We start from the raw sequence: 72,089 nt of genomic DNA, 5'->3' as shown, positions 1-72,089 counted from the left end.
CGGGTGGTCGTGGAAGCGACCCGAAGATGCCATCGGCCACCTCCTCTTGCAGCAAGGCAAGGGCGCACGTTGTATCCAAGTCGGGTGGCCACTGGACGAGCACTACCGCTCGGATATCCGTCCTCGGTCCCTCCACAAATCGAGTGAGAAAATAGTAAGGATGAATCGAATAAGAATACAAACTCAAGTGATTAGCTCAAATTTCTTGATGTAATCTGTAACATATGACATTTGCCTGACAGTGTAAAACTGTCGAATCAGCATCTGATGCCAATCGCGGCCAAGACGCATGCACAACAGGGAGGTAAATGAATCCCAATCAAACCCGGCAAGCCGTTTCTGGATCGTTTGTAACCAAACGGAAGCGGTGCCGGAGAAATTGAGGGCGGCCATGGGAACCCAGAAGGTAGCATGGATTCTAAACATAGAGAAATATTGCTCACACAAAGTTTTCCACAAATTTGGGCTCTCTCCCGTGAACTGAGGAAACAAGATAGAAGGGCGTGCTTGGCCAAGATCGGCCAACATCTGACTTGCATGAGCAAAAGGGGACAAGACAGAAGGGGTAAGAGGGAATCAAACTAACCGCTGGCCGTGAGCGGTGGTGTTGTTTGGAACGACACCGTCGACGGCCCCCGTGGTAGATTGAAGACGTCGTGGCCATTAGTGAAGGAAATATGCCCTAGAGGCAATAATAAAGTTGTTATTTTATATTTCCTTATATCATGATAAATGTTTATTATTCATGCTAGAATTGTATTAACCGGAAACTTAGTACATGTGTGAATACATAGACAAAACATAGTGTCCCTAGTATGCCTCTACTTGACTAGCTCGTTAATCAAAGATGGTTAAGTTTCCTAACCATAGACACGTGTTGTCATTTGATGAACGAGATCACATCATTAGAGAATGATGTGATGGACAAAACCCATCCGTTAGCTTAGCATAATGATCGTTAAGTTTTATTGCTATTGCTTTCTTCATGACTTATACATATTCCTCTGACTATGAGATTATGCAACTCCCGAATACCAGATTAACACCTTGTGTGCTATCAAACGCCACAACATAACTAGGAGATTATAAAGATGCTCTACAGGTGTCTCCGAAGGTGTTTGTTTGGTTGGCATAGATCGAGATTAGGATTTGTCACTTCGAGTATCGGAGAGGTATCTCTGGGCCCTCTCGGTAATGCACATCACTATAAGCCTTGCAAGAAATGTGACCAATGAGTTAGTTACGAGATGATGCATTACAGAACGAGTAAAGAGACTTGCCGGTAACGAGATTAAACTAGGTATGCTGATACCGACGATCGAATCTCAGGCAAGTAACATACCGATGACAAAGGGAATAACGTATGTTGTTATTGCGGTTTGACCAATAAAGATCTTCGTAGAATATGTAGGAACCAATATGAGCATCCAGGTTCCGCTATTGGTTATTGACCGGAGATGTGTCTCGGTCATGTCTACATAGTTCTCGAACCCGTAGGGTCCGCACGCTTAACGTTCGATGCCAATTTGTATTATGAGGTATGTGTTTTGGTGACCGAAGTTTGTTCGGAGCCCCGGATGAGATCACGGACATGACGAGGAATCTCGAAATAGTTGAGATGTAAAGATTGAGATATTGGAATGTGGTATTCGGACATCGGAATGGTTTCGAGTGGTTCGGGATTTTACCGGAGTACCGAGGGGTTACTGGAACCCCCCGGGGGAAGTCATGGGCCTCATGGGCCACGGGAGAGAGAGGGGACAGCCCACAAGGGCTGGCCGCGCCCCCCCCCCCCCATGGGAGCCCGAATAGGACTAGGGGAGGGGGCGGCGCCCCCCTTTACCTCTTTCCCTCTCCCTCTCCCACTCCTTCATTTTCCCCTCCGATGAAGAAAGGAAAGGGGGGGCGAATCCTACCAGGAGTGGAGTCTTAGTAGGACTCCCCCCGTGGCGCGCCCCTCTTGGCCGGTCGCCTCCTCCTCCCCTCCTTTATATACGGGGGCAGGGGGCGCCCCATAGCACATCAATTGTTCTCTTAGCCGTGTGCGATGCCCCCCTCCACAGTTTACTCCTCCAGTCATAGTGTCGTAGTGCTTAGGCGAAGCCCTGTGTGGATTACATCACCATCACCGTGACCACGCCGTCGTGCTGACGGAACTCTTCCTTGACCCTATGCTGGATCAAGAGTTCGAGGGACGTCATCGAGCTATACGTGTGCTGAACTCGGAGGTGCCGTACGTTCGGTACTAGATCGGTTGGATCGTGAAGACGTTCGACTACATCAACCATAGTAACCTAACGCTTCTGCTTTCGGTCTACGAGTGTACGTGGACACACTCTGCCCCTCTCGTTGCTATGCATCTCCAAGATAGATCTTGCGTGATAGTAGGAATTTTTTTAAAATTGCATGCTACGTTCCCCAACAGTGGCATCCGAGCCAGGTCTATGCGTAGATGATATGCACGAGTAGAACACAAAGAGTTGTGGGCGATAATAGTCATACTGCTTACCACCAACGTCTTATTTTGATTCGGCGGTATTTTTGGATGAAGCGGCCCAGACCAACATTACATGACCACGTTCATGAGACTGGTTCTACCGGCGTGCTTTTGCACACAGGGGGCTGGCGGGTGTCTGTTTCTCCAACTTTAGTTGAATCGAATTTGACTACGGCCGGTCCTTGTGAAGGTTAAAACAACACACTTGATGAAAAATCGTTGTGGTTTTGATGCATAGGTAAGAACGGTTCTTGCTAGAAGCCCGTAGCAGCCACGTAAAACTTGCAACAACAAATTAGAGGATGTCTAACTTGTTTTTGCAGGGCATGTTGTGATGTGATATGGTTAAGCCATGATGTGATATAAGTTATTGTATGAGATGATCATGTTTTGTAAATAGTTATCGGCAACTGGCAGGAGCCTTATAGTTGTCGCTTTATTGTATGAAATGCAATCGCCATGTAATTGCTTTACTTTATCACTATGTAGTAGCGATAGTTGTAGAAGCAATAGCTGGCGAGACGACAATGACACTACGATGGAGATCAAGGTGTCAAGCCGGTGATGATGGAGATCATGATGGTGCTTTGGAGATGGAGATCAAAGGCACAAGATGATGATGGCCATATCATGTCACATATTTTGATTGCAGGTGATGTTTATCTTTTATGCATCTTATTTTGCTTTACGTGATACGTCTCCAGCGTATCTACTTTTTCTCACACTTTTCCTCTTGTTTTGGACTCTAATTTGCATGATTTGAATGAAACTAATCCCGGACTGACGCTGTTTTCAGCAGAACTACCATGGTGTTATTTTTGTGCAGAAATAAAAGTCCTCGGAATGGAACGAAACTTTGCGAGGATTTTTTATATCAATAATAAGAATTTTTGGAGCCAAGACCTGCCGGAGAGGGGCACCTGGGTGGGCACAACCCACCAGGGCGCGCCCCCTCTCCTGGCGCGCCCAGGTGGGTTGTACCCACCTGGTGGCCCCGCAGACGACCCCCCTGATACTATAAAATCACATATTTCCAGAAAAAAATCAGGGAGAAAGAATTATCGCGATCCACGAGACGGAGCCGCCGCCAAGCCCTGTTCTTCCTCGGGAGGGCAGATCTGGAGTCCGTTTGGGGCTCCACAGAGGGGATCTTCGTTCTTCGTCATCACCAACCCATCTCCATCGCCAATTCCATGATGCTCCCCACCGGGAGTGAGTAATTCCTTCATAGGCTCGCTCGTCGGTGAGGAGTTGGATGATATTTATCATGTAATCAAGTTAGTTTTGTTAGGGCCCGATCCCTAGTATCCACTATGTTCTTAGATTGATGTTGCTATGACTTTGCTATGCTTAATGCTTGTCACTTTGGGCCCCGGTGCCATTAACTCAGATCTGAACCGTTTATGTTATCATCATTATATCCATGTTTTAGATGCGATCTTGCAAGGTATAGTCACCTACTACGGTTATGATCCGACAACCCCGGAGTGACATCAACCGGGCCCACTCTCGGTGATGACCGTACACTACTAGGGAAAAGCCTAGCAGTAGCGCGTGTTTTAGGCCTATCAGTAGCGTGGGCTGGAGCGTTACTGGTACGACGCTATAGCTAAAGGTTAGCAGTAGCGTGGGTTAACCCACGCTACTGCTATATTGACTTAGTAGTAGCGCTTTCTCCAAAGAGCGCTACTGGTAATTACTAGTAGCGCTTCTCCCAGCCCGCGCTACTACTATTATTCCGTATTTTATTTCTTTTTTATTTCATGTTGTATTCATACACTTTTATACAAGTTTTCATACAGCAGCAATTTAGAGATTATTTTTACATCATAATGCGTTATTACATCACTGGGTGAAAGAACCGTGGACAAGTTTCAAGTGGACGGACATCCACTTGAAACTAATCCGCGGTTCTTTCACCCAATGATATAATAAAATATCATCATCATCATCATCATCATCATCATCATCATCATATCATTAACAACTTATCATCATAATACATCATTGTCATATAACACCTCCTCATGATCATCGTTTTCATCAATGAGACATCACATAGCAAGTTGGTCACTAGTCATAATCACAACTACTCCTCATCATCAAATCTAACACATTGTACCACATAATAAACATTGTGCCTCATAGGACCTACTACATTCTCTTAGGACCTACTATATTCTCTTAGGTAAAATGGCATAAAACAAGATAGCCCCTGACTCTCCATTATGGAGAATGGAGATTATCCTGTCTCCAATTCTTGCCTTTCGCACAATGTTGCTTCCAAGAACCTCCTTACGACTGTCCATACATTTTTTCCATTCTTTGATTACCATGTGTTCACCAGTTTTAGAAATCCGATATGGACAGGTGAGATTCGTAGGATGACCTAGCTGTATGTTCAAAACATCAAGGCGACCATTCTGATACATCAGATGAGGCACACAATCCTTTGGGATTTTCTGTTGAAAAAACATAGTAATAACTTTGTAGTTAGCAATGTAGTTCAGTTTTAGAGGTATGCAAAAGATGCACAAATGTTGTAATAGTAAAAAATCTTACCATGGCATCTCCATGGATGTTACCATGGTTCAACACGTGCACTAGTGGCACGTATTGACCATAATGTGGAGGAGTTTGATAATAGGTATTGTAATTCTCAAGTTCAGTACAAAATGCGATCAGATGATTTTTCTACTGATAAGTTAATTCGGAGCCATCGGTGTAGTAGGTTCTGTCTACCATCTTGCGCACATTGTTTGAAGAATGAAAATAAGCTGTCAATGGAAATAAGATGTCAAGTATTTTGAAATAAACAATATAAATTAGTTAATAACTATGTTTGATAAACTCACATGGCGGTAGAATTGGAAGCGTATCAACAAGGACCCAAATGTCCATATTGTCTTGCTCGATGTCAGGATCACCAAGATCCATGGTGACAAGCATATCCTGATAAAAACCATACATCTTGCAAAGTGCTTCTCAATTTGTGCAACCAAAATGGGTTACGCTCTGAGAATTGTACAGATTTACTTCAAAATCCATACCATGATGGGTCCTTAGGTGTTTTTTCTTTATTTCAAAACTTTCATGGTCTTCAAAACCCATCCTCTCCAAGACATAGCGTCTTGCATGGCATGGGATAAGCTGGTCGAATTGTAAAAGATGAAAATTACACGTTGAAATAGTTTAAGTCGTGCTTAATTACGAAAAACACACTTGTCGTCGTTGCATACCGTTTCAACAGCGAAGGTCTCCTGGAGCTTAATGCTGAAGCGCCGATCTTCATCCAGGTGAGGCCTGTCGCACAGACCACGGTCGTCGTTGCACCAATTGCACTCCCCCGGGAGACTTTAATCGTCCGAGTATGACATTTCCTATGTTCATAATTCAAATATTAAACTTGTACAATTAAATATATGTACTACAAAAACTAAATTAGATCATTATTATTCATCACGGGTTGACTATCGGTCCGCCAAGTCTTTTCTTGAAAACTCTCAGCTCACGTGGTGTATACATTTGACCGTTGGTGATGGTCGCTCCTCCTTTCGTCCCCGAGTGCATTACACCAAAATGTCTAGCACACGGGAACGAAGGAGAAGCGACCCCCACGACAACAGTTGGGATTCTTCGTCCTCTCATATTTGGTGGAGACTCTCCCTCACTGATTCCTCTCTGACATTTGCGACCATCGGTGATGGTCGTTACACCTCCTTCCCCTAGTGCATAACAAAGGTCTAGCACAAGGAGAAGAAGGAGAAACGACCCCCACGACAACAGTCGGGATTCTTCGTCCTCTCATATATGGTGGAGCCTCGAGAGACTTAAAGTCAACCCGAAATATCGTTTAATTACCTTTCTAGAAAATCTAGGCCACTCGATATTTCCTACATATTCTAGCACAAGTCATGCCAAAATTCACGAAAAAATCTGGCATGACCTTTGCTAAAAAAGGACATATCGAGCGCCTGAAATTTGCCGGAACGGAAATTAATCAACACTCCGGCAAAACATAGGCCACTCGGAGGTGTAACCTGCAAACATGAACGGCCACTTGGGCAAGCACATATCCTATATATTTGAGCAACACAGGATATACAATTTTTTTTATCTACATCATATCTTATAGGACTCATATTGACATGGAGATTTGGCTGGTCTCACCTCGAGGTCGGAGGGGGTCGGTGACAGGGACGACAGCGGGGATGATGGAAGGGCTCCTAGATTTCTGCAAAAACAAAAACCCTATAAGCTATCAACTAATCAAATGCATACGCCTTGCATAGTGGGGTCCAATTTGAGCATTCAAAATAGGAGTACTTCTCCAATTTGAGCATTCAATAAGCGAAACCAAATCATAAAATAAATAAGTATTCAAATTAGCATGCATTCAATAAGCAAAAGTAAATCATCTCTTGCGTCCGTACATCGTCGAATATTATCACTAATACATCCCGAATAGTATCATACATATAACATCACTAATACAACTAAAACCCTAGCGAACGACGGGTATCGGCGCGGGCGGTGGACACCCAAAGAGAAGGAACCATCATAGCATCATAGCTCCAGTGAGATCCCTGGAGAACCTACCAGGTATTGGAGAACCTGTGCTCCAACGCAAACAAGTAGCGACGGACATGCGCGTCCTCCTCGCTGACATGGTGACGTACCACCTCCGCGGGGTCCTCAAGCCTCTGCACCGTCAATGGCCCATGTGACCACCACCAAAGAAGGTTCGGGTCAACGACGGGCTGGCTCCTCACCAAGCTGCGCCCCCGGCAGGTAGCACCGCCCAGTACCAGCCCGGCGGAGCCCGGTCCCGGACATGGCCCATTTGGTCAAGCAGGTGTCCTCCGCCGAGTCGACGACGAGGATGCGGGATAGGCATCGTCGACGTTGATGCAGGAATAATTTCTTTAACTAAAAAAATAACAACAAATGTGACATGTTCAACTAGTTCTATTAATTCAACTAGTTCTTACTAAAAATAAACTAGTTCTTACTAAAAATAAACTTACTATAAATAAAAATAAACTAGTTCTTACTAAAAATAAACTAGTTCAACTAGTTATATTAATTTTCTTACTAAAAATACACCTATTCTATTAATTCCACTAGTTCTTACTAAAAAAACTAGTTCAACTAGTTCTATTAAATTTCTTACTAATTCTATTAAACACTACTGCCCTAGTTCTTACGAACTAATTAGTACCTAGGAACTACTGCCCTAATTACCATCTAATTTGATGAACCCTAACTAATTTGATGCAATCTAAAATTTGAAGAACCCTTGGAAATTTAGCTAGGCAGAGGTAGGGGAGGGGGAGGAGGAGGTGTGCTCACCTTAGGTGCCTACGGCGAGGGAGGGGCAGGCGGCATCGAGGTCGGGGTCGGGACTCGGGCGCGCGGCGGAGGGCGGCGTCGAGGTCGGGGTCGGGGTCGGGACTCGGGCGCGCGGCGGAGGGCGGCGTCGAGGTCGGGGTCGGGGGCGGCGTCGAGGTCGGGGTCGGGGGCGGCGTCGAGGTCGGGGTCGGGGGCGGCGTCGAGGGTGTGCGGAGAGCAACAGGAGAGCGCGCGGCGGCCGACGGCGATGCAGGGCGGCAACAGCGGAGGGGTTGGGATTTGGGGGAAGTGGCCGTGGGGAAGAACGGACCGCGCAGTTAAGTCAAAAGTAGCAGTAGCGCGTTCCAGGAAGTGCGCTATTGCTAAATTAGCTATAGCGCGTTTCTGAACATGTGCTACTACTATTCCTTTCTCTTTTTTCCTTTTTCATTTATTTTTCTTTACATTTTATTTTTTTCTTTCTCCTTTTTCTATTTCTTTCATTTTCATTTACTTTTCTATTTGCTTTCCATTTAATTTTATTTTCGTTAGCAGTAGCGCCTTTCTACGTAAACGCGCTGCTACAAAACTAGTAGCGGTAGCGCTATTTCTGTAAGATCGTTAATACTACGTGTAGCCTATCGGCTTAGCAGTGGGAATTTTAGTAGTAGCGCTTTTATCGTTAGACACGCTACTGCTACATATGTATCTGTAGCGCGGTTTTCGCCAACGCGCTAATGCTAGTTAGCACTAGCGTGCTTTTTTAACAAGCGCTACTGCTAAAGTTCTGTGTATGAGGTTTTCCCTAGTAGTGGTAGTTTGAGGAGTTCATGTATTCACTATGTGTAAATGCTTTGTTCCGGTTCTCTATTAAAGGAGGCCTTAATATCCCTTAGTTTCCAATATGGACCCCGCTGCCACGGGAGGGTAGGACAAAAGATGTCATGCAAGTTCTTTCAATAAAGCACATATGACTATTTACGGAATACATGCCTACATTATATCGATGAACTGGAGCTAGTACCGTATCGCCCTAGGTTATAACTGTCACATGATGAATATCATCCAACAAGTCACCGATCCAATTCCTACGAATTTGTCCTATATTGATCTTGCTAAGTTACTACTGCTGCTGCTACTGTCACACTTGCTACAAAATACTGCTATCACTGTTACTGTTACTATTGCTGCTGTCACTACTATAAAAACTATCATATTACTGTGCCACTAATCGCTTTGTTGTAGATAATTAATCTTCAGGTGTGGTTGAATTGACAACTCAGCTGCTAATACCCTCAAATATTCTTTGGCTCCCCTTGTGTCAAATCTATAAATTTGGGTTGAATACTCTACACTCGAAAACTGTTGCGATCCCCTATACTTGTGGGTTATCAAGACCTTTTTCTGGCGCCGTTGCCGGGGAGCATAGCTATATTTGTTGAGTCACTTGAGATTATTATCAATTTATCATTATGAAAAATCTGAAGGATCCAAAGACTAAGACATTTCCCTCAAAGAGGAGGGGAGGTAGGAACTGCCACCAGTTCTGCTTTAGATTCACCTTCTTTTATGAGTAAACTTGCAACACCACCACATGCTGAATTCCAATATGTCGCAAGTTATTGATGATGCTACTTCTACTATGAATGATGCTTATGATGATGCTAGTACCTTGCTTCATAATGATGATGTGCCACTTGGTGAATTTCTTGATAAACAAATTGCTAGAGTAATACAACATGATGTTGTTGAATCTGATGATGAGCTTGAAACTGAATCTCCTGAGACACCTGCTCGAGCTAGCCATCCTAGATATGAGTTGCCTAAAGTACTGGAAGGTTATGTTATGAGTGAAGAAGCAACTAGAGATATTCTTGCTTGTAAGGATAGAGATGATCTAGAGAAATTATTACACAAGTATAAAGAAAAATCTCTGAATGCTAGAATGAAATGTGATCCTAAGTTTGCTACTTCACCTATCTTTATTGATGATAAGGATTATGAATTCTCTATCGACCCAGAGTTAATTACTCTGGTTGAATCTGATCCTTCCAATGGTTATGAAACTGAAACTGTTGTGGCACATCTTACTAAGTTGAATGACATAGCCACCCTTTTTACTCATGATGAGAAAACTTGATATTACTTTATTCTCAAATTATTTCCTTTCTCTTTAAAAGGTTAATGCTAAAGCTTGGTACAATACTCTTGCTCCTGGTTGTGTGCGTAGTCCCCAGGATATGATTTATTACTTCTCTGAAAAATATTTTCCTACTCATAAGAAACAAGCTGCCTTACAGGAAATATTTAACTTTGTGCAAACTAAAGAAGAGAGTCTCCCACAAGCTCGGGGGAGGCTTTGCCAGTTACTTAATGCGTTGCCTGATCATCCTCTTAAGAAAAATGAAATACATGATATCTTCTATAATGGACTAACCGATGCTTCTAGGGACTTCCAAGATAGTTGTGCTGGTTGTGTTTTCAGGGAACGAACTATTGCTCAAGCTGAAGAATTATTAAATAATATATTGAAAAGTTATGATGATTGGACTCTTCCTGAACCACCGGCTAAACCCACTCTAGAGAAGAGGGGTATATTATATCTCAGTCCTGAAGATATGCAAGAGGCAAAGAAATCTATGAAGGAAAAAGGTATTAAAGCTGAGGATGTCAAAAATTTACCTCCTATTGAAGAAATACATGGGCTTAATACACCACCAATACCTAAGGTGGTAGAGGTAAATTCTCTTATGAAGTTCAATGATAATGATAATCCTCACAATATGCATCCTAGTCAATGCCTTTATGAGTTTGAAAACTGTTGGGGAACGCAGTAATTTCAAAAATTTCCTAGGATCACGCAAGATCTATCTAGGTGATGCATAGCAACGAGCGGGGAGAGTGTGTCCATGTACCCTCGTAGACCGAAAGCGGAAGCGTTATATCAACGTGGTTGATGTAGTCGTACGTCTTCACGATCCGACCGATCCTAGCACTGAACGTACGGCACCTCCGTGTTCAGCACACGTTCAGCTCGATGACGTCTCTCGTACTCTTGATCCAGTTGAGGCCGAGGGAGAGTTCCGTCAGCACGACGGCGTGGCGACGGTGATGATGAAGTTACCGACGCAGGGCTTCGCCTAAGCACTACGACGATATGACCGAGGTGTGTAACTATGGAGGGGGGCACCACACACAGCTAAGAGATTGTCTGTTGTGCTTTGGGGTGCCCCCTTGGACACGTATATAAAGGAGGGAGGAGGAGGAGGCTGGCCTAGGAGGGGCACGCCTATAGGGAGAGTCCAACTAGGATTCCCAATCCTAGTTGGAGTCCCCTTCCTTTTCCAAGAGGGGAGAAAGGGAAGGAGTAGGAGAGGGAGAAGGAAAGAGAGGGGGGCGCCGCCCCCTCCCTAGTCCAATTCGGACTTGCCATGGGGGGGGCCACCCCTTGAGGCCCTTCTCTCCTTTCCCGTATGGCCCATTAAGGCCCACTACTTCCGCCGGCGAATTCCTGTAACTCTCCGGTACTCCAAAAAATACCCGAATCACTCGGAACCTTTCCGATGTCCGAATATAGCCTTCCAATATATCGATCTTTATGTCTCGACCATTTCGAGACTCCTCGTCATGTCCGTGATCTCATCCAGGACTCCGAACAACCTTCGGTACATCAAATCACATAACTCATAATATAAATCGTCATCGAACGTTAAGCGTACGGACCCTACGGGTTCGAGAACTATGTACACATGACCGAGACACATCTCCGGTCAATAACCAATAGCGGAACCTGCATGCTCATATTGGCTCCTACATATTCTACGAAGATCTTTATCGGTCCAACCGCATAACAACATACGTTGTTCCCTTTGTCATCGGTATGTTACTTGCCCGAGATTCGATCGTCGGTATCCTCATACCTAGTTCAATCTCGTTACCGGCAAGTCTCTTTACTCCTTCCGTAATGCATCATCCCGCAACTAACTCATTAGTCACATTGCTTGCAAGGCTTATAGTGATGATCATTACCGAGAGGGCCCAGAGATAGCTCTCCGATATATGGAGTGACAAATCCTAATCTTGATCTATGCCAACCCAACAAACACCATCGGAGACACCTGTAGAGCATCTTTATAGTCACCCAGTTACATTGTGACGTTTGATAGCGCACAAGGTGTTCCTCCGGTATTCGGGAGTTGCATAATCTCATAGTCAGAGGAACATGTATAAGTCATGAAGAAAGCAATAGCAATAAAACTAGACGATCATTATGCCAAGCTAACGGATGGTTCTTGTCCATCACATCATTCTCTAATGATGTGATCCCGTTCATCAAATGACAACACATGTCTATGGCTAGGGAACTTAACCATCTTTGATTAACGAGCTAGTCAAGTAGAGGCATACTAGGGACACTCTATTTTGTCTATGTATTCACACATGTATCAAGTTTCCGGTTAATACAATTCTAGCATGAATAATAAACATTTATCATGGTATAAGGAAATATAAATAACAACTTTATTATTGCCTCTAGGGCATATTTCCTTCAGTCTCACACTTGCACTAGAGTCAATAATCTAGTTCACATCGCCATGTGATTTGACACCAATAGTTCACATCATCATGTGATTTAACACTCTATAGTTCACATCGCCATGTGACCAATACCCAAAGGGTTTACTAGAGTCAATAATCTCGTTCACATCGCGATGTGATTAACACCCAAAGAGTATTAAGGTGTGATCATGTTTTGCTTGTGAGAGAGGTTTAGTCAATGGGTCTGCCACATTCAGATCCGTATGTATTTTGCCAATTTCTATGTCTACAATGCTCTGCATGGAGCTACTCTAGCTAAATGCTCCCACTTTCAATATGTATCCAGATCGAGACTCAGAGTCATCCAGATCGGTGTCAAAGCTTGCATCGACATAACTCTTTACGACGAACTCTTTATCACCTCCATAACCGAGAAATATTTCCTTAGTCTTCTAAGGATAATTTTGACCAATGTCCAGTGATCTACTCCTAGATCACTATTGTACTCCCTTGCCAAACTCAGGGCAGGGTATACAATAGGTCTGGTACACAACATGGCATACTTTATAGTACCTATGGCTGAGGCATAGAGAGTGACTTTCATTCTCTCTCTATCTTCTGCCGTGGTCGGGCTTTGAGTCTTACTCAACTTCACACCTTCCAACACAGGCAAGAACTCCTTTCTTTGACCGTTCCATTTTGAACTACTTCAAAAACTTGTCAAGGTATGTAATCATTGAAAAAACTTATCAAGCATCTTGATCTATCTCTATAGATCTTGATGCTCAATATGTAAGCAGCTTCGTCGAGGTTTTTCTTTGAAAAAACACCTTTCAGATACTCCTCTATGCTTTCCAGAAAATTCTACATCATTTTCGACCAACAAATGTCATTCACATATACTTATCAGAAAGGCTGTAGTGCTCCCACTCACTTTCTTGTAAATACAGGCTTCACCGCAAGTCTGTATAAAAACTATATGCTTTGATCAACCCATCAAAGCATATATTCCAACTCCGAGATGCTTGCACCAGTCCATAGATGGATCGTTGGAGCTTTGCACCTTTAGGATCAACAAAACCTTCTGGTTGCATCATATACAACTCTTCTTTAAGAAATCCGTTAAGGAATGCAGGTTTGACATCCATTTGCCAAATTTCATAAAATGCGTCAATTGCTAACATGATTTGGACAAACTTTTAAGCATCGATACAAGTGAGAAAATCTCATTATAGTCAACACCTTGAACTTGCCGAAAACATTTTTGTGACAATTCGAGCTTTGTAGATAGTAACACTACTATTAGCGGCCGTCTTCCTCTTGAAGGTCCATTTTATTCTCTATGGCTTGCCGATCATCAGGCAAGTCAACCAAAGTCCACACTTTGTTCTCATACATGGATCCTATCTCAGATTCCATGGCCTCAAGCCATTTCGCGGAATCTGGGCTCATCATCGCTTCCTCATAGTTCGTAGGTTCGTCATGGTCTAGTAACATGACTTCCAGAACAGGATTACCGTACCACTCTCGTGAGGATCTTACTCTAGTTGACCTACGAGGTTTAGTAGTAACTTGATCTAAAGTTTCATGATCATCATCATTAGTTTCCTCACTAATTGGTGTAGGAATCACTGGAACTGATTTCTGTGATGAACTACTTTCCAATTCGGGAGCAGGTACAATTACCTCATCAATTTCTACTTTCCTCCCACTCACTTCTTTCGAGAGAAACTCCTTCTCTAGAAAGGATCCATTCTTAGCAACAAATATCTTGCCTTCGGATTTGTGATAGAAGGTGTACCCAATAGTTACTTTTGGGTATCCTGTGAAAATGCACTTCTCCGATTTGGGTTTGAGCTTATCAGGCTGAAACTTTTTCACATAAGCATTGCAATCCCAAACTTTAAGAAACGACAGCTTAGGTTTCTTGCTAAACCACAGTTCGTACTGTGTCGTCTCATCGGATTTAGACGGTGCCCTATTTAACGTGAATGTAGCTGTCTCTAATGCATAACCCAATATGATAGTGGTAAATCGGTAGGAGACATCATAGATCGCACCATATCTAATAAAGTACGGTTATGACGTTCGGACACACCATTACGTTGTGGTGTTCCAGATGGCGTGAGTTGCGAAACTATTTCACATTGTTTCAAATGAAGACCAAACTCGTAACTCAAATATTCGTCTCCGCGATCAGATCGTAGAAACTCTATTTTCTTGTTACGATGATTTTTCACTTCACTCTGAAATTCTTTGAACTTTTCAAATGTTTCAGACTTGTGTTTCATCAAATAGATATACCCATATCTGCTCAAATCATCTGTGAAGGTCAGAAAATAACGATACCCGCCGCGAGCCTCAACACTCATTGGACTACATACATCGGTATGTATTATTTCCAACAAGTCAGTGGCTCGCTCCATTGTTCTGGAGAACGGAGTCTTAGTCATCTTACCCATGAGGCATGGTTCGCAAGCATCAAATGATTCATAATCAAGTGATTCCAAAAGTCCATCCGCATGGAGTTTTGATAACCCACAAGTATAGGGGATGAATTGTAGCCTCTTTCGATATGTAAGAGTGTCGAACCCAACGAGGAGCTAAAGGTAGAACAAATATTCCCTCAAGTTCTATCGACCACCAATACAACTCTACGCACGCTTAACATTCGCTTTACCTAGAACAAGTATGAAACTAGAAGTACATTGTAGGTGTTGTTGGATAGGTTTGCAAGATAATAAAGAGCACATAAATAAAAAGTAGGGGTTGTTTAGATAAAAACACAATAAAGTAAATATAGCGAGTGTGGAAAAGTGGTGGTAGGAGTTGCGAAATTGTCCCTAAGAAATTGACTACTTTACTAGACCGATAGCAAGTTTTATGTGGGAGAGGCCACTGCTAGCATGTCATCCCTGACTTGGAATTCTATGCACTTATGATTGGAACTATTAGCAAGCATCCGCAACTACTAACGTCCATTAAGGTTAAACCCAACCATAGCATTAAGATATATTGGTCCCCCTTCAATCCCGTATGCATCAATTTCTATGCTAGGTAGAAGCTTCTGTCACTCTTGCTCTCCAATATATAGTCCTATCAACATACAACTAACCCTATGGTGTGATCCACGCGCGCTCATATGATGGGCACCAAAGGACAGCAACATAACAGCAAGCAAATTAAATCAATCATAGCAATTCATCAACCACAGATAGGACAATGAAAATCTACTCAGACATCATAGGATGGCAACACATCATTGGATAATAATATGAAGCATAAAGCACCATGTTCAAGTAGAGGGTACATCGGGTTGCGGGAGAGTGGACCGCTGTAGATAGAGGGGGGAAGGTGATGGAGATGATGGTGAAGATGGCGGAGGTGTTGGTGAAGATGGCGATGAAGATGATGGTGGCCACGGCAGCGTTCCGGCGCCATCGGAAGAGAGGGGGAGAGGGGGCCCCTTCTTCTTCTTCTTCTTCCTTGACCTCCTCCCTAGGTGGGAGAAGGGTTTCCCCTCTAGTCCTTGGCCTCCATGGCATGGGAGGGGCGAGAGCCCCTCTGAGATTGGATTTGTCTCTCTGTCTCTCTCTGTTTCTGCGTTCCTCTCTTCTGCCCTTTCACCATTCCGTATATATATGGAGATCCGTAACTCCGATTGGATTGAAATCTTCGCCCAGATTTTTCTCCGAAAATTAGCTTTCTTGCGGCCAAAGTAGAGCAGTAACCGCCTTACGGGTGGCCCACGAGGGGGGCAGGCGCACCCCCTGCCTCGTGCCCCCCTCGGACACCGTCCCGCATTGATTCTTTCGCCCATATTTTCCAAATATTCCAAAAATATTCTCCGTCCGTTTTTGTCCCGTTTGGATTCCGTTTGATATGGGGATTGTGCGAAACATAAAAAATGCAACAAACAGGAACTCGCACTGGGCACTGGATCAATATGTGAGTCCCAAAAATAGTATGAAAAGTTGCCAAAAGTATATGAAAGTTGTATAATATTGGCATGGAACAATAAAAAATTATAGATACGATGGAGACGTATCAAGTTTCTTCATGCGCTTTACACCAATATGACTTAAACGGCAGTGCCACAAGTATGTTGCACTATCATTATCAACTTCGCATCTTTTGGCATCAATATTGTGTGTATCACTACGATCGAGATTCAATAAACCATTTATATTAAGTGTATGACCATAGAAGGTTTTATTCATGTAAACAGAACAACAATTATTCTTTGACTTAAATGAATAACCGTATTGCAATAAACCTGATCCAATCATATTCATGCTCAACGCAAACACCAAATAACATTTATTTTAGGTTCAACACTAATCCCGAAGGTAAAAGGAGTGTGCGATGGTGATCTTATCAATCTTGGAATTATTTCCAACACACATCGTCACCTTGTCCTTAACTAGTCTCTGTTCATTTTGCAACTCCTGTTTCGAGTTACTACTCTTAGTAACTGAACCAGTATGAAATACCGAGGGGTTGCTATAAACACTAGTAAAGTACACATCAATAACATGTATATCAAATATACCTTTGTTCACTTTGCCATCCTTCTTATCTGCCAAGTATCTAGGGTACTTCTACTTCGAGTGACCGTTCCCTTTTCAGTAGAAGCACTCAGTTTTAGGCTTAGGTCTAGCTTTGGGCTTCTTCACAGGAGTGGCAACTTGTTTGCCATTCTTCTTGAAGTTCCCTTTCTTTCCCTTTGCCCTTTTCTTGAAACTAGTGGTCTTGTTAACCATCAACACTTGATGCTCTTTCTTGATTTCTACCTTCGCTGATTTTAGCATCGCGAAGAGCTCGGGAATTACTTTCGTCATCCCTTGCATATTATAGTTCATCACGAAGTTCTAGTAACTTGGTGATAGTGACTAGAGAATTTTGTCAATTACTATCTTATCTGGAAGATTAACTCCCACTTGATTCAAGCAATTGTAGTACCCATACAATCTGAGAACATACTCACTGGTTGAGCTATTCTCCTCCATCTTGTAGGCAAAAGTACTGTCAGAGGTCTCATACCTCTCGACACGGGCATGAGTATGAAGTACCAGTTTCAACTCTTGGAACATCTTATATCCTCCGTGACGTTCAAAACATTTTTGAAGTCCTGGTTCCAAGCCGTAAAGCATGGTGCACTAAACTATCAAGTAGTCATCATATCGATCTTGCCAAACATTCATAACGTCTGCATCTGCTCCTACAATAGTTGTGTCACCTAGCGATGCATCAATGACATAATTCTTCTGTGAAGCAATGAGGATAATCCACAGATCATGGACCAAGTCCGCATCATTGCTACTATCATCTTTCAACTTATTTTTCTCTAGGAACATATCAAAAATAAACGGGGAGCTACATCGCGAGCTATTGATCAACAACATAGTTATGCAAATACTATCAAGACTAAGTTCATGATAAATTAAAGTTGAATTAATCATATTACTTAAGAACTCCCACTTAGATAGACATCCCTCTAGTCATCTAAATGATCACGTGATCCAAATCAACTAAACCATGTCCGATCATCACGTGAGATGGAGTAGTTTTCAATGGTGAACATCACTATGTTGATCATATCTACTATGTGATTCACGTTCGATCTTTCGATCTCAGTGTTCCGAGGCCATATCTGCATATGCTAGGCTCGTCAAGTTTAACCTGAGTATTCTGCGTGTGCAAAATTGGCTTGCACCCGTTGTATGTGAACGTATAGCTTATCACACCCGATCATCACGTGGTGTCTCAGCACGAAGAACTGTCGCAACGGTGCATACTCAGGGAGACACTTATACCTTGAAATTTTAGGAAGGGATCATCACATAAAGCTACCATCGTACTAAGCAAAATAATATGCATAAAAGATAAACATCACATGTAATCAAAATATGTGACATGATATGGCCATCATCATCTTGTGCCTTTGATGTCCATCTCCAAAGTACCGTCATGATCTCCCTCGTCACCGGCATGACACCATGATCTCCATCATCTTGATCTCTATCAACGTGTCGTCACATGGTCGTCTCGCCAACTATTGCATTTTGCAACTATTGCTATCGCATAGCGATAAAGTAAAGCAATTACATGGCGCTTGCATCTTATGCAATAAAAATACAACCATAACACTACAAAAAAGACACATCCATGACTTTTTGGGCCGAATGAATTTTTTTTCTGTCATACTTATGACACTTCTATGACGATAATTGTGACAAAACCCAGTATCATCATAGATGTGGTGGGCTCCTACTTCTATGACAAAAAATCATGACAGAAAATGGGCTTTTCCTCCTGGCGGGCCAGAGACGCAGCTGCATGACATTCTTTGGGCCGTCCATGACGGAAAAAACCATGGTAGAAGCGAGGGCGCGGAAAATATCAGGGAGTTCCCGGTTACGGTGGGTGGTCGGGGGCCGAGCGATGCGCGTTTCTCTCGTACGTACGCGCGTGTGTGCGAGGCATTGGGCTCTAACTGAACCCGAGCGATTGCACTGCAGGCTACGCGTTACTGAACCCGAGCGATCGACCGATCCGTTGCTGTTAACTGAACCCGAGTGTGATTCCTTCGCTACTGCTGCTAACTGAAGCCGATCGAACACTACTGCCTCCTTCCCTGGATGAACAGTGAGCGTTGTTGAGGGGGTTTGGATGAACAGTTCCCGGTGGGGGGGGGGGGTGGATGAACATGACCCCGTGGTAGTAGAGGCCGTTGCCGCTGGATGAACAGTACCCCGATCGATCGAGCCGGTGGATGAACAGGACCCCGTGGAGGGCTGGTTGAACAATAGCCGGTGGAGGGCTGGATGAACAGTAGCCCGTGGAGGGGTGGTTGAATAGGACCCCGTGGAGAGGGCTGGTTGAACAGTAGCCGGTGGAGGAGCGCGCGGTGGAGGCTGGATGAACAGGAGCCCGTGGATGAACAGTCGCAGGTGGAGGCTGGAGGAGGTCGACGGTGGATGAACAGTAGCCCATGGAGGCAGTCGACGGTGGAGATGAACAGTATCACGTGGAGTCCCGTTTTGCGGTACGCCACACCCCTCCCGATGAACAGGACCCCCGTTTCGACCGTAGCGCTCCAACACAAGTCCGTTTCCTCCGTTTTGCGGTACGCCACACCCCTCCTGATCAACAGGATCCCGTTTCGACCGTAGGAGGTCCTTTCCTCCGTTTTGCGGTACGACAGACTCCTCCCGATGAATGGGATCTCGTTTCCAACGTGGCCGGTCGAACACAAGGCCGTTTCCTCCGTTCTGCGGTACGCCAGGCCTCGTTTCCATCACCTGTTCTGTCCAAGCCGGTTGGCTCCCGATGAACAGCACGCGTTCCGTTGCCTCCCGATGAACACGACGCATTCCGTTGCCTCCCCATGAACACGATGATGACGCAGTTTCTCCGTTTCGACCCAGCCACAACCATGTACACAAGCCCTGGCCGTACGTATGCGCGAGTAGGGGTTCGAGACCCCGCCCGTATGTACGTACGTGGCCGTATTTACTTTCTTGCACCCTGGCCGCTGTACGTACGTGTACATGCTACGTGCGCGCCTCTACATCGACCAGTATGTACGTACACATTCGTGACCAGAATGACAACGCTACGTACGCTTCGACCGGGTGGGTCCCGACTGTCAGGCACTTCCTTGCGTGCGAAGATGTAGCTGGTGGGTCCCAGCAGTCAGGGGGAGAATCATTTTTTTGCCCGTAATATGGACGCACTTCCTTGCATGCGAAGATGTAGCTGGTGGGTCCCAGTAGTCAGGGGGCGAATCATTTTTTCCCGTAATATGGACGCACTTCCTTGCGTGCGAAGATGTAGCTGGTGGGTCCCAGCAGTCAGGGGGAAACGTTTTTTCGTGAAATACGGTGGCCCGTCCAGTGGGTCCCTGCTGTCAGGTGGAGGAATAATTATTTTGCGCGTAATAAGGAGGCAGTTCCTTGCCGTGGCCGTGGACCCTGCTGTCAGCCTCTCCACGTACATTAGTCTTCCGATGGAAGTCATTCCTTGACCACGTTGACCACGCCGCGCCGAGAGCACCATGGCGGTGGACGACGGCGAGGTAAGAAGGGGACGACGTGGAGCTGGGGAAGACGCGGCAGTGGATGCCCACGCGGAGAGGAGTACGAGGGTTCACTAGTTCGGCTGCGGTGTGAGGATGCCGTCGCCGTAGGGCCTGGCCAGCGGTGGGAGTGGTAGGGGGAGGTGAGGCCTCCGCGGCAGCACAGCCGGCCACGGGAGGCAGGAGTAGGCGGCACGACCGGCGCTGCTTTGGGCGGCTGGAGCAAGAAGACCAGAGGTTGAAGAATCACAACGGCCGCTGTATGGACATCGTATGGTCACTACAGCTAGAATCGTTTATATTGACTAAGTTGACAAAGCCCTCGGTACGCGTCAACTTAGTAGGCCCATATGTCAGCCTCTGAAACGGTGCGCCCCAGATGTCAGGGGGAGGAATCATATTTTGGGCGGCTGAAGCTAGAATATCCGAGATTGAAGAAGAAACACGACATACGTTGGATGGACATCCCACGGACACTGCTGCTAGAACCGTGTGTTGACTATAAGTTAACAAAGCCTTGCATACGCGTCAACTTAGTAGGCCCACAAGTGTGTGGCAGAGAACTTATAGCCCATTTGCGATTTGTAAGAATGCACAACCCATTTTTTAATTCTAATGGAATTTACTACAACCCATTTACAGTTTGTTAAAAGTACAACCCATTTTCTAGCTAGGACAACGATTAATAATTTCAACCAACCGTTCAAAACAGAATTCAATAAAATTTCCCACATTTTGATAGGATCCGAAATATTTTTGACCTGAAATTTCTAGTCAGATTAAATACAATTTCAATATAAATTTGTATTACGTAAAAATCCAACGAAACATTGCGCGCGCAACAATTAATGAAATTAAAATTTTCAAAATCCAAAAGTAATATTTTATAAACTAATTACGTGTTTGGTGCATTTTTTTATAGTTACTACCCATTTTTTATAATTACATCCCATTTATTATTTCTTAAAACCCATTTTCTTGTTAAGCCTAATGCTTCCCTCCTAGGAAAGATTTGCAGCCCAGCGGGGCGGAGAATAACAAGTTGACCCAGATTGTGTACAACAGTCGACCCAGTTGAATTGCTAATGTTGAAAAAAGGCCTCTGTAGTACAGTACAACCTTACATGGCTACTCAGCCCACATTCAGCGACGCCGGAAAGGCCCAAACAAGGCTTCTGTACAACTTTTTGAAGTCACTGAGCTCAATTAATAACTTAAGAAAAAAAATTAAAGTACAATGAAACCTAATTAAAAGCTGTCACGAGCGAAGAAATAATTCCACGGGTCCCACTTGTGCGTGTGTGTGCATGTGTGTGTGTATGAGAGAGAGACCAATCGGTCGATGCTCGTAAATACATCTTTCAGCCATGTGCATTGATGATGCTCAGTAAAAACTTATATAGTTGACACAATCATATAGAACGTCATAGCACACTGAACTTGCATACAAAAATTTCATGCAGGCGGCACAATCAGGGTGGAAGCAGTGGATCTCTACGGGTAGGGCTATGTTGAAACCAACGAACTCGTACATAACAGTTCATCGTCTTTATCAATGATGGGGAAATATCTTGAATGCTGTGCAAAGAAAACAGACATACAACACAATATATAAGTTCTGCTAGAACATTAAGTTAACGTACAACCCTTTCTAAAAAAGTTCAGGTAAAAAAATAGAACAGGTCATCTGACAAGATTCAGTTGTTACCTCAAATTAGAGCACATCCAGGCAGCCAGCCCTGCCTCTTCTCCCAAAGAAGCAGCGGCCTCCGCCGCGTGATGGAGTAGGCCCTGTGCCATCCATCGTTTCAAGGAACACGGGGAAAGTCTGACGTTGACTCCTGTAATGGACGTCGTCGACGGACCCGGGCACCAGCGGCGGCGGCAGGACTTTGATTGATGGATTGACCACTTCTTCGACATGCACGAACACTCGATACAGGTACATCCCAAACGTGGTCCCACTACACCACAACACTTTATTGGGGGCAGTTAACTGCCGGGAGAAAAACCTATTTAAGGGCAAACTAAATGCCGGGGCATGTGTTACTGCCGCTAGAAGCATGTTAAGGCGGTGTAACTGCCGGGAGAACTTTAATAACAATGGCATCTGCACTGCCGGTACACTTTACGGCACATAATCTTCCGGGAGAACGAAATCTCGGCCCATAATCTGCCGGCCCATGCCGGAGACCGTCTTTGAGCGAAACGGGAAAGCGGCTCCAATAAGCGCGCGCCAGAGAGGAAAAAAAGCGCGCGACTTGACGAATATTTTGGCCCATTGAGAAATAATAGCGCCGGCCCTCGCACGACCAGATCCACAACACGCCACCCCCAAATCCCCTGCCTCCAGCAGATCCCCCGCCGCCGCCGCCCCGAAACCTAGCTAGTTCGCGCACCGCGCGGCCGCCTCCGCGCGCTCGACCACCGCGCGCCAGCGTAGCTCCCCCGCCCCCACCGCCGGCGTAGCCCCTCAGCACCGCAGCTCTCCTCTACCGCCGCGCACCATCCGCCCTCCACTGGACCGCAAGCCGCCGCCGCCCCCAACTATCCACCGCCGGCGGAGGCCCTCCAACCAGCAAACCACTGCCGCCGTCGCCCCCCATCACGCGCGGCAGACACTCCGCCCCTCCGCCGCCCGAACAGCCACTGCATCCTGCTGCCGTCGTCACCCCACTCCAGAGCGGCACCTCCGAGCACCCCGTCGGCCACCATCGTCATCGCCAAGCCACACCACCGGCGGACACCATCCTCCGTGGAAGGGCTTCTTCGCAGCAACTACGTACTACGCTCGTGCACTTCCTCCCCGAGCAGGCTTCACCGAGCATCAAGTGACCGGTCCGCCTCCTCCACAAGCCCCCGAAGCAGCAGACCACGTGTTGGCCCTCCTCTCCAGCGAGCAGCTTTGCCTGCTGAACATCCTTTCCCTGGACATCGCTGCCTCCTGTACTTCATTGGACAGGTGAGGTTTGGTAGCAATTTGTGTGCCTTCTTTTGTTCTGAATGTGCAGTACTGAACTCTTCCGTCAGTTAGAACAAAGCATCAATTTTTAATTGCTTTGGTGTAATAACAGCTAAAAACAGATTCATTTAATTTGGGATGAAAGAAAGCTAGTTTTGGAGTTCATTTGTAGCCCTTCAGAACACTGCTACTGTTATTACTGAACGAACAAGTTATTACTGATGTTTTCGAGTTCATTTGTAGCCCTTCAGAACACTGCTACTGCAAGTGCAATGTTATTACTGAACTTTTTGCTTGTCTACGAACGAACACTGCTACTGCTATTAGCCCTTCAGATCAAAGAACAGGGACCATTGGTGATTAACAAGTGCATAGCTTAATTAGATTCATTGACACCTGACTAAGTTGTTTCATTGAGCTTTGGAGTTCATTTAATTTGAGATGAAAGAAAGCTAGTTATTTAAGTCTTTGTTTATTTAGTTGATGCCCCAAAGTAGTACCATATTTGTTTGTGCTTTGCGAAATAGGAGATGTGGACAGAACAGGTGCTATGCTTTTATGACATAGATGATGACATTCTTGCTGCTATCTTGGTTTTTGTATTTTCTGAAATTACATGTTTCGGTTAATTATATTCTATTGTGTGATGGCATTTCTTCTTCGTATTGTATTTCTTGTCGCATGTACTAGATATTGATGATATGCATTTTGTTACTAGATTTTTCCATTAATAGAAGTAAACTTTCTTTCGCATGTTAGGCAATTTTAGTGAAACTGGTCAAGAATGGACAAGAGTTGGATGGATAAAGCTAGAAATACACAAGCATATATAGACGGGGTAGAGAAATTCATAGATTTTGCTTTTACTCATTCAGCAAGAGGGAACACTATACTATGTCCTTGTAGAATTTGCTTGAACTGTTGTTGGTTTGAAGCTAGTGTTGTCTATGAGCACTTGTTATGCGATGGGTTTATTAGTGGGTACAAAAGATGGAATGATCATGGGGAGGCATCATCACCTCTTGTATCCGAGAGTGACCATGATGAGGTTCAACCTGATAATTTTCAAGAGGAGATTGACCTAGATGACTATGATGAGATGCTTGAAATGATTCAAGATATAGCACATCAAAATGGGGATTTTAATGATAGTAGTGGGGAGGATCCAAGTCACCAGGATGCTGTGCCTGAGGGCGTCGACCCTCTTCTAGTGAAGAAAAAGAAGGATGAAGATGCTTTCCGACAATTCATAGCTGATGATAGGGAGGAGCTTTATCCAGGGTGCACAACCTTCTCAAAGCTACGTTTCGTTGTTAGGTTACTCCATACAAAACCTCTTGGAGGTTGGAGTGATAAAAGTTTCGACATACTGCTAGAGTTGCTAAAAGAGGCCTTTCCAACAGCAAAGCTACCCAAATTTTTTTATGAAGCTAAGAAGATGATAAAATGCCTTGAGCTTGGTTATATAAAAATTCATGCATGTGAGAATGATTGCATTTTGTTCTGGAAGGAACATGCAAATAAGGATATTTGTCCTACATGCAAAACTTCTCGGTGGAAATCTGAAAAGAATAGTCTTGATGGGAAACATGTACACAAGGTCCCAAGGAAGGTTCTTCGTTATTTTCCAATAAAGAAGAGGCTACAACGCCTTTTTGTGTCTCCAAAGAGTGCAGCAGACTGCAGATGGCATGTTGAAGAACGTACAAGAGATGGACTAATAAGGCATCCAGCGGATGCACCTGTTTGGAAGAAGGACTTTGATGGCAAATATCCAGATTTTGCTAAAGATAGTCGCAACATGAGGCTGCTTGTAGTATCTGATGGTTTTATCCATTTAGGACAATGAAGTTATCCTATAGTATCTGGCCTGTTGTAGTAATTCCGTTGAATCTTCCTCCTTGGTTGTGCATGAAGCAGCATAATTTCACCCTCTCTTTGCTAATTCCTGGTCCAAGGTCACCTGGGGGAGATATAGATGTCTTTCTTGAACCACTTATTGATGATTTGAACTCGCTTTTTGAGGAGGGTGTTAGAACCTATGATGCCTCCACCGGTAAACCCTTCAACCTGCATGCTGCTGTATTGTCAACTACATCAGACCTCCCAGGCTTATGCACTCTATCCGGGATCGTAACCTGTGGTGAATTTGGCTGTCCATTGTGTGGCTCACATACTTGCTCTCTTCGGTTGAAGGAAGGCAAGAAATTTTGCTATATGGGTCATCGAAGGTTTCTTGATCCTAACCATGAATACAGATTTGACGAAGAATCCTTTGATGGTGTGGAATTAGGGACAGCACCTATACCACTTACTGGAGAGGAAGTTTTGGCCCTCACTGAAAATATGAAGACTGTTTTTGGAAAGGACCCTTCCGGGAAAACAACCACCAAGAAGAGCAAGGTTGGCGAACCACCAATGGTTCGTAAAAGAAAATCCATATGGTTTAGGTTGAGATACTGGAAAGACTTGCTGCAGCCTCATAATGTTGATGCAATGGACATTGAAAAGAATGTATGTGAAAATATAATTAACACACTTCTATGCATGGATCGAAAATCAAAAGATAATTATAGCTCTCGTAGAGATCTAGAGCATCTCGGAATAAGAAAAGCTCTCCAACCTGTCCCAGTAGGTGAACAATTTGATTTGCCTGCTGCACCCTATGCAATGGACAATGAAAAGAAGAAACTGTTTTGCGAAATTTGCAAGGAAGCTAGGTTCCCTTATGGTTGTGCATCTGATATACGCCGGAATGTCCTTGTGAAGCAGAAAAAGATCGTTGGGCTGAAGAGCCATGACAATCACATTCTTTTGCAGCAATTGCTTCCGCTAGCTGTTTGGAACACATTGCCAAAGGAAGTCGGTGTTGCCTTGGTTCGTGTCAGCAGATTCTTCAAGCAAATATATTCTCCTGTCATTAGCATAAGTGACATGGAGAAGCTAGAGGGAGAAATAGCTGAGACCTTGAGCATTCTTGAGGCCATATTTCTGCCATCATTTTTTGATCTTATGGTTCACTTGATGGTTCATCTTCCAACCCAAGTGAGGCTAGGGGGCCCAGTAAAGTACAGCAGCATGTACCCAGTAGAAAGGTCATCCCTATAAACCTATTTTCTTGGTATCATATGGTTTCTTGCTCTTCAAAATAATCTGATATATGTTACGTATATACTATATAGGTATAATATGAAGCTAAAGGGGTTTGTTCGTACCAAGAGCCACCCTGAGGGGTCAATTGCAGAGGGCTATGTGTTTGATGAGAGCCTTACATTCTGCTCCCGTTATTTACATGGATGTGAGACTAGATTTAACAGAAAATGCAGAAATGACGCCCCTGAGACCAATGTATCTACTATGCCATTTTTTACTAACAAGGGTCGATTTTTGGCTGGAAAACATATAGTGACCTTAGATCACAAGTCATGGCTGCAAGCGCATCGATATGTTTTGTTTAATTATGATAACATAGATTCATATTTGAGGTATTTTATTTCTAAGAATTTCTTTCATTTGAGCCTATGAACGATATTTGTCATATTGCTGACTATGCATACTTAACTCCTGCAGCAAGTATGATGCCTATTTAACTTCGATTGGCCACGGGAATAACTTAGAGATTAGTCGCATTCGCCATGAGAAATTTCATGAGTGGTTTAAGCTCCATGTGGCACAACTAATTGCAAATGGTGAAGATATTTCTGAAGAGATTCAAACTTTAGCTAACGGGCCCTTCTTAGCTGCAAGGAAGTGTAATAGCTATACCATAGATGGGTACAATTTCCACACAAATTCGTATGATGACGGTAGACCTACCCAAAGCAGCGGGGTTGCTCTTGTATCTCAGATTTTGTCTTCCACAAGTGAAGATAATGAAAATCTTATGGTCAGCAATAAAATATATTATGGTGTGATAACTGAAATCCTTGAGTTAAATTATAACAACAAAGGAAGTATTGTGCTTTTCAAATGTGATTGGGTTGACAATAGTGCACAAGACAAGTGGGTTCAAGTCGATGATCTTGGTGTCACACGTGTGAACTTCAAGCATTTACTCAAGTCTGATGAACCTTTCATTTTGGCATCTCAAGCAACCCAAGTGTACTATGTGCAAGATAAGCATGATAAAGACTGGTATTCTGTTAGAAGCTTTCCTCATCCACGAGACCTGTATGATATGTTTGGAGTGGGAGATGAAGATTTTGACCACCATGATGCACCTACTGTGTCAATTGCTGATCTGGATGCCAATGTAGATCTTAGTGTTGATGTTAGGAATATACCTCGTAGTAGGATGGATATAGATGGAACACTTGTTCCTGCAGTTCAGCAACCAAAGTGTGTGCCTTTTCCTTTCATTTTTCAGTTACATGCTTATATACTTGATATCCAATGTGTCAATTCTAATGTGCTATAAATTTTCTTTTCAGGAAAAAAAATGGAAAAAGGAAGAGACGAAGACAATGCTGAAGCACGAGAGGAAGAGAGGCTAGCGAATCTTAAAGCAAGAAACAGTGAGGATTTTGCACGATTTGGGTCTTTCAGATTTGCAGATGCTAACGAAGTTTCTGGAGGCAAAGCCAGTCAGCGCCAAACTAAAAGAAAGAAGGTGATATAACATGTTTCTATTTGGTTATTGCATCTATTACTTCAGTTTTACATATCTTGTTTCGTTATGTGTAGAGCACCGTAGGAAAGCCTACTGTTGAAGTAACTCGAGTTCTTAGGTCCCAAATGACTAGAGATGTTGATGACATGCCAAGTGATAACATTGAAGAGCAGGAAGGTACGTAGCTATTTTCCATGTTAGTTAAATGATGATATATAGCCTACTAACTATTTTCCATGTTTAGACCATGAGTTGGTTCGAGAAACGAAGGGGAAGAAGGGGAAAAAACGCACTAGAATGCACAATGTGTATGATAGATTGGGGGCAGTCCCACCAATTCGTGTGGAGTACAATGGTGATGGACAACCAATTGGGGAAAATGCATCAGAGTTTTCAAACTTCATCTCCACACTTGTGAAAAGTAAAATATCTCTTGGGCATAATGATTGGAGAAAGGTTGATGTTGAGCAGAAAAAATCATTTGTGGATAACCTTAAAGGTATAATCTATGATTTCTGGTATAACTTGCCCCTTTATCTCTAGATGACTTGTAGTATAACTTTCCCCTTTATCTAATACATCACCCTTACACTCTCCATTTACACTTGCTTGAAAGCAGATGTACTATGTTGTGGATGACAAAATGAAGGATTGGGTAATGGGAAGCGCTGCGAAGAAATGGAGGGATTTCAAATCTGAGTTGAAGACTTTGTATTTTGATGAGAAGATGACCGATGAGGAACTTCAAGTTGTCCCAGATAACAGAGTTAGCCCAACTGATTGGAAAGAGCTTGTTGCTTTTTGGAAAACTGAAGCAGGGAAGGTACGCTGCAAGAAAATATGTGTAGTTTCCTGCAGTTTTGCTCTAATTTACAATTCATTGAATCAATATTTGTAGCAACGTAGCGAGCAAGGAAGAAAAAATCGAATGGAGATGGAATTATTGCATACATCAGGCAGCAAAAGTCATGCTCGTGTTTCTCATGAAATGGTATATAATGATCTTATATAACTCTATTTTGCACCGTTTCTTGATTGTTATGAACTAATTATAAGAAAATGAATGTAGCATAAGAAGAATGGATATCCCCCTCAGAGACATGAACTGTTTATAGAAACACACACGTGCAAGAAGACTGGTGCCCCTTCAAGTGTGGCTGCAGCAACTATGTTTGTAAGTATTTGAGTTGCAACAATCTTTAGGCTTTGTACTTGTTAGTTTTTTCTCTAGAACATTGGAGTTATAGTCTTAAGTAAACACTATGTTGCTGATGTGTTCATGGATCATATGTTCTGTCTTGTAGAAAAAGATAGAAGAGAAGTCAAATGAGCATCCAGAACTTTTAGAAAAAAGCATCAAGCAAGGTGACCTCTTCTCGCATGTCGCAGGAAAGGAGAGGAATGGGTATGTGAGGTGTATAGGTCTAGGACCAAGTGCTGCACGTTTGGGCATGCCGGGTACTAGAAAGCTGAAATCTATGAAGCTTCAAATGGCCGAGGAAGAAGCAAAAGAAGCTCGGCAAGCAAATGCAATTCTTGTCGAGCGTGTAGACAAAATGGAGCATAATTTCCAAACAGTAGTTACAACTCTGAAGGATGAACTTCAACAAATGCGGAGACTGTTACAATCAAATGTGCAGCAAAATATTCAGTTCAATCCAGACTATGACTTGTCTCACTCTGGATATGGATATGGATATCGACATGAAGGTGGATATGGAGGTGGCCATGGAGGTGGATATCGACATGAAGATGGATATGAAGGTGGATATGGAGGTGGATATGGACATGAAGGGGGGTATGAACATGAAGGGGAGTATGAGCATGAAGAGAGTGCAGAATCTGCCACCCACAGCCATGAGGTGCGGCAAGAGAAACAAGCAACCATTTTGCATAAGAAGGCTGAAGAAGCACTCTTGCAAAAGAAGTTAACAGCACCCACTCAGAAAAACTTTGTTCTTTCTAGTACCGCTCTACATGAGGTGCTGCAAGAGAAGGAATCAACCATTTTGCAAAAGAAGAAGGCAACAGGGCTCACACAACAAAGTAAGGATGTGGCACTTCATCGCCACAAGATGGCAACAAGCAAGGAAGTTGCAATCACACAAAAAAATCAGCAGGTCAGATTGTACTTTGTTTATATTTTGTTGCTCTTTCTTGTTTAGGATGACAAAGACACTTTTGCTTATCTGAGTTCTTTTTCATGCTTACTCAGAAAGGAAAGGATGTGATCTTGTACAATGTTTATCGAGATCATTGTATCCTAGTGGCAAAAGCAACCATTCTATCAATTGATCGTAGAAAGGTGGTAGGTGGTCAGGAGCTTGGCTCTGAATATTGTGAGGTTGCCGTGAACTATGTTATAAAAAGGGTTGCTATACTGCCTCGTGGTGTTGGAAACATGACCACCATGGGGCAAGTTCAAGGGCGATGTATCGCGTGGCCATACAAGCATGTGAGCTTTTGTTCTTATTTTCTTATGATTAAACTTACCAATGACTATGATGGTTGATTGCTGAAAAAGCTTTGCTTCTATGTATGCAGTTGGAAGTGGACAAGTCCATGGAAAAAGCAGGAACGCGACCACAAGCAAGCTAAGGAGGTAATATACATGTTTCTCTTGGCTGCTATGTGTGTGATGTTAAGTTGTTGCATGGTTAATTGCTTGATCTATGTGACTGGACTGATGGAGACTTTTATTGGATGTTGCTCTTGCATGTCCTGTGTATGCATGTTCTTGCATATGACTAGTGGAAGCTTTTACATGTCCATTCTTGCATAACATCTTCCACTATTGTCTCTGTATACTTGTTGTCCTGTTCGTCTAGTCCAGTTACGGATCTGTCATTGAATTCTTGTTTCAAGTACACTAAAATATTTATCCCATTTTATACTGCAGCCAGATGCTGACTGTTCGTTTCCAGCATGACTTGAACTTTTATATGATGCAGATTGCAAGGAGTTTGGTACCTTCACAAATAGGAATGAGTATTCTAGCAACAGGACCATATTTAGTCCCTAATCGCACATGGCCTTTTTTTAGATGCATGCCAAGTAGTATATACTTCTACCTTATTTCTAAACTGATCAGTCTCCGTTAAAGTTTCACAACTTAAGGTTGAAAAATCTTCATTTTGGTTTAATAATATAATAGATAGATGCTGCCAATTCTTGATAAGTGGTCACTTTAGTCGATAACTTGGTATACATGTTTACCTCTACCTCTGGAGTGAGGTTTATATTTACCCTTTCCAACAATTGCATGTTAACTTGGTATACGTGTTGCTTATGTCCTGTTCTGGAATGGCATCGAGCCCATTACTTGCAGAATCATCAGCCTTCCCTTTATCAAGCCCAATACTTGCAGAATCATCAGCCTTTTCTTTCTTATTTTTCTTGGCAGTTGACATAGTTGATGCTTTCTTAGGGGTAGCTTTCCTAGCCTCCTGCTGTTCTTTGGTTGGTTTAGCTAATCAAGATCTTCAGTGTGTACAACATGTTAGATGCATCCAATTTTTGAAACCTGTGAATAGTTTACCATCCAAAGATGATGTTATTAGTATCTCTGACGTGATTGTTCTATTGTATTATTGTCCTGTACTGCTGTGATGATGTGACTATATCAGATTGTTTTGGTAATTTGCTACTGAAATATTGATTCCTTCATGCTTTGTTCGCTAGTACTTGGCTGTACGTGAGCAATATTAGTGTTCCTGTATACTAGACGCGGCATAGGCGCATAGTTTTGTTTGTCAAAAAATTGCCACTTTGTACTATGGTGTATTCTTTTGTACATGTGTCGTATTACTCCTTGAGATGCAAAGAATGACTACTCTCCAGGTCTTTGTAAATGTTCCTTGAGTTTAACTGTAGCATGTCAACTTCAATGTTAATTTAAATTCTCAGACGAGAGCTCCCTATTGAGTATCCTATCTGTTGCAGGTTTCCCAAAGGTACACAAGTCAGATGAAGGTTTGGAAGATTTTCAAGCTCCTGAAGATTTGGAAGACCTACAATAGTTGGTGGAGTGTTTATGTAATATGCTTGTTTACTTTTGTGATACCTCGACACACTTGCTCCGCTCATTTTGCTGGTTGTTAAGCCGTTCTGCTCATTTTGGTCGTGTGGCACACCCAGAAACATGTACTTCTCCATTTGTTGGTTGTGTGGCACATTTTAAAACATATCTGCACTATACCTTTTGTGGCACAACCTTCTTATATGTATATTATGGTTATGTTTATCCAATGACGTTTTAAGGTTCTGGATGAGGCCTGATATTATTTTGATTGAACTGTATGGATGAGACATATATGTGACTTTGATTGAAGTATATAAATTGTACGTGTGACATGTCCTGATTGACTGAACATACTAAATGGATATTACATAGGGGATGCCTAAAACAATTAGGTAGTGAAATCTACATACTGGCAAAATAACTGCCGGGTCAACACTTTTCTGCCGGCAGTTTGACTACTAGTAACTGATATTCCACGCGTCTTGGCTAATCTGCCGGGAGAAACGAAACTGCCGGCAAATAAATGCACTAGGGCAGTGGGACTCCCGGGAATATTTTATCTGCCGGGACAAGTAATCCTCGGCAGCCGTTCTCGTGGCGGTTCTATTTGCCGGGAGAAATACTGTCCCGGCAGATAGTGTGCCGCTTAAAGTGCTTTCTCACGACAGTTTACATGCCGTTGCATCAGTGTTGTGGTGTAGTGTCCGCGGCGGCCTTGGTGGCGACGAATAGTACAACCCCAGTTCCTGCACCGGTATCTCAACACCAATCACCTTCGGTATGGTGGACGGCTTCTTCATCCATGCCATAACCGTCAGAGCCCAGCTGTCTGGAGGAACATACTTACGAGCTCACCTCCAAGGTCGTTGATAAGCTCATTCATGGACTCGCTATTCCAAGCACGTCGAGGCATGCCGTGGAAGGTAAGCTTTGTTAAAAACTCAAGCTCAGAAGGCACAGAGCCCCATCCTGGGTGCCACCAATCAAAGCTCACCAGCGCGCCATCGCAGAACAAACGCCGCGAAGATTCGAACACACGACTGCAGTCGAAAGTTGTCCGGAACCTGACGAAGAAATCAGCCGGTGGCGGACAGATTTTGACGAGCAAGTCACTTATTTGGATGCCGTGCGCAATGCCAAGAGCTTTGACAAGGTCGTCCGGCGAGACGGGAGGCCAGTCGCCATTGATGGTTACCATCAGCACTTTGCCGGCAAACTATTCGTCAAGCGCCGCCATGCCATTGTTGAGCGACAGCACGTAGCGCTCGAAGGCAGGACGGACCTCAGGATCTCCGGCTCGGAGATCCGCGTTGACCGGCGACATGATAGTGCGCTTGAGTACAGGGAGTACAGGAGGGGGATTTGGGGGAACTGGAGTAGGAATCGAGATTCCAGAGGTGGGGGAGGGGCGGTTGATTGGGGATGAAAAGGTAGCATAAATTTCGAACACGCGGCAATATGCTCTCGGCGCACAAGCACACGAAAACACCGGTGGCGCCCACATGTCGGCCTAAGAGTCCCTATTCTTTCTTTTTTTGAGAGCCCGGCCTTTTTTTAGGATCTTTTGAGAGCCCGGCCTAAGAGTCATAATTGACCTATTTGGCATTGCGTTACTACTCGGCCCATATTCAACGACACCTCACTAGCCCAAACAAGTGTACATCATCGAAAAGACACCGAGCTCAAATTATAACTTGAAAAAATGAGATATACTCTGAACACTGGAGAATGGTGATGCCCTCATTTAGCCCACCAGCAGTTCGAGACAATAAACAGTTCAAAACAACGATATATACAACATTCAAACACTGACTAGCGACTACTACTGACATAAACAGCAAGACATGATAGTTCATGAGAAGTCTTGCTACACCACCAAAACACACCCATCTGCAGCGCTCAGACTCTCGTGATCCAGACGAGAATGACATTCTAAATAGAGGAAACTATTACATAGTAAGAGTGACATAGACGAGGATGACCCAATGGCAAGGAATATGCATAACAAAAGAGAGAACTACCCATCCAGAACAAGCAGCAAAGACAACAAGTCATTCGAAGAGGGATGATCCAACACCATAATAATTTGCAGCCCCGGTTCAGCCACCAGTGATCCGGAGACACCAGTAATCCACACTTTCAACGCAACAGCCCAATTACCTATCAACCTGAAGGCTTGAACCACATCACTGCCTGTCGGACTCGACACATCCAAGGATCAAAGTTAATCTAGATGCCTTTGTCATTCTCACCTTCTTTTGGCTGCAGGCTGTACCATTGACAATCAGGGGAGTTTGCTCCCGAACTCCTAGGGCTCGCCGTGTAGACACAATTTTCCATAGCAAACAGAGCCTCTCTGCCATCAAGGTACTTGCCAACGGTGATCTCCTGGTTAATCGGATAATTGAGTCCAAGAAACAGAGAATATGAACCAAGGCTGTTTACCCGCCTCCAACTCAAAAATCCTGCAGGCCCCAACAAGTTGGTATCCTGCTCATAGACGTAACAGCCACTGTCCGGATACTCACGTGTTTCACGGTGCTTGCATACAGTGGGGTTTTTGCAATATAACTTTTCCGGCTCATGTGTCCGAATGATCATCAGTCTTTTGCCGTCCTCTGATCGAGCGAGGAACCAGTTGTGCTTCCCTATTTTTGGCAAAGGTGGTGTGAGTACAAAGGGCAGTAACTGTAGGGACACTGCATCATATCAAAAATGACAGGCATTATTAATGTAAGATCAACATTGTTCAGAGTATGAGTAGGATAATGCAAGAAACAGCATTGATATGTCCCTGTTGGAACCGGGAGGAAAATACAGGGAAATGTATACTGGGTTCGAAAATATAGAAGTGCCATGCGTGGTTATACTCATGTTATCTCACAATCGATTCTTCATAGGAAACAACCATGTCATGCATGTTATGTAATCATGTTCTGTCCTCACAAACAAATTCTTCAAGGAAACTAACAGACCATGCATTGTTATATACTCATGTTCTGTGGGCAAAATTTTTGTGAGCATATTATTCTAGCTATTGATTGCTGAAGTGCGAACATAGGTATGTACACATGGTAAGCATTACAGGATTTCACTACTTCAAAATATAGAGTTCTCCATATGCACATTTGCTTCCCTAATGTATGGTTAGATGAAATCAATAGTGTGATGCATGTTTCTACATCATGAAAATGAGGAAACTAACATGGCCATTGATACACACTCATATTTAGTAGTATATAGATTACTCTAAAATAAGGAGAATATCTATCTTCCTAACAGTTTGATTATTCAGGGGTACAAATTGGCTATAATGACATGGTCACAATCGCATGAATTAACTCACTCCAAATATAGCTGATTTACGGCGTCTCTAATATATTGCCATAGTTTTACTCAAATTTTGCTCAAACAGAGATATGTCAATCATCACAAAAAGTTCAAACAGTGTCATGGCGTCATCATTAACATCAGACGGAAACAACTTACACGCGCCGTCCCAACAATACGTGGTGCCGTCTGCTTTGTCGATCGCGTAGATGATGCCATTGTGTTCAATAGCATCACAGAAGTGTGTATCAGCTTTGACGACGATCCACTGCGAGCTGAGCTATCTCCAGCTAAAGAAGGCACCGGCGGAAAGACAGGCGAGTCCCTTGTCGAACAATGCAATTAGCTTGAAGTCTGTGTAATCCGCATGTCGTGTGGGCACTTGGCAGATTACCATCTTCTGCAAAACAAGGTGCGTCCAACTGACGACGTAATCTAGATGACTTGGACCGCGAAGGTAAAACTCTATATCATCCAACGGAGGAAGGATAATCTCATGTGAGGTCTGGAAGTTCACGAGTTCATGCCGACCCAGTACGTACATACCTGCAAGAAGTTTCGGGTGATGGTGATCGGATCAAAGTCGAGGGAAATGATGTATGGCGACCCACTACATACCTGCAAAGAAGTTTCGGCTAATGGAGGTCAGATTGAAGTCGAGGGGCGTCATGTACGCCTCCGTATCATGGTGAGCAAATCTCGCAAGACCAGATAGCAGCAAGCAGGGTGTCATGAAAAGCTTTGGCCTCGCTTCGATGATGGCCGTGTGCATGCCCCTCGAGCATGTAGCCAGCCGCAGGGCACTCAACATATCCATACATAAACAACAGAGGTCGAGGACGTCACTGGGGAGATTGCTCCAATCGCGGCTCATATGGATGCTGCGCGGTTCGCGTTCGGCCATGGTGGAGTTTGGAAGGTGGGGTTTTGGGGGGCTTGATTTACGGGGGAGAAGTCTTTCGGTGCTAGAGCGGCTAGCGAGGGAATAGTGGTACTGGGGGAGGCGAGCGAGGCGAGGGTACGCGGGGGCACAGTGAGATGATGAAGAGTGACCTCAGGATCTCCGGCGAGACGGATATGGAGATGGAGTGGGGCTAGGGGAGAGGGAGACGAGGTGAGGCATGCTATACAGCGGCGGTGACCGTGACTGCACAGTGCACAAGGTGAGGCTGACTTTGGTAACCCGGACACGCCGCCTGGACTGGTGTCACCTCGGGCGCAGGGTCTTGTCACTTCACTATAAGGACCGGATGAATAATAGTATTTTGACCATCAAGTGTACCACAGTTGTACTCTACTACTAGTAGGAGTAGTAGGAACATGAGTAGTACTCCCGTGCTAGCATGCCTCTGGGTTCACTTCATCCTCCAGGTATCATCCATATTGCGAGCAGAACCAAATTCTCGTGCATGCAGAAGCACGAAGAAGGACTTTTATTTTTTGAGGATAACCGCATATTCCTTAACCCTAGTAGGAACATGAGTAGTACTCCCTCCGGTCCTCTTTTTTCTGCGCATAACTTTTTTCAGTATTTATCTAATTAGTCTGCGTATATACCCTTTTGGATGCGCCCATTTCCATCCATGCCTTGTATTCACAGCATTAATTAGCGTACGCATGAGCTGCAGCCAGACTCCAGCCAATAAACTGCAGCATGCAAGTGGGCCATTCTGTGCGCGTGGGAGAGAGAAAAGGCAACCGAAGAGCCCGTCCAATCCATTGCATGTAGCACTCAAACCACCGCAGCTCTCCTCATGCATGCGCACAACTTCTCCCATTTACTTCTCCATCGGGAACCGATTTTCCTCGGCTTCTTCACTACTCCTTGATCTTCATTTGCATCCAAACCACACTGCATTCACATTGTTTTAACCTCTTCACATCCTCCTGGAGTAATTTCGAAGCCCCTATAAATAATCATCTTCTTCAGTTAGACTAGCCATCTAATCCTAATTCTCCAAACCATAGCCCTCCGGTCCAACGGTTCTAAATGGTCAAAGAGATCGAGATGTAGGTTTTTAGCGTCCAACATGTCCTCGTCGAAGGCTCGTTGAGCATAGTTGCCACAGTCACCGACCACCCAAGAGTTGTCCGGAAGTGGATCAACAATGTATCCAACTCCCTCCAAAAGGTGGAGATGAATGTCATCGGTCTCGACGCACAGTACACGGAGCGTGCCACTGGGAAGATCCAACGCGCCGCCGTCCTTCAGCTGTGCCTCGAAGATGATGTTTTGGTGTACCACATCATATACACGCCCTCCATACCAGGTGAGCTTCACGATTTCTTTTCTCGGGAGGACATATACTTCTGTGGGGCAGCCATCGCAGGGGACAAACAGAAGTTGGAGCCGCACAACCTTGATTTGAAAAGCATCGCTGACCTACAAACCAAAATAAAAATTCCTGTAGAAGATTGTGATAAACCGACACCATCCCAATTCGACGTGGCAAATTTTGTGCTCGGAACAAATCTTTAGAAGGGTGACGAGACGCTGGCATTATGGTCGTCTGGATGGGAGAATTATCCCTTGACGTACGAGCGGATAAAATATGCTGCCCTCGATGCCCGTGTGAGTTTCGAGATAGCTGCAAGGTCCAGAGAGCTTGTTGCGAAGCCGTCTCCCATAGAAAATGAGAACAAGAAGAAGAAGAAGAAGAAGAAGAAGAAGAAGAAGAACATGCTGCACCAGCAGCAGGGCATTATGGATGGATGAACTATTTCCTCTCTTGTAAAAAAATATTCCCTCTCTATGTATATTGATATAGATGGACTATTTCGATGGTGTGCATGTCTTTGGAACAAGTAGTAGCGTGGGTCTACTTGACTATAAGGAACTATTTATCCACCTAGCTTTCTCTACTACTCCTTCCAGTGATCGGTATGCAATGCATGTGTCCGTAGACATGACAGCTTGTCCATGGAAGTTCAACTACGACGACCATCACATTTCATCCGCTACCACTCGCGATTCCCATGACGCCGCTCCAACCCACGGCACCACGTCCCCCAACGTGCGCCTCACCCCTCTCGGCCGCACCGCCCCTCTGCCTTTGTGTGCATGACATGTGGGCCAACTGAAATGCAACGAGCATCAAGTTTCTACCACAGCCACACGCAATTCCCACGACGCCGCTCGAACCCATGACACCACACGTCCCCCGACCTACGGCTCACCCCTCTCGGCCCCACTGCCCCTCTGCCTTCAGGAGCATTACATGTGGACCAGCCACCTATTGGGTCCACATGTTTTTGATTCAAAGGCAGGTGTCGTAAGACGCTGAAGCTCAGACCTGAGGGCCTCGAGAGGTAAATGTAACTCCTGCTCTAGGCCTTGTGGTGCTACCGCTGCACGAACTCGTGGAAAACTCGAGATTTGTTTCTTTACTATACATGCACGCAAGGATTTAATGAACATTGTAATCTCAACATGTCATGGGGAGATCTAAATTTGAATTTGAAACTTATAAAACGAAAAAATTCAAAACAAATAAACTGGGAGAGAGGGAGTATACCGTTGGATGTGTCCCATACGAAACAAGTCCCTTGGTTTGTCGCCGCGAAGATGCGGTTAGAAAGGAGCGCAACATCTTCGTACTCGTATGGCAACAAATCGGCCGCAGACAACATCGTCCACCTTTGACCGCCATGTGCAAGGTTCGTCCTATCTTCTTCAATCTCACCGTGGTTCCATCGTACCAATTCAGGCGGTGGCCCGTTGCATGGTTGATCCCAATGTTGGACAAAGGTTCTACGGGAACGGTGTCACCGTTGTAAATGTTGTGCAAATTGATTTTGGTACCCTCCCATACATAAGCAAGCCAATCTCCACTCGCACCGAGCCTAACCTGTGAAACTGTGGGTAGGGGGAGAATTAGGAAATGGACACGGAAGTAGTCTTTAGAATGCATTTACTACGTGATCAAACTCATCTTACCTGCTCATCGGACAAAATCCGAGTGCCCCTCAACGTCGGCATCTCAAGGGGCGTCAACTTGCAACTATGGCACGCCGCGCTGGAGAGACCCCCAAGGAAACATCCTCGTGCGTTGCACAGAACATCAAGATGCATTTGTATGAGTAGTTTATCTTGTGAGAGAAAAAGATGAGCGAGGGAAGGCCTTATTTGCAAATGTGGAGAGGGGTGTAGGTTTCTTTTTGCAAAATTGCCACATTTTTCTTCCTATCCATCATATATAAATCGGACGACCTATAAAAAAGCAGAGTTGGTGATGGTGGTGTGCCTGCCATCCTGCAATATGGGCCGTCCGATCTATATCTAACGGATAGGAAGGAAACTATGACAATTTACACGCACTCCTCTCCACATTTGTAGATAAGGCCTTCCTTCGTTCATCCTTTTCTCCCACAAGATCTTGATGTTCCGTGCAACGCACGGGCATCTTGCTCGTATAAGAGGGGTGTGTATTTTTTTTTGCAAAATTGCCATAGTTTCCTTCCTATCCGTCAGATATAAATCGGACGGCCTATACTGCAGGATGGCAGACACACCATCATCAACAACTCTATTTTTTTAGAAGAATAAGAGTAGAGTAGAGATAGACATAGAGACTACTACTACCAATGTGCTGGCCCGTGCGTTGCAATGGATCCAACCTAGTAGAATAATACTTGTTCACGGGCTTGAAATATAAACACTCTAGTTTTGATATACATATATCAGTAAAAGTAAATCATGCTTCACTCAAAATATATTCCTTGGGCTGTTTTGATGGTTTGAAGATAACAGGTTTTAAAAAATTTGGAGCTATTTTTTTTACATTTTGTAGTGTGGCACGACATCTGGTGCACCTAATCGTCTGAAAAGAAAGTTGAAGTTTGGGTTGGTGGCACACCCTGCGGAAGGATGCCCATGTGGCCTTCTTCTATAACTAGCAAGATGCCCGTGCATTGCAGGGAACATCAAGATGCATTTTTTTTACAAAACACCTGTTGTGATTGACCCTTGCAGGAGTAATCCCATGTGTAAAAACTAATGATATCTGGAGAATTTTATCGAAAAATGGTATCTTTGGAACAAGTTTTCTCTACTACTGCTCCTTGCAGTGAGCGGTATGCAATGCATGTGTCAGCAGACATGATAGCTTGTCTATGGAAGTTGAACCACGGCTACCATCACGTTTCTTGTTTCTACCCCTGCCATACCCACACGCGATTCCCACGACGCTGCTCCAACCCACGGCACGACGTCCCCCGACATGCGTCTCATCCCTCTCGGCCCCACCGCTCCTCTGCCTTTGTGTGCATGACATGCGGGCCAGCTGAACTGCGGCGACCATCAACTTTCTACCACAGCCACACCCGATTGGACACGGTTTGCCTGCTCCGATCCGTACTCCTGCACCATCGAATTTTCATCCAGCGGCTGTGATACATTTCGTCCCGGGCATCAATCCTCAGCTGGAGTACTTCTGTACTACAGGTAGTACCCGCCGGTGTGGCCATCTACGCCTCGTAACGCCTCGACACCCAGCTGTGGCACCCTCGCCACGGCCACGCCACCACCGGCCGGTTCATCTCGAACGAGTGAGTCGCGAACCACGCCACCACCATGAGAATGACATGTGGGCCAACCGCATTTAAGGTCCGCATGTCATTGACTCATAGGCCGGTGCACTAAGCCACTTAAGCTCGGTCCCGTGGGCCCCAAGAGGGAAATGTGCCCGTGCGTTGCGACGGATAGGAAGGCCTTGTGGTGCTCCCGCAGTACGAGCTCGTGCCAAACCCGGATGAGATTTGGTAACCAACTAGTAAGCTACATGTGCATTGCACGCATGAGATTTGGTAACCAAATCTCTACTCTCTATATCTATATGTATATTTATATCTATATCCTATATCTATATCTATATATATATCTATATCTACACTCTTATAAAAAAACAGAGTTGGTGATGATGGTGTGCCTACCATCCTGCAATATAGGCCGTCCGATTTATATCTGACGGATAGGAAGGAAACTATGGCAATTTTACAAAAAGATGCCCACACCCCTCTCCACATTTGCAAATAAGGCCTTCTCTTGTTCATCCTTTTCTCCCACAACATAAACTACTCACACAAATGCATCTTGATTTTCCGTGCAACGCGTGGGCATCTTGCTAGTTATGAATAAATAACACTCTATCAACGAGCCCCATCAGCCACCAAATTTCTTGGCTTCCGTGCTACAGCTAGATCTTCCCCTCGTTTCTGTTTTCCAACCCGGCGGCGGGCGGGGTGCGGTTTGCCAATGGTCGGTTTGCTCAACGGTGGTCCCACATGAAAGTGAAAATGCTAGGCAACATGCCTTCCCTAGCTATGTGGTGTGCCGGACGGGCCGTGGAGTACTCCCGATTCCCGGGCGTGTGGGGGTGCGACACGAACGCGGCGGGCCTTTTCCTTTTACAGGCAACGTGCCCATGCGTTGCGACGGATCCAAAGTAGTAGAATAGTAGTACTTGTTCACAAACTTGAAAGAAATCACTCTTGTTTTGATATACTCCTAATATATTACTTTTTACTCAAAATATATTTCTCGGGCTGTTTTGATGAGGTGAGAGAGGGATGTGGTTGCTTTCAAGATAATAAGGGATTTTGCAAATTGGAGCGGAGAAGTGGGGTATTGTTGCAAAAATGCCACAACTTACCTCACAGCCGTTAGATGCAGATCTAATGGTCAGAAATGACGGATGGCAGAGACACCACCATCACCAACTGAGTATTTTATAGGAGTAGGAGTAGAGAAAAAAGTATAAATTGTAACATTTGGTTCTGCTCCTTGGCACGATCGATAGGTAGAAATAACGATTGGAAACGCTAGGGCGGGGCTATTTCTGCCAGATAAGCAGGGTACGTAGTAGCTAGGTTGGCGCATCGTCGGTTTGGTCACATGCGGTCCGACATGTTCTAGTGTTTCTAGCAAGATGCCCGTGCGTTGCACGAAGTTGATGGAAAAGGTAACCACAACTTATAAATTGACGGATGGAGTACTAGTTACAGTGATGCATATAGTTAAGCAAAGGGATCGCACATGTCGGTATTGACTGGAACGAGAATGCAATAGCACTATAAGAATTAAGGCCACAATGATGCGATCGCAGTCGTGGTTACAGGAGGCAAGAAGAAAGATGCATCCATCAACGTACGACCTCCTCCTCCTCAACTTAGTGCGCCGGGCCACCGACCGGCGGCTAAGGAGCGGCGTCTTTTGTGGTGAGGTCAAGGTGCTTCTCAGCAAAGGCATCCAAGGCTTCCAGCCGGTTGAGGAAGGCCAACGTCGTAGCGTCCTCACTGGCCTTGTAGATACCTATGTACACGATTTGCTCGTACACGTGGATGTGTAGGTCGCGAACTCTTGCAGGGCGAGGCGCCTCGTGGCGAGCGCGACCTCTAGGTGGACATTCTTCGTCGCGTCGGCGGGCAGTCGCAGGGCCACCGGTGCTTGAAAGAGGTTCCGGCCATGGAGGCCGATTAGGGTGGCAGGTAATGAGGAGCTCGGGCGCGCGGGCTGGAGGAGTACGGCGATGTCATCCGCGAGCTTCTTGAGGACGGTGAACTTGTTGATGGTGGCAACGATCATCTAGTCCAACTGAGAGTCGTAGTTGGCGTCGACGGCGGCCATCCACCAGCCGGTCGTGAACAAAGTCTGGAGACGATCCTTGGCGCCATGCCGCAGGCCGGCGTCGTGGACCATCTGGCACAGGTGCTTGCCGCTCGCGCGCATCGCCGCCATGGGTCTGGAGTGAGCACTTTTGCGCTTAGTGTAGGTGCTTAGGCAAATGCTTAGGTGCGTACGATGTGGTAGATGCATTGGAACGGAGGGGCGCCTTTATATGAGGGCAAACTGCGTTGCATTCACATCATGCAGCCTCTTTTCCTAGTCCTCCTCCCATTACTTCCCTCATGCATGCACGATGCTAATTGAAGGAGGATGCATCATTGGTCGTTCAACATTTCGGGAACCGCTACCGCTCCCTCGTCTGCATTAAAGTCGCATCGGGAACTGCGCCGCCCGCTGTTAAATCGAATAGTACTGCGCCGCCCGCTGCACGCCCGGCTGAACACGCCTCCTCGCCTCCATCAAACCCCTCCGTTAAACCCGCATGCAAACCAAGAAACCCTCCGGACACACGTCCGTTCATGAGCGGGCCGGAATTAAACGCAACGCCGGCCGAGCTCCTCCCGTCCGCCCTCAGTTTAAACTAGGCCAGACGCCGGCCAAGCTCCTACCGTCCGCCCTCTATTTAAACGAGGCCAGATAGACAGCGGGCAAGAATCGCACCCCTCCGCCGCTCCCCCATCTCCTCCTCCACCATTTTCTCCACTCTTCCGATGGCTTCCCAGGAGCCATTCTCCGGCATACTACCCGGTTGGGTGGCCCGCCGAGCCCTCCGGATACGGGCGAGGCCGCTCGGTGCTTCATCAACCTCGCTTGGCCCGACGGAGCCAGTTGCCGCCCCAATCCGGCGCGTGGTTCAGCAACTCGCCACTACAGTTCAGCTCGATGAGGAGTGGCGAGTTGCTCAATGCCAGCACGGCGGCGAGCACGCCGGTACGGGCGTCGTGGCTGCCGCGTCGTACCGCACCACCAGTGTCTGCAGTGGCCACGCCTCCCGTGCCTGCGGCCGCGCCTCCCGTGCCTGCGGCCGCGCCTCCCGTGCCTGCGGCAACGTCATGCAGGCAGAGACAGAAGCCGGGTGTGTGGAGAGCGACGAGTCGGTGGCCAGCTGCTCCGTGTCCGCCGCCATCATCGAGGAGAAGTAGAACACGGGAGGCCGCCGTCACTTGGGTCCCATGAAGGCCCCCACCTAGGCGACGACTGCGCATTCAGGTGGTTTCTTTGCTGCTTCGTCTCTTCCGAAGACCTTCGTCGAACCCGCAAGTGTCTGCCGTACATGAGGAAGACAATGGGATCCGCGGGCGGCCATTTAGATTAGATACTCCCTCTCCTGCTGGCGGGAATATTTGTTCTAAGAATGGATAAATTGGATGTGTCTATAACTAAAATAAGTCTAGATACATCCATTTCTAGGACAAGTATTTCCGGATGCAGGGAGTATTAATTATACCAAGAGAGCCGGATTAGCACCGCTTAGTTCATGTAATGTAATGAAATCTATCATGTTTAAATGAAGATCCGGCTTTTGATACGAAATCCTGCATGCTTATATGAAAACAGTCCGTGTTTGCATGAATTTCATCTGGTTGGTTAGAGTTGTGAAAATGTATGCCGCTGGCGTTTGATGTCGTCCTCCGCGGAAGGAAGTAGGAGGAAATTTGCCGGTTGCCGTTGGAGATGCTCTTATGCTGGAAATAATAGAGTCACATCCAATCCATTTGAGTTAATTGCGTGTATGATTCTCCCTCTATAAAAAGTTAATTGCATGTACAGTGTACACGTGACTTGCAGGGTGGCTACAGCTTCATACAGAAAGTTAAAAAGAAACAAGTCCATCCTTAATCTTGTATTCTAAGTACTCTGCGGGTTCCACTGTCAGTACAGTAGCGAAAGAAGTATATATTAAATAAGTAATATATAATTTAAAAATCTAAAGTTAAAGACAGAATTTGAACTCAGGTCATCGCGTTGCGAGCATCCGGCGCTAACCAGTCCAGCACATTTTTGTTGTAGACCATGCTGGAGATATATCTCCATGTCTACTCTTATACTCCATTGGTTCCTAAATATTTTCTTTTTCAGATTTCAAATGGAGTACCACATACGGATGTGTATGTAGACATATTTTAGAGTGTAGATTCACTCATTTTGCACCGTATGTAGTCACTTGTTGAAATCTCTAAAAAGACAAATATTTAGGAACGGAGGGAATAGAAAACAGATTTGGTGATGATGGTGTGCGTGCCATCCTGCACTATAGGCCATCGGATTTATATCTAACGGATAGGAAGGAAACTATCGCAGTTTTGCAAAAAGATACCCACACCCCTCTCCACGTTTGCAAATAAGGCCTTCCCTCGTTGATCCTTTTCTCTACTCTTACTAGCAATGTGCACATGCGTTGCAACGGATCCAAAATAGAATAATACATGTTCACAAACTTGAAAGAAAAACACTCTAGTTTGGTGTATATATCACTAAAAATATACTCGTATTAGGTTTCACTCAAAATATATTCCTTGTGGCTGTTTTGATGAGGTGGGGGAGGGATGTGGTTGGTTTCAAGATACTAAGGGGCTTCTGCAAATTGGAGTAGAGAAGTGGGGTCTTGTTGCAGACATGCCACAACTTACATCATAGTCGTTAGATGCAGATCTGATGGTAAAAAATGACAGATGGCAGACACACCATCATCACCAACTGAGTCTTCTATAGGAGTTAGAGATAAAAAACAGATTTGGTGATGATGGTCTGCGTGCCATCCTGCAATATAGGCCATCCGATTTATATCTAACGGATAAGAAGGAAACTATGGCAATTTTGCAAAAAGATACCCACACCCTCTCCACATTTGCAAATAAGGCCTTCCCTCGTTCATCCTTTTCTCTCACAAGATAAACTACTCATATAAATGCATCTTGATGTTCTGTGCAACGCATGGGCATCTTGCTAGTCTCTCACAAGATAAACTACTCATACAAATGCATCTTGATGTTCCGTGCAACACACGGGCATCTAGCTAGTTTCTTTTAAAATAGTTACTGCGATAATTGGGTTGAAGTGATATATTATATGTCTGCCCCGAATGATTTCAGATTCACTAGCATCTAGCTAGTTTCTTTTAAAATAGTTACTGCGATAATTGGGTTGAAGTGATATATTATATGTATGCCCCGAATGATTTCAGATTCACTAGTAGTAACAAAGAAAAGGTTGTCTTGTTAATTAACAGAAAACAGGGTGAAAACTATCACATGAGGCCGGTGAAAACAATGCACATTGGGTTCAGCGTCATCGTCACTACAGCTGTGCGCACGCGAGAAGTCTACATATCAAGGGGGCTACAGAGAAAAATACGTATCTCGTGTGTTTGAGCGAGGCACAGAGACACAATGTTTGAGAGAGAAACTGATTGACAGATTAAGATCAGATCGAGTTGTCACCCTTCTACTGTCATTGTTGGGGTTGGGGGTGGGGGAAGGGGAGGGAGAGAAAGACGTATCGAGAGTGTGCGCGGTAGGCACAGAGGCACAACTAGTGAGTGTGTGTGTATCTGTGTGTGTTTGAAAGAGGAGTAGATAGATTACTATCAAGATCGAGGTGCCACCCTACTCCTTAAGTGTTGGGTAGTGTGTGTGTGTGTTTGAGAGAGAAGCCAGTCGACAGATTAGTATCAAGATTGAGGTGTCACCCTACTCCTCCAGTGTCGGGAAGTGTGTGTGTGTGGGTGGGTGGGTGGGGGGGGGGCAGTGACACTTACATATCTCTACTCTTATAAAAAACAGAGTTGGTGATGATGGTGTTCTTGCCATCCTGCAACATAGGCCATCCGATTTATATCTGATGGATAGGATGGAAACTATGGCAATTTTGCAAAAGGATACCCACACCCCTCTCCACATTTGTAAATAAGGCATTCCCTCGTTCATCTTTTCTCCCACAAGATAAACTAATCATACAAATGCATCTTGATGTTCTGTGCAACGCATGGGCATCTTGCTAGTAGGGAAAAGGAGTTTGTGTGACCCATATCTATATTAAGGGATAGGTAGATAGGATGTGTGCGAGGCATACTTAAAGCATCACGAAGATAAACAAACGGTGTGCATGCAAGTGCCGGAAAAAATGAAGCGATAAAAAATGTCTACGCGCGCGTGTGTGTGTGTGATATATATATATATATATATATATATATATATATATATAGAGAGAGAGAGAGAGAGAGAGAGAGAGATAGAGAGAGAGAGCGAGATCTAAAAAAAAGGGTGCTCTGCTGGAATCCCATTGTATGTATTCATATGGTTCCGGAACTCGAGTTAACCTTAGGCATATGTGTGAGAGACATAATTATCCTTTGAGACGTTAGTGGCTGTGGGTGGGCGGAATTAAAGGGGTGGGCATGTTCAACAGAGAGAGCGTGTGTGTTTCTGTGTGAGAGACTTGTAGGACGGGGTAGAAAGACGAATTCTAACCTTGACGGAGGGAGAGAAATACATGAAGTGCGTGCGTGTGATTCCGATGCCCACGGGGAAATGAGATATGTATGCGTGTGAGAGAGATTGCACAATTCATTCATGTATCAGTATCTAGCGATCGTGGACGTGCATCTCTTGAACATAAATCAATATCTACTTCGTATTGTGGCCAAAGGTACAATATCGATTCAACGCTATAAAGATTGGACACTCACATATCACATTTGTTTCTATCTAATTAAACCTTTTCAATTGTGCATGCCAAAGTTACAGTGATGTTTCATCAAACAACCAATGTAGCTATCATGTACATGCACCATTGTTACTCTTGCATTAAAATTCATTAGTCTTGGATGATTTAAGGTTCTATTATGAAGTAATATATGTAATATTCATATATGAATTCAACGGGCACGCAATTTATCAAATGGAGGCTATGTAATCATATGAGGTAACACTTTTAAGTAGCGGACTACAATATCCATTTCTTTTGTGGGACTACAATATCCATTTCTTTTTGTGCGCCTCTACACGAACACGTCAATGCATTATGTTTAAAGTAAATAACCAATGGCCAAGTTATCGGTGCATCATCCTGAGTTATTGTCTTTTTTTCTGGGGTGGACTTCACACCAGTTATTAACTGCTGATGCGTGCCCCGTGTACACAGTCTCGCATGACCTTCCCGCTAGCACGGTCCAAAATTAGTTGAAACTGGATACGAACGATCCCACGGGCGGCAAAATCTCCCGCCTCCTTCTTAAATTTCCGCCACCTAGTCTTTAGCATGCGAAATTCCCCTTTTGTCCTTGGTGCACGGAGAACAATAGTAACAATACCGCCCTCATCTACATAATAGGTCAGGGCTGCTTTCGTAACTTCCGGTTCCCCCCACCACACGGGACCCCGATTACCTCTCCCCCTCCCGCAAAAACGACTAACTCCACAACACCAGAGCATCTTACATCACGCTGTCCGTACTTCATCGGCCTTTCTATCCCTCCCCTCTCGATACCCTAGACTGCTCATCTACCGGCGTACTAGAGCCCATTCACTACCAGCGGCGTCCACCTCGCCGGATCCGCTTCTGCGGCCGCATCTACCCCTCCCACCTCCACTAGAAACAAGAAGACTGCTCATCCACCACTATACCATAGCCCATTCAGTGCCGGCCTTGGCCACGGCGCCGGATCTGCTTCACCGGTAGTCTCGTCAACCGTAGCGCATCTGCAGCGGCTCATTCGTACTCCCCACCGGAGATGCTTCGTCCACACCCCCCGGAGCCGCCCCATCGACGGCCTCTGATCCTCTTCGCCGACACCTTCCTCAACCCTACCGGAGCCGCTTCACCGACACCATCGTGAACCCTACCGGAGTAGCTTCGCCTATACCATTCTCAACCCTACCGGGGCCGCTTTGCCAACTCACAAGTCCACGGCCACAGATCCGCTTCGTTGCACCCTCAACCAACCTACGGGAGCAGCTTCTGGCGCCCCGTCCATGGCCGCAGATCCGCATCATCGACACCATCCTTAACCCAACCATCGGAGCAGCTTCACTAACGCCCTCGTCCACGGCCACAGATCCGCTTCGCCCACACCGTAGTCCTCCCTACCAGAGCCGCTCCACAAACACCTACTCGACGATTCTAGATCTCCTTACCGGACCTCGACAGCCAGCGCAGCGTCATCACCGTTGACGTTTCTAACCTGATTCCCACCGTCTGGCAATATGCCAACCACGCGCCACGGCCTAGGTACTTGTCACCTTTAAACCCGTCCAGCATCACCTGCCCGATGTACTTCAAATATACTAATAGGTCACTGTTACCTTTATGCAGCTGGCAAAAACTACAAGGACGATGTTTCTTCTGGATCTAACAGCTTGGCCAACCAAGATCCTAGACTGAGGCATTGCTATGATCTTGTAAGTGCGTCTCTCTCTTGTATTGTTGTGTGCCTGCCAGCGTGCTTTGCTAGGATTTTCAACCAGTAATCCCTTTGTGCAGACAATGATTTCTACTACTGGCTGCTAAATTAGATATGTAGATGTCATACATGATACTACCTCGTACCTCCGTTCCTAAATATAAGTCTTTCTAGAGATTCCACTATAGGCTACATACAGAGCAAAATGAGTGAATCTACACTCGAAAATGCATCTATATACATCTGTATGTGCTCCATACTGGAATCTCTACAAAGACATATATTTTGGAACAGAGGCAGTACATTACACAAAATCGTAGGTGGCATGTAGGAATTCCAGTGCACTACATTAGGCTCCCTTAGAGTGCCTGCTAGTCCAGCACACAGAGTCATGGCTAGTTTATGCTATGCACACAATCATTATTTGTGGTTTAAATATGCGCAAGGGATATGCAATACATTATCATGTAGAGATGTCTGAAATTAGCCGTGTCAACTTGCAGATAGGGTTACACAATGAAAAAGTACAAGATGTATGTGGCAATTTCATGGAACATCGCAAAAAAAGGAGAGGCATCGGTGAGCCTATACAGTGTGCTATGGTAGGTCACTCCTTCATTGCAATCATCATGACATGTTATTTGTATGTCAGTTCTATTGGCCAAGTTTCTTAGGGACAGTTATTACGAGTTATCCTAAGAAAATAAGCACCTGTGAATATAAGCTCCAGGTAATAAGCCAACCAGTTCTGGTATGATCGGTGAAAAGTCTAGATTGCATTATATTTTTTCATTTTGCTGCCCATATGAAAAATAAATTTGACTTGCAAACATCACAAATTGAACCCAGTGCAGTAATTAATATGATAGGAAAACAGACCATCACTATTTGTTCAAAATGCAAATACAAAGATACCATCTACTTGGCACAATCTACTTTGGTCAATGTCTTCCATAGAGATCCCATTGCCTAATTTAAACGAAGAACGCATGACCCACATTTAAATGTAGAACAATTATTTATTGAAACTCAATGGTCCAAGTGGCTGTTTATTATCATATAGCAGCACCACCTGAAAGCATCATATAGCAGCAGCAGCTCATAGCAACTCATCATACAACAGCAGCAGTGTGCAATTCATCATATACCACCAGCAGCTCATAGCAATTCATCATATAGCAGCAGCAGGAGCAGCTCATAGCAATTCATCATATAGTAGGAGCAGGAGCAGCTCATATCAATTCATCATACAGCAGCAGCAGGAGCAGCTTATAGCAACTCATCATATAGTAGCAGCAGCTCATAGCAATTTATCATATAGCAGCAGCAGCTCATAGCAATTCATCCTATAGCAGCAGCAGGAGCAGCTCATAGCAATGCATCATATAGCAGCAGCAGGAGCAGCTCATAGCAATTCATCGTATAGTGGACCAGAATGAAAATTTGGCAAAAAATCAGATGAGATCCTCACCTTGTTGGATGAGCTCATCCTTCAACAGCACCTCAAGGCCACGGCCTGCGAAGAGGGGAGGGGGAATAAGGTGCCTTCTGCTGCAGTGTGGCATCGGCCGTAGTTGTGCGGCTCCCGCCGGAGTAGTTCGTTGGACGGACCACAATGGAGCAGCTGCTGGAGACCATGAGAATGAGGGGCGGCGCCAGAGGAAGGAGCAGCCAGGGAGATTTTCCCCTACCTGCCGGCCATGTAGCCTAGCTGGACAAAGCATCATCGAGGACCAGGCCAGATGGGACCAGAGGCGACGGCTCGCTGGAGGAACCCTAGGGCTGCAGGCAGGGGATCGAGGTAGAGGGAAAGGGGAGAGGAGATGCAAGCGGGCAGGGCAATGACCGCTTGCGTGTTTGTTTTGAATTGAGGGTCAGGTGTGACGCGGGCGTGAGCAGTTGCATTTTGAGTGTAATATTGGCAGACAACAGAGTCATTTCACTATTCCCCTTCCCTTCAATTTTTAGTGAGCTTCTACCCGAAACATCCCCCTCCAAAGCGAAACAAGTTAAGCCCAAGCCCATAACTCACAAATGACTTCTTTACATCTTTTATGGCTTATTTTGACAATAAGCCCTGAAAAGGCGGAATCGAACTGGCCCTTAACTTGCAATTCAATTGTGCGTGCAATGATGAATCACTCTTGCCTGCTATAGTGTACATTTAGGCATCATCATACATGGCATAACCTAATACATGTGCATTCCATTGTAGAATCTGGAATATGGAATGTTTATGTTAGTTCATACGTTGCACATGATGTTTAAATGCCCCTTAAATCTGGTCAGTCAAGTGATGGTCTTTAAGCCTCCTTCTTTGCTTCTTTTCTTGATATGTACGATTTGCTCACACATCTGTTCAATTGGTGTTTGCATCAGCCAGCCATACTAGGACTGTTTGCTTTGATTACTTGTTGTTCTTGGCCTAACACTCTAACATAGCTTGTCAACTATTTAAACACTAAGGGCTGCTGTAGTGGGGCCTTGTCTAACTCATAGGGGACATAAAGGTTTGGCTGTACACTAAAGTAGGCGCTCCAAGAGTACCTGGAGATCTAGTTCGAAGGTATGCCTAGTTTTTACATAGTGCAGACATAGTAAATGCTCATTTAGTTGTGTGCAAGTGCAAGAGATGTGGCATGTTTTATTATGTGGTATTATTTTGTTATAGTCTCATCCTTTTGTGTTGTTCACAGACTGGAAAGTATGCATATTTATCTTCCAAGGAGACGAGTAACTAGTTTGTGTGACCTTGCAGAGGGGGTGCAATAAAGATAAGATTGAGGATTTCCAAGTACAAGATGTTAGGAACGAGTCTTTCAAGAGAAGTAGGAGCTGTGCTGAGCCTTGCAAGAGAAGTAGGAGCTGCGCTGAGCCTGTTCAACCAGTTAAGGTAAGTCACTGTATCCAACTCAACAGTTCAATTCCTTGTTTGTTTCAGGCATAGTTAATTTGCTCTTTTCAATTGCTTTATTTGTCCTCAGTTAATGAGATGCCCAAACAATGATGCCTGATGTTGGGTACTTGTATAACTATTAGTTGACATAATTAAAGGCCTTACCATTTAATTACTCTGGCGAAGTGTGCCTGAAGCTTTGAAGTCTATTAACCAACTATTATTGCATGAGGCTCACAATCTAGTTTATACTAGGCTAATGATTGCATAGTTTTGCTTGCTGTAGTAGGTTTGTATGAATCCCTCTGCTGTTCATTATGCTCCCTAAGACTTTAATTGAGCTACAGAATGGCCAACTGCTTGCTTACTTATACGCAACGTGCTGTCCAAATTTGTAACTTGTCTGTGTTTTGGATTGGGCCCCAACATCATGCTCCTCTGGAGCTAAGAGAGATTTCTGTATGCAGGCTGCACAAACTACCTTTTTTATAATTTTAAAATATCACCTGCTTATGCTTCATGACATGTAACATTATTGTTAGTCCTGTTTTGCACTGTACAAAATAGTCTGTTTTGCTCGCTTCACTGTTGTAACTATATTTTTGCCCTAGTCATGTGTACTTACAGGAACATTTCAGGATGAAGTGACATCAACACAAAGATCTGCGAGCAGTGCGGCATGGCCATTACCGAATGATTATGGATTGGAATTGGAATGTGCTGATGTTCTCGAGCATCAACTAGAGGTGGCAAGACAACATGTACATGATTCTCAACGTACAATCAAGAAGTTGAGACTGGACATGCAGGTATTAGATGCAGGAGTCAAAAAAATGAAACAAGAAACTGAGGTAACCATGAAGGAATTGGGATTTTGCAGACTGAAATTTGTGCTATCTGAATCCGGCCAATCCTTTTTTCTGAAGAGATTATAGTTCAAATGGTAAGTTCTGTTGATGCGTGTCCATGATGTATGAGCTTTATTTGTCCAGTTTATGTAATTTGCTGTTTGTGTATGCTTTATAATCACTAGTGCCGAACTATAATGCCCAATGGGTATATTCGGCTGTAATTTCTTTATTGTATAGTGTAGGATTATTCTACGTTTCTATGCTTTTTATTGTATAGTGTATGTTTTTTAGAGGCGATAGTATAGAGTAGGATATTTGCTGAATATGCTATATCATTGAAACGGGGGCCAACACGCCCAAACATTTCTTGCATGCCATACAAACAAACAAACAAGTGCAGTCAAAGCGGACCTTAATTGGGCTGGTCAAAATAATATTAAGTGGGCCCAAATGGGCCCACCGTAACAACGGCTCTTAGCAGGCCGTCAACAGGCCTAAAGCTCGATACAGTTGTATAAATGCAAATGGCCTGCGGGCCTTTAGCAGGCCGAAATAAATGTCAATTTTTTCTCGACCCTTTTACTTTACGGGCCAGTAAGAGGCTGAAATTGTTATGGGCCAGAGGAGGACCAATTTGCAAACTAGGCTTTCAATAGGCTGAAAGTCGCGTTGGGCTGAAATGATGCCCTACAGAACATGGGCCCCTAATGGACCTAAAGTCAAAGGCCCAACTGTTGTGCGGACCCTTAACAGGCCGAGGGACCTAAAGTCAAAGGCCCAACTGTTGTGCGGACCCTTAACAGGCCGAGAGACAAAATGGGCTAAGAGTTGGCCCATTTACCAAATGGGCCGAGGACAGGCCTAAAGTCACAGCGGGCTAGAATTGGCCAAACTGCAGAATGGGCCGAGAAAAGGCCGAAAGATGTTCCGGGCCGTTAATGGGCTGGAACTGACGATGGGCTGCTAATAGGCCGAAAGAAGCTCGGGCCGCAATTGGGCCCAAAAACGTAGCGGGCCGTTAATGGGCTTAAACTGACGATGGGCTGGAAATTATCGAATCTAGAATGGGCCTTTGATGGGCCGATTTTGTGTAACTTGTATGGGCCATACTTGTAAATGGGCCTGACTCAAGTAGGCCGCTAATGGGCCGGCCCACTTATTTTGACAGGCCGGGCCTTTTCACCGGAATGGGCCTCTGTTGGGCCGTGCCACGTGTCGACGTATCATAGGCGCCTCCTGTCCAATGAGTGGATGACATCTGTCCGAACATTGAGCCGACACGTGTTTCCTTCGGCCAATGAGAATTTTACACGTGGAAAATTCCCATTGGTCCGGGCTGTTAACGGGTTATCGGATCCAAACCCGGACTCGATAGCTTAACGGCGTCCCGTTACGGTGGATGCCACGTGTCGGTCACCCTTGACGAAAGCACTTCTATGACGCGCGATTTATCGTCATGGAAGTGGACACTTCCGTGATGATAATTTTCGTAATGTCATGGAACACTTCTACGACAGCACAGGTATGACTATCTTGATTCTATCATAAATTTGTCATGGATGTACATGCGTGACAGAAAACGTGACCTACTGTGACAAACACGTATCATCACGGAAGTGTCTTTTTTTTTGTAGTGTAAGGCTCCTGCCAATTGCCGATAACTTAACAAAACATGATCATCTCATATAATAATTTATATCTCATCACGTCTTGACCATATCACATCACAACATGCCCTGCAAAAACAAGTTTAGATGTCCTCTACTTTGTTGTTACAAGTTTTACGTGGCTGCTACGGGCTTCTAGCAAGAACCGTTTTAACCTTCAACAAGGACCGGGTGTAGTCACACTCGATTCAACTAAAGTTGGAGAAACAGACACCCACTAGCCACCTGTGTGCAAAGCACGGCGGTAGAACCAGTCTCATGAACGCGGTCATGTAATGTAGGTCTAGGCCGCTTCATCCAACAATACTGCCGAATCAAAGTATGACATGCTGGTAAACAGTATGACTATTATCACCCACAACTCTTTGTGTTCTACTCGTGCATATAACATCAACGCATAGACCTGGCTTTGATACCACTGTTGGGGAACGCAGTAATTTCAAAATTTTCCTACGATCACGCAAGATCTATCTAGGTGATGCATAGCAACGAGCGGGGAGAGTGTGTCCACGTACCCTCGTAGACCGAAAGCGGAAGCGTTATATCAACGCGGTTGATGTAGTCGTACGTCTTCACGATCTGACCGATCTTAGCACCGAACGTACGGCACCTCCGTGTTTAGCACACATTCAGCTCGATGACGTCCCTTGTACTCTTGATCCAATTGAGGCCGAGGGAGAGTTCCGTCAGCACGACGGCGTGGCGATGGTGATGATGAAGTTACCGGCGCAGGGCTTCGCCTAAGCACTACGATGATATGATCGAGGTGTGTAACTGTGGAGGGGGGCACCACACACGCCTAAGAGATTGTCTGTTGTGCTTTGGGGTGCCCCCTTGGCCATGTATATAAAGGAGGGAGGAGGAGGAGGCCGGCCTAGGAGGGGCGTGCCTATAGGGGGAGTCCAACTAGGATTCCCAATCCTAGTTGGAGTCCCCTTCCTTTTCCAAGAGGGGAGAAAGGGAAGGAGTAGGAGAGGGAGAAGGAAAGACAGGGGGGCGCCGCCCCCTCCCTAGTCCAATTCGGACTTGCCATGGGGGGGGGGCGGCCACCCCTTGAGGCCCTTCTCTCCTTTCCCGTATGGCCCATTAAGGCCCACTACTTCCCCTGGCGAATTCCCGTAACTCTCCGGTACAACGAAAAATACCCGAATCACTGGGAACCTTTCCAATGTCCGAATATAGCGTTCCAATATATCGATCTTTATGTCTCGAACATTTTGAGACTCCTCGTCACGTCTGTGATCTCATCCGGGACTCCGAACAACCTTCGGTACATCAAATCACATAACTCGTAATATAAATCGTCATCGAACGTTAAGCGTGCGGACCCTACGGGTTCGAGAACTATGTAGACATGACCGAGACACATCTCCGGTCAATAACCAATAGCGGAACCTAGATGCTCATATTGGCTCCTACATATTCTACGAAGATCTTTATCGGTCAAACCGTATAACAACATACGTTGTTCCCTTTGTCATTGGTATGTTACTTGCCCGAGATTCGATCGTCGGTATCCTCATACCTAGTTCAATCTCGTTACCGGCAAGTCTCTTTACTCGTTCCATAATGCATCATCCCGCAACTAACTCATTAGTCACATTGCTTGCAAGGCTTATAGTGATGATCATTACCGAGAGGGCCCAGAGATACCTCTCCGATATACGGAGTGACAAATCCTAATCTTGATCTATGCCAACCCAACAAACACCATCGGAGACACCTGTAGAGCATCTTTATAATCACCCAGTTACGTTGTGACGTTTGATAACACACAAGGTGTTCCTCCGGTATTCGGGAGTTGCATAATCTCATAGTCAGAGGAACATGTATAAGTCATGAAGAAAGCAATAGCAATAAAACTAAATGATAATTATGCCAAGCTAACGGATGGATCTTGTCCATCACATAATTCTCTAATGATGTGATCCCGTTCATCAAATGACAACACATGTCTATGGCTAGGAAACTTAACAATCTTTGATTAACAAGATAGGCAAGTAGAGGCATACTAGGGACACTCTGTTTTGTCTATGTATTCACACATGTATCATGTTTCCGGTTAATACAATTCTAGCATGAATAATAAACATTTATCATGGTATAAGGAAATATAAATAACAACTTTATTATTGCCTCTAGGGCATATTTCCTTCAGTCTCCCACTTGCAATAGAGTCAATAATCTAGTTCACATCGCCATGTGATTCAACACCAATAGTTCACATCGTCATGTGATTTAACACTCTATAGTTCACATCGCCATGTGACCAATACCCAAAGGGTTTATTAGAGTCAATAATCTAGTTCACATCGCCATGCGATTAACACCCAAAGAGTACTAAGGTGTGATCATGTTTTTATTATGAGAGAGGTTTAGTCAATGGGTCTGCCACATTCAGATCCGTATGTATTTTGCAAATTTCTATGTCTACAATGCTCTGCATGGAGCTACTCTAGCTAAATGCTCCCACTTTCAATATGTATCCAGATCGAGACTCGGAGTCATCCAGATCGGTGTCGAAGCTTGCATCGACGTAACTCTTTACGACGAACTCTTTATCACCTCCATAACCGAGAAATATTTCCTTAGTCTTCTAAGGATAATTTTGACCAATGTCCAGTGATCTACTCCTAGATCACTATTGTACTCCCTTGCCAAACTCAGGGCAGTGTATACAATAGGTCTGGTACACAGCATGGCATACTTTATAGAACCTATGGCTGAGGCATAGGGAATGACTTTCATTCTCTCTCTATCTTCTGCCGTGGTCGGGCTTTGAGTCATACTGAACTTCATACCTTGCAACACAGGCAAGAACTCCTTTCTTTGGCTGTTCCATTTTGAACTACTTCAAAAACTTGTCAAGGTATGTAATCATTGAAAAAACTTATCAAGCGTCTTGATCAATCTCTATAGATCTTGATACTCCCCTATGCTTTCCAGAAAATTCTACATCATTTCCGATCAACAATATGTCATTCACATATACTTATCAAAAAGGCTGTAGTGCTCCCACTCTCTTTCTTATAAATACAGGCTTCACTGCAAGTCTGTATAAAAACTATATGCTTTGATCAACTCATCAAAGCGTATATTCCAACTCTGAGATGCTTGCACCAGTCCATAGATGGATCGCTGGAGCTTTGCACACTTTGTTAGCACCTTTAGGATCAAAAAACCTTTTGGTTGCATCATATAGAACTCTTCTTTAAGAAACCCATTAAGGAATGCAGGTTTGACATCCATTTGCCAAATTTCATTAAATGCAGCAATTGCTAACATGATTCGGACAGACTTTTAAGCATCGATACAAGTGAGAAAATCTCATTGTAGTCAACACCTTGAACTTGCCGAAAACATTTTTGCGACAATTCGAGGTTTTTAGAGAGTAACACTACTATCAGCGTCCGTCTTCCTCTTGAAGATCCATTTTATTCTTTATGGCTTGCCGATCATCGGGCAAGTCAACCAAAGTCCACACTTTGTTCCCATACATGGATCCTATCTCAGATTTCATGTCCTCAAGCCATTTCGCGGTATCTAGGCTCATCATCGCTTCCTCATAGTTCGTAGGTTCGTCATGGTCTAGGAACATGACTTCCAGAACAGGATTATCGTACCACTCTGGTGCGGATCAAACTCAAGTTGACCTACAAGGTTTAGTAGTAACTTGGTATGAAGTTTCATGATCATCATCACTATCTTCCTCACTAATTGGTGTAGAAATCACTGGAACTGATTTCTGTGATGAACTACTTTCCAATTAGGGAGCAGGTACAATTACCTCATCAAGTTCTACTTTCCTCCCACTCACTTCTTTCGAGAGAAACTCCTTCTCTAGAAAGGATCCATTCTTAGCAACAAATATCTTGCCTTCGGATCTGTGATAGAAGGTGTACCCAACATTTACTTTTGGGTATCCTATGAAGACGCACTTCTCCGATTTGGGTTTGAGCTTATCAGGCTGAAACTTTTTCACATAAGCATCGCAATCCCAAACTTTAAGAAACGACAGCTTAGGTTTCTTGCTAAACCATAGTTCATACTGTGTCATCTCATCGGATTTAGACGGTGCCCTATTTAACTTGAATGCAGCTGTCTCTAATGCGTAACCCAAAACGATAGTGGTAAATCGGTAAGAGACATCATAGATCACACCATATCTAATAAAGTACGGTTATGACGTTCGAACACACCATTACACTGTGGTGTTCCATATGGCGTGAGTTGCGAAACTATTTCACATTGTTTCAAATGAAGACCAAAATCGTAACTCAAATATTCGTCTCCGCGATCAGATTGTAGAAACTTTATTTTCTTGTTACGATGATTTTCCACTTCACTCTGAAATTCTTTGAACTTTTCAAATGTTTCAGACTTGTATTTCATCAAGTAGATATACCCATATCTGCTCAAATCATCTATGAAGGTCAGAAAATAACGATACCCGCCGCGAGCCTCTAGGGCATATTTCCTTGAAAAACTACATTAGAAAGTAAGATCATTTCAATGCAAATGTTATGAAACAATTGAAATATAATTCTGATATGATTGCTCGCTTGAGTAAATTGTTTTTTAGAATCTCAAATGATGTTAGAGGTGTTGGAAAACATGCTTCTATGGTTCAAACTCTATTAGAACAAGTTGCTAAATCTCAAAGAGAATTACTTGATGAAATGAATCATAATATCCATGACTTTGCTATTTGAGTTGCAACTAGAGGAGGTAAAATGACTCAGGAACCACTTTATCCTGAGGGACACCCAAAAAGAATTTAACAAGATTCACAAAGAAACAACACTAGTGCACCTAGTCCTTCTAAAAGGAAAAAAGAAGAAAAAATGATAGGACTTTGCACACTTCTAGTGAACCTGAAATAGGGAAACCTCCTGATAATGATAATGAAACTTCCATCTCAGATGTTGAAACTCAGGCTGGTAATGAACACTCACCTAGTGATAATGAAAAATATAATGATGAGGTTCATGAAAATTCTCAACCAAACAATGATAAAGAACCGGATAATGATGTTGAGATAGAACCACCTGTTGATCTTGATAACCCACAACCTAAGAATAAAAGATATGATAAAAATGATTTGTGGCTAGAAAACACGGTAAAGAAAGAGAACCGTGGGTTCAAAAACATATGCCTTTTCCACCCAAGTCAACTAAAAAGAAAGATGATGAAGAATTTGAACGCTTTCCTGAAATGCTGAGGCCAGTCTTTTTGCGTACTCGCTTGACTGATATCTTGAAAATGCCTCCTTATTCAAAGTATATGAAAGACATCATCACAAATAAGAGAAAAATACCGGAAGCTGAAATCTCCACTATGCTTGCTAATTATACTTTTAAAGATGGAGTACCTAAAAAACTTGGAGATCCGGGTATACCAACTATACCTTGCTCTATCAAAAAGAATTATGTGAAAACTGCTTTGTGTGATTTAGGAGCTGGTGTTAGTGTTATGCCTTTCTCTTTATATAAAAGACTTGATTTGAATAAACTCACACCTACTAAAATATCTTGGCAAATGGTTGACAAATCAACTGCCATACCTATCAGTATCTGTGAGGATGTGCCCGTTGTTGTTGCTAATGTTACTATTTATACTGACTTTGTTATACTTGAGATGCCCGAGGACGACAATATGTCGATTATCCTTGGTAGACCCTTCTTTAACACTGCAGGGGCTGTTATTGATTGCAATAAAAGCAAGGTCACTTTTCATATCAATGGCAATGAGCATACGGTGCACTTTCTAAAGAAACAATTCCAAGTGAATGGTATTAATGTTATTGAAAAATCTCTGACAATCAATATTGGAAGTTTTCAAATACCTCTACCTACTGTTAAAAAGAAATATGAAATGCTTATTGTTGGGGAAATGCATATCCCCCATTGAGGTAACTTAGTGATTTACGAAAGTTCTTCGGTTTCATGCTAATCGGAAGTGGTTGTTAATAAGAATTGATTATTAATGAATCATTTTTTAGTGGTATGAAGTTGATGAATTTAGTAAGCACTAATTTCTGTTCCTACTCTTTGTTTTCTGTTTTTATTAGTTAAATAAAATAAAATGCCATGTTTTGTCTGTTTTCTTAATTTCCCGTGCAATAAAAAAATGACCCAAAAATAAAAGTTCTCAGAATGCTCTGAAAATTTTACACGATTTTTTTCTGAATATATAAGAATTCTTGGTGCAAATAATATCGGAGCGAGGTGCACCAGGTGGGCACAACCCACCTGGGCGCGCCAGGACCCCCAGGCGCGCCCTGGTGGGTTGTGGTCCCCACGTGGGCCCCCTCACTTATCTCTTTAGCCCACTTCATCACTCACCTCCAGAAAAAAAATCCCCATTGCTCTCTCTCCCGTGTTCTCGAGCTCAAACCCGCGGATTTCGATCTCTTTGCTCGAAGCTCCGTTTCCGAAACTGTTTCGGGGGATTGTTGCTTGGTATGTGACTCCACCATTAGTCCAATTAATTTAGTTTTAGTGGTTTATACTTTGAATAATTAGCTAATCTTGGTGCTGCTGTAGATGTGCTTGCATGTTGAATTCTTAGTGTTCTAAGTAGTTTGAATGCTTGCTATGGCCTCTATGTATCCCTATGAGTAGTTGCTATCAGTTTCATAAAGTTTTGTTGACAAATTTTTGTCACCCCAAAAAATTTGTTTTCAGAAAATTGTACGCAGACATGAATATCTTCAGGAAGTTCGGCTCTAAGAAGAACTCCAAGGGTGTTATTGGGGAGTCTTCTGACAGTGATCTCCACCCTCGGAGGTTGGCGGAGATGAGGGCGGATATAGGATTATGCCTGCAGACATCATCGCCTACTGGAACGCTCACGCTGCTGCAGAGGCTGCACAGGTACCTCAGCAGTGGGATGAGTGGATGCCTGCTCCCGAAGATCCCTACTACCATCCAGGATACTGATCTACTACCAAGTTAGGCCAAAAGCCTAAGCTTGGGGGAGTACGTGTTTCTCACCGACATTACATTCATGTTCACATATCATTCTATTTGTCGGTGTTCACACTTTTTCATTGTATTATCCATGCCTAGATTTATTTTCTGGCTTTCTTCTTGTGTGTTTGAAAAACTCTAGAAAAACCAAAAAAATTTAGTTGTAGTCAATTTACTTTCAATGCATGCTTAGTAGTAGTATTAAAAAGAAAACCAAAAAAGATTTCCTTGTTCTTCTTTTACTTGTTGGGAGCTTTCCCGTGTAAATAGTTTTTCTCGTTTTTGCTTTTTATTTGCTTGTTGAAGAAAACCAAAAACTCCAAAAATATTTCAGAGTGCTTCTCTGAACTTCTTTTCTTTTTATTCGAGTCTTACCAAGGAGAAGACCACGATGAAAATGTTGAGTGGCACTCATATGAATAACTGTTGAACTAATAAAGAGCACATTTTACCTTGTCTTCTCCTGTTGAATAAAATGTGTTGCAGATTCCAGCTTATTTCATGGCACTCTTGCACTATTATTATTTTCATATCGTTCGGTCGTGCAAGTGAAAGGGAATAATGACGACATTCGATGAACTGGTCATGGCAGAGAGAAACTGGTATGAACTCGACTTGTTTTGTTTGTGTAAATATGTTTAACCTAGTATCCATGATTCAGCCCATTATGATTAAACATGTTTGCAATGACAATTAGAGATTATAGTTTCTCACGCCATGGATAAGTAGCTGGGAGTTGATAATGATTTATCTTGGATATCAACATAGTGTTAAAATGATTGTGATGTAGTATGATGATATGGTATCCTCCTCTGAATGTTCGAGTGGCTTGACTTGGTACATGTTCATGCATGTAGTTGAATCAAAACCAACATAGCCTCTATAATAATTATGTTCATGGTGTTCATATCCTACTCATGCTAGTGTCCAATGTTACTTACGCATAATGCATGGTTATGATCGTTGTTGCTCTCTAGCTGGCCGCTTCTCAATCTAATTTCCTAGCCTTCGTCTGTACTAAGCGGGAATTCTGCTTGTACATCAAAAACCTTGAACCCAAAGTTATTCTAGATGATTCCACCATACCTACCTATATACGGTATTACCTTGCCGTCCTAAGTAAATTTGCATGTGCCACCTCTAAAAACATCTAAAACTTATCCGTTTTGTGTGCCTGGATCGTTCATGGAACGACGGGAGGTGGTCGATATCTTCCATGCTAAGCGGGTTATTCTCAGGTCGAGTGTTTATTCACTCGCCATCACACGAGAAAATGGGCGCTAATAGGGATTCCCAGTCCCGAACTCAAAAAATACAAATAATTAAACAAAACTCCCCCGGGACTGATGTTGGTATGGACGTCACCCGTTGTTTCGGACAAGCCGTGGAGTGTGATTGATGGTGGAGGGGGAGTAAACCTTTACTTCTATGGGAACCGCCACTAGTGTGCTTAGCATGGAAGATGTTGATAACTGATGGCCGTGAAGTGAATAAGAAAGGTGCATGTCTCAAAATAATCATTTATCTGTGCTTTAAAAATTGAGCTCTGACACCTCTGCAAATCACTACTTCCCTCTGCGAAGGGACTTTCTATTTACTTTTTATGTTGTGTTATCACCTTCTAAATCAAGCGCCAGAAACTGAGTAGAGCACAGCTGTCATGATTTATGCATTATGTGTAGCTAATGTTGGGTGCATCATGACTGGATAGTTTCTATCATGAATTACAATGTTTAGTAGCTGCTTGAACTTTGGAGGTCCTCTGCATTTATGTTTTGCGGTCTCAGAAAGGGCTAGCAAGATACCACTATTGTCATATTATATCATGGTTGTTTTGACAACGTGTTGCTGTTTGAGATATATTATTATTACTCGCTAGCTGATTATGTCATAGATATGACATCATATAATCTTTAAATGTTATTGTCGACATGGTTAGTTATAATGATGGCTGAAAACATGGGTGCTGTTTAAGCTTATTTGTGCAAACAAGAGCAAAAGAGTTCGTAAAAGTTTTTCTTTCTCACTTTCAGTTAATCAACTGAATTGCTTGAGGACAAGCAAAGGTTTAAGCTTGGGGGAGTTGACACGTCTCCAACGCATCTATTTTTTCTCACGCTTTTCCTCTTGTTTTGGACTCTAATTTGCATGATTGGAATGAAACTAACCCCGGACTGACGCTGTTTTCAGCAGAACTACCATGGTGTTGTTTTTGTGCAGAAATAAAAGTTCTAGGAATGGAACGAAACTTTGCGAGGATTTTTTATATCAATGATAAGAATTTTTTGAGCCAAGACCTGCCGGGGAGGGGCACCTAGGTGGGCACAACCAACCAGGGCGCGCCCCCTCTCCTAGCGCGCCCAGGTGGGTTGTACCCACCTGGTGGCCCCGCAGACGACCCCCCTGATACTATAAAATCACATATTTCCAGAAAAAAATCAGGGAGAAAGAATTATCACGAACCACGAGACGGAGCCGCTGCCAAGCCCTGTTCTTCCTCGGGAGGGCAGATCTGGAGTCTGTTTGGGGCTCCGGAGAGGGGGGTCTTCGTTCTTCGTCATTACCAACCCATCTCCATCGCCAATTCCATGATGCTCCCCACCGGGAGTGAGGAATTCCTTCGTAGGCTCGCTGGTCGATTAGGAGTTGGATGAGATTCGTCATGTAACCGAGTTAGTTTTGTTAGGGCCCGATCCCTATTATCCACTATGTTCTTAGATTGATGTTGCTATGACTTTGCTATGCTTAATGCTTGTCACTTTGGGCCCCGGTGCCATGAACTCAGATCTGAACCGTTTATGTTATCATCATTATATCCATGTTTTAGATCCGATCTTGCAAGTTATAGTCACCTACTACAGTTACGATCCGACAACCCCGGAGCGACAACAACCGGGCCCACTCTCGGTGATGACCGTAGTTTGAGGAGTTCATGTATTCACTATGTGTTAATGCTTTGTTCCGGTTCTCTATTAAAAGGAGGCCTTAATATCCCTTAGTTTCCAATATGGACCCCGCTGCCACGGGAGAGTAGGACAAAAGATATCATGCAAGTTCTTTTAATAAAGCACGTATGACTATTTACGGAATACATGCCTACATTATATCGATGAACTGGAGCTAGTGCCGTATCGCCCTAGGTTATAACTGTCACATGATGAATACCATCCAACAAGTCACCGATCCAATGCCTACGAATTTGTCCTATATTGATCTTGCTAAGTTACTACTTCTGCAGCTACTGTCACACTTGCTACAAAATACTGCTATCCCTGTTACTGTTACTATTGCTACTGTCACTACTATCCAAACTATCATATTACTGTGCTACTGATTGCTTTGCTACAGATAATTAATCTCCAGGTGTGGTTGAATTGACAACTCAGCTGCTAATACCTTGTGACACCCAAAAATTTTATTTGGCTTTATCAAAATGTTTATTTGATTTGAAGGAGGCTATTTAAAATTTTCTTTTAAAGGACTCTCCTTCTCAAAGATTTTCTTTTATAACAAGTATTTTATTTGGTTCCATCCAAAACTTGATCTTTGGTCTTGGAGGTTCTTCATCTTATGTTGACTCAACACAAATGTTTTTCATTGGGAAAGTTTTTGAAAATCTTTTCTTTTTAAAATAGCCCTATGGCATATGGAGTGATCCCTTCCCTTTCAAATTTTCCTCTTGCCATGACCTAAGTGAAAATCCCCCTCCCAAAAGCCATCTCCCCTCTTTGTGTCAAGATAAACTTCAAATCCAGCAAGTTAAACTCCCCCATGATTTTATCTCCATTTATTTCTAATCAAAAACCTTTTCTGCCCTCTATTTTGACCCTTGGAGATTTACAAAGGAACCACTAGTTCTCCTTTGAGTTTTGCCTCCAAACAAATTTCCCTGGCTAGTCCTTAGAACCCTCAACCAAGATCCAGGAAGATCCACTGGTCTCCAGTTCAAAATTTTCAAAATGAGCTTGCTGCAAGTTTGGGCCATATTTGCAAAATTTGGTGAAATTCATTTGTTTTCTCCTCCTAAAAATCTGAGAAAATCCAGGCAGCCTCTAGATGCATCAAGAGGTCACCTCACCAAGTCCCAGCTCCAGAAATATCTCCCTCGTGCCCAAATCATATCGTCGAACACCTGGAGGGCACTGTTACTGTCGAAGTTCAGTGATTCAGAGAACAGTTTCAGTAGCAGGTGTCGTTTTCTTCAGAAACTTACCTCGATCTCGCCAGTAGCCGCGGTGGCGCCTTGCTTCCTGTTCCCCCTTCTTATCCACCGCGCCGCACGGCCGCCTGGACGCTTGCGGACGTCGGCGACGAGCTGGCAGAGGTGCGCCTCCTCGTGAGCGGCGGCAGCAGCGCCCGCTGCGGCTGCCAGAGAGGCGCAGCGAGGGACGGCGCCGTCCAGCACCGCCCAAGCCACCAGAGACCACTGCGTGGCCGTCCCCTCTCCTGTGCACGTTGCAGAGCAGTCGTCGTGAACTGGAAGGCGCGGAGCGCGCTCCCTGCCGCCGACGTGCCCGTACGGCCGTTCCGTCGAGGGCCGGTGTATTACACAAATCCGGCCGAGGTATTAGCGGAGAAACGGTACCAGTGAACCACCACGATGATGCCCAACCGCCTAAACCCCCTGCCCAACCTCTGCCTCGCCGTAATTGCTCGCCGGCGTTATCCCGTTCACGGCCACCTCCTCGGATCGCCTATAAAAGGAGGCCCCAAGCTCGAACTCGAACACGCACCATCCCTACACCCCACAAGTACCACGCCAAGCCACTGGGAAGACCTCGAGGAAGTCTTCTTCCCCAACTCCGGCCGCCTCGACCCGCTTCGGGATCCAGCACGATTCACTCCAGTGCGTGCACCCCTGCCTCTCAGCTCATGCTAGTAGTCTCCTAGTGCATCCACATCTCTGACCCGCGCACCAATTTGGAGCTTGCAGCACCCACCGGAGAGTTCCACCCTCGCCCGAACCACCGTCCGCAGGAGATACGGTCGCCGTCGACGTGGTGCTCACCGACGGCCAGGTCCACCACCCACCGACGCGGAAGGACACCCTGAACCCGTAGGTACCCTCCGATCACTTTGCCTCGCCGTGGATCAACGCCGGCGACCACCGCAGCCTTCGGGCGCTGGCGAGCTCCGTTCGGAGTTTGAACCTGACGGGTGGGACCCCCCCGTCAACCTCTCTTTCTTTTCCCTTCGAACCGTTTTCTGAAGGCGCCTTCGGGCAAAGTGTGTTTTCTCTCTGGGCTGGCGTATTTCATACCGAAGCGTTTTCTTCCTTTTCAAACAAGCCCCTGGATCTTTTCTGTTTCATCACAGATTAGTCCTTGGACTAAAACCCTTATATCTTTTAAACAAAAGATGCTTTTTGATTGATTCCTTTTCTGTCAGTCTTATATTTTTGTCTAGTTTTTTATAGTATTTATTTGGAAATTTTTTGGAACAATTTTTATACACGCAACGGTATTCACGTTAGTATACGGTTTCTTTATACCGTAGATTCCGGAGGAGGTGACGGAGCCGCGAACTTCGCCGAGCTAGACTCCGACTTCTCCGAACCAGGCAAGCATGTTTGAACCTTTGATATGATGGGTGTTTTGCATGTTTGCTTGAATAGTTTGTGCATGGCATATGGGCATCGGTGAGTGTTACGTTGCATGCAAGGCAACTAACCGTGTGCTTCGAAGTTTTACTGTGATCTTTTGATGAGAGATGACCTGATCATGTGGTGACATGAGAGGTAGTAAGATGGTATTGTTGTAGCATGCCAGTCTTATGTCATCCGTTAAACTCCGACGTTAACGTGGACCGAGCCACGTTACCGTTCGTTCCCTTCCGTGCTGCCACATGTTTTCTGCAAAGAATACGGTTTAGTAAGTTGCAAACCTCTTTCCTTGTACACACCAAATAGAGGGGCCGGGATGAGGGTTCCATGGCCCTGGATTAAAGCCAGTCATCCGGTCAGGGGGCATGGGTTTTTCCGGTTGGGACCGAGAGGGGGGCACCCCTTAGAGCGCGCGATATAAATTTGATCCCATGCTACGCGAGGTTGTAGCCTCCCCGTCTCAAGGTTTTTCTTGAACGTTGCTTAGGGTGATTCCTGGCAACTGAATGTGGAATGGGTGTGTACTGGTTAGATGTGTTTCTCCTAAAATACCGTAAACGGAACTAGTCCCTTGTGACTACTGAAATCCGTTGGCTGTGGTTAAGAGTACAAACTCTGCAGAGTCAAAACCTTCCGAGTCATCGGGTCCATGGTCAAGGACGTGGGTCAATGTATCCAAATAGTATCCAAATCAGTCTCAGTGTCAGACCCTGTGTCAGTCTCCGTGGAAATCCCCGGTGAACAAGCTTGAGTGGTAAACCCGGTTGAATGTTATTCCTGTGGATGGACTAACCATTTTACTATTTCGTATCTGAGTATCTCCTTGAAATGATTTAACTTCATGAGCTACTGGAATATCGAGTTATGAAATATAAGCCCTTTATGTGATGTCGCTCAGACGTCCGACTGTGGCACTCTTATTATTTACTTTTGATATAAGCCCTTTACGTGATGTCGCTCAGACGTCCGACTGTGGCACTCTTGTTATTTACTTTCAATATAAGCCCTTTATGTGATGTCACTCAGACGTCCGACTGTGGCACTCTTGTTATTTACTATTAATATAAGCCCTTTATGTGATGTCACTCAGACGTCCGACTGTGGCACTCTTGTTATTTACTTTTGATATAAGCCCTTTACGTGATGTCGCTCAGACGTCCGACTGTGGCACGCACTGTCATTTATATTCCATTATAAGCCCTTTATGTGGTGTCGCCCTGACGCCCAACTGCGACATTGTTAATTTACTCGTACCCCTTTTGAGGAGTCATTTCAGACACTCGATTGGCCTTCAGTATTACATTGGGATTTCGGGAGGACTACCGCCCGACTTCCTTTTTATTTCCCATGCAATGCTATTTTATTAGCGGAGTGTGCATTATTAATCTGTTCATATGCATCATGTTTGCATTTGTTATATCTTATGTCCAAACTGTCTTGCGAGTACTTTCATAGTACTCACCTGGCTTGTTGATTTGGCCAGATGTTGACGAAGGCGATCTCATGGATGATGAGTTTGATAGCGAGTCCGACGCCTAGAGGAGTCCCAGTCAGTCCCGTGCGATCCTGGATTTGGTCACTTGTATTATATACGCTTCCGCCACCCAAATAAGAGTCCTCGAGCCTCACTCCGACGCTCGATGAGCTGTAAGATTTAGGAGTCCTGTCACCCACTTCACCGTGACATATCCACCACCAATTTTATTACGAGTCAGTAGTTATGCTACCCTACCCGTTGTGTCATATCCGCCCTTATGTATAATATCGGCGTGTTGTAATAAATTGTTGAGCAGCCTCCGCTCAACCTTGTATTATATTTAGTACTCCTGGATATTTCTGTAATCAAGAATTTGTCTACCAGTAAGAAGGATTCTTCTCTACTGGTCCGTTAAAGGGATCGGTTTCTCAATAAATGTTTTATTGGAAAACCGGTCGTGACATACCTTCAAATATTCTTTGGCTCCCCTTGTGTCGAATCCATAAATTTGGGTTGAATACTCTACCCTCGAAAACTATTGCGATCCCCTATACTTGTGCGTTATTAGTATGATGGTAGCATTATAAGATGATCCCTTACTAAAATTTCAAGGTATAAGTGTTCTCCCTGAGTATGCACCATTGCGATAGTTCGTCGTGCCGAGACACCACGTGATGATCGGGTGTGATAAGCTCTACGTTCACATACAACGGGTGCAAGACAGTTTTGCACATGCAGAATACTCCGGTTAAACTTGACAAGCCTAGCATATACAGACATGGCCTCGGAACACTGGAGACCGAAAGGTCGAGCGTGAATCATATAGTAGATATGATCAACATAGAGATGTTCACCATTGAAAACTACTCCATCTCACGTGATGATCGGACATGGTTTAGTTGATTTGGAACACGTGATCATTTAGATGACTCGAGGGATGTCTGTCTAAGTGGGAATTCTTCAGTAATATGATTAATTGAACTTTAATTTATCATGAACTTAGTCCTGATAGTATTTGCAAATTATGTTGTAGTTCAATTGTGACGCCCGGATAGTTAAGCTACAGTAACCCTCTGCTAATGATGCCACGTCACCCCAGTTACTGTTGTTAGTCTTGCGGAATCAAGTCCCGTTCAAATTCAAATTAAAATAACAGGTGAAATTCTAAACTTCTCAAACATGAAAACTAAAATGTCATCATGTGGAAAATATTCCCTAACTAATTTTCGATGGTGGAACCAACCCTTTTCAAAATGTTTAAATGCCCTAAAGTAAGTAAAAAACAGTGGCTAAATACCATTTTAATTGCTCTTTAAATTATAAAAATATTAAACTAACTTATTTTGGGTCAAAACCAGGTTGGGCAGTGGCCTATATTAATGATACTAATTTAGGTGCTAACTTGGTATTTTATAAAACTAAAATAAATGAAACTATAATAGAAAACAGAAAAGTGAAACTAAAATAAAAAAGAAAATGAATAAAAAAAGAGAGAAACAAAGCCTCTTACTGCACCGTGGCCCAGCTGGCCACCAGGCCACAACCGGCCGGCCCACACCCCACTCCTCATATCCCCCATCCCCGAAAACCTAGCCACTACCGCACCCCCACTTCCCCCCATGTCGCCACTCCCTCTCCCCCTCCCGATCCAATCTGGATCGGGGCGAAACCCCCACTCCCCTCGCTCCTCGCACCCCCTCTGCCCGAACTGGTCTGGGCACGACGCCCCAACCCCGTCGCGGGCGCTCACGGTCACCGCCCCCGACGCCGCTGGACTGCGCCGTCGCCGTCCGCTGGAAGGACCTCACCGGACCTCCCCGCCGGACTACCTCCCCGTCGCACGTCGTCCCCGACCTCCTCCCCGCGCCACACTGCCCATTCCCTACGGCCACCATGAGCTCCCTTCCTTCCTCCCGTCACCTGCATCGCCGTTTAGCCACCCCACAATGACCGGAGCTCGGCTCCCACGCGTGCTCGCCCACATCTGGCCGCAACTTTGGCCACTTGTGCGCGCGCGCTCGCCTGTTGCCACTTCCTCCCGCGTGCGCTCACCCGACCACCCCCTCGCGCACACCCGCCCCCGCTGACCGCAACTGCTGCTGTCACCCACGCTCGCATAGCCGCGAGCCCCTGCTCCTCGCTATGCCCGCTCCCGACCGCCTCGCTACGCGCCGCTCACTCCAGGTCGCGACGCCATCGCCGCTTGCCTACAGCGCCCGCCCCGCGCGTCCCGCCTGCACCAGTGCCGTCCTCCGACGGAGCCGCCCCGTTGTCGGCCGGCCCTTGCCCACCCACAACCTGCGCCTCGCCCCCCAGCACACATCGCCGCCCCGGGCGCGTCCTGCCCTGCGCCGCCGCACCCCCGGGCTCCCCTGCCCGCACTCCACGGCCGCCATGCGCTCGCGCGCCCGCTGCCGCCGGCCCTTGCTCGCCCGCTGCCGGCGCTCGCTCCCGCACGGCACCCATTCGGGCTGGGTGCCAGCGCCCACATGACCGTAACACGCCCGACCCGCTAGGCCCCCCAGGGGCCTATGACGAGGGGGCCCCGCCCGAGAACGTTAAAAAAACATATAAAAAAACAAAAACAAAAATAATAATAATATATTAATTAATTAATTAACCCTGATTAATTAACCTAATTAGTTAATTAACACACTAATATGTCACTGACTAATGGGGCCCACACTTAACTAATCCTAATTAGTTTAAAACAAACCCTATTTCACCTCTGTCTCAATGACAGGTGGGTCCCACTAGACCCACACGCCAAGTTTGACTCTGGTCAGCTGGGTTTGACCTGCTGACATCATGGTGATGTCATGTTGATTTAAATAATTAAATAAGTTTGATTTAAATAATTAAATAAGTTTCACTGTTACGGATAATGTTTGATTTAAATAATTAAATAAGTTTAAAAAATGCTTAAAACTTTAGAAAATCATATAAAATAATCCGTAACTCAGATGAAAATACTTTGTACATGAAAGTTGCTCAGAACGACGAGAGGAATCCGGATACGCAGCCCGTTCGTCCGCCACACGTCCCTAGCATAGTGAACATGCAACTTTCCCCCTCCGGTCCGTCTGTCCGAAAACGCGAAACACCGGGAATACTTTCCCGAATGTTTCCCCCCTTCACCGGTATCACCTACTATCACATTAGGGCACACCTAGCACCGCTAGTTGTCATGTCTGAAGGAAATATGCCCTAGAGGCAATAATAAAGTTATTAT

At 44.7% G+C, this 72,089-nt stretch overlaps 1 protein-coding gene across 3 annotated transcripts; it reads left to right on the top strand.

Moving 5' to 3' along the window:
* The first annotated feature begins 22,746 nt into the window (after window positions 1-22,746).
* LOC109750538 (uncharacterized) lies at window positions 22,747-32,282 on the top strand. Of its 3 annotated transcripts, none has more exons than XM_020309496.4 (11): window positions 22,747-23,409; window positions 27,840-28,018; window positions 28,093-28,195; window positions 28,263-28,517; window positions 28,638-28,841; window positions 28,917-29,009; window positions 29,088-29,192; window positions 29,323-30,138; window positions 30,234-30,473; window positions 30,563-30,620; window positions 31,961-32,282. In XM_020309496.4, exons 4-10 carry the CDS (start codon window positions 28,461-28,463, stop codon window positions 30,614-30,616), a joined length of 1,569 nt encoding a protein of 522 aa, XP_020165085.1. In that variant the 5' UTR covers window positions 22,747-23,409; window positions 27,840-28,018; window positions 28,093-28,195; window positions 28,263-28,460; the 3' UTR covers window positions 30,617-30,620; window positions 31,961-32,282. The 3 variants fall into 3 exon arrangements, 2 of the variants coding, with proteins under 2 accessions (XP_020165085.1, XP_020165089.1); XM_020309500.4 differs by having other exon boundaries at window positions 23,132-23,409; window positions 28,925-29,009; XR_002229922.4 differs by lacking the exons at window positions 28,638-28,841; window positions 28,917-29,009; window positions 29,088-29,192; ... (2 more) ...; window positions 30,563-30,620; window positions 31,961-32,282 and adding exons at window positions 24,169-26,504; window positions 26,592-26,894; window positions 26,980-27,747 and having other exon boundaries at window positions 22,860-23,409; window positions 28,263-28,449.
* Window positions 32,283-72,089: the final 39,807 nt, after the last annotated feature.

This window comes from Aegilops tauschii, chromosome 7 (genome assembly GCF_002575655.3).
Source record: "Aegilops tauschii subsp. strangulata cultivar AL8/78 chromosome 7, Aet v6.0, whole genome shotgun sequence".
NCBI lineage: Eukaryota > Viridiplantae > Streptophyta > Magnoliopsida > Poales > Poaceae > Aegilops > Aegilops tauschii.
The sequence above is the reverse complement of the archived record's forward strand: the minus strand, read 5'-3'. Positions and strand labels throughout refer to the sequence as shown.

What these genes read in the sequence shown, in the direction of transcription:
- LOC109750538 (XM_020309496.4), top strand. Translation starts at nt 28,461, where the DNA reads ATGATTGGAGAAAGGTTGATGTTGAGCAGAAAAAATCATTTGTGGATA. An exon ending in GGAAAACTGAAGCAGGGAAG is followed by an intron (nt 28,842 to 28,916) that starts GTACGCTGCAAG and finishes CAATATTTGTAG; the next exon opens with CAACGTAGCGAGCAAGGAAG. An exon ending in TCACACAAAAAAATCAGCAG is followed by an intron (nt 30,139 to 30,233) that starts GTCAGATTGTAC and finishes ATGCTTACTCAG; the next exon opens with AAAGGAAAGGATGTGATCTT.